The 72089-nt window shown below is 39.8% G+C and overlaps 3 protein-coding genes across 5 annotated transcripts; 1 reads left to right on the top strand and 2 right to left on the bottom strand.

Moving 5' to 3' along the window:
- Window positions 1-29699: 29699 nt before the first annotated feature.
- Window positions 29700-31659, bottom strand: mcl1b (MCL1 apoptosis regulator, BCL2 family member b). The gene is made up of 3 exons (XM_085423687.1): window positions 31074-31659; window positions 30597-30847; window positions 29700-30472 (listed from the first exon to the last, which is right to left on the bottom strand). Exons 1-3 carry the CDS (start codon window positions 31522-31524, stop codon window positions 30356-30358), a joined length of 819 nt encoding a protein of 272 aa, XP_085279813.1. The 5' UTR covers window positions 31525-31659; the 3' UTR covers window positions 29700-30355.
- A 2834-nt stretch (window positions 31660-34493) lies between these two features.
- On the bottom strand, window positions 34494-40549 carry ensab (endosulfine alpha b). The gene is made up of 3 exons (XM_085423688.1): window positions 40319-40549; window positions 37600-37722; window positions 34494-36287 (listed from the first exon to the last, which is right to left on the bottom strand). Exons 1-3 carry the CDS (start codon window positions 40532-40534, stop codon window positions 36117-36119), a joined length of 510 nt encoding a protein of 169 aa, XP_085279814.1. The 5' UTR covers window positions 40535-40549; the 3' UTR covers window positions 34494-36116.
- Window positions 40550-40928: 379 nt separating this feature from the next.
- On the top strand, window positions 40929-56593 carry hormad1 (HORMA domain containing 1). Of its 3 annotated transcripts, XM_085421902.1 has the most exons (16): window positions 40929-41162; window positions 41265-41299; window positions 42964-43108; window positions 43218-43281; window positions 43980-44016; window positions 44164-44184; window positions 44382-44408; window positions 44722-44789; window positions 45258-45409; window positions 46167-46324; window positions 46490-46540; window positions 46990-47050; window positions 47287-47339; window positions 48080-48163; window positions 49009-49066; window positions 55471-56593. In XM_085421902.1, the coding sequence occupies exons 2-16, from the start codon at window positions 41267-41269 to the stop codon at window positions 55476-55478; spliced, it is 1020 nt and encodes a 339-aa protein (XP_085278028.1). In that variant the 5' UTR covers window positions 40929-41162; window positions 41265-41266; the 3' UTR covers window positions 55479-56593. The 3 variants fall into 3 exon arrangements, with proteins under 3 accessions (XP_085278028.1, XP_085278029.1, XP_085278027.1); XM_085421903.1 differs by lacking the exon at window positions 55471-56593 and having other exon boundaries at window positions 46167-46261; window positions 49009-49678; XM_085421901.1 differs by lacking the exon at window positions 55471-56593 and having other exon boundaries at window positions 49009-49678.
- The last annotated feature ends 15496 nt before the right edge of the window (window positions 56594-72089 follow it).

Here is a 72089-nt window from a genome sequence, read left to right as displayed (position 1 = left end):
AACACCTCACCCAGGAGGCGCCCAGGGGGCATCCTTGTCAGATGCCCGAACCACCTCAGCTGGCTCCTTTCGATGTGGAGCAGCAGCGGCTCTACTCTGAGCCCCTCCCGGATGGCCGAACTTCTCACCCTATCTCTAAGGGAGAGGCCAGCCACCCTTCGGAGGAAGCTCATTTCTGCCGCTTGTATCCGCGATCTCGTTCTTTTGGTCACTACCCACAGCTCGTGGCCATAGGTGAGGGTAGGGACGTAGATCGACCGGTAAATTGAGAGCTTCACTTTTACACTCAGCTCCCTCTTCACCACGACGGACCGGTGCACTGTATCTTCTGATACAGTCATTTATAATATGCTTTCCTCCTATGTTTCAAACCTTGCTGATATGAGCTGACAGATCACAACTGGCACAAGAGAGCTATGCACAAAGTGGTCTATGGTGTTAGTGTCACGGCGCACTAGCAGCGAGAACAGTCTGCTAGTCAACTACAAAGTCCTCAGTTGAAGGATGGAGTGGTGGTGCTGGAGTAAGTCATGAGTTTGTCAGCCAGAAGACAGCAGTTCCTTTCCCTTTAAGGAGCTTTATGTGCAATTGCAAAAGAACCGTTTTGCTAGCTTTCAAATCTAAAATCTAACTTTGATATATTTCCATATTTTTAAAGCTGTTTTGGTAAGAAGCGAGTTGTGTAACTCCATGTCTTTATAGTTTATTTTTGAAAAACTAAAAAAGAAAATGAGTCATCAACCTTGAGACCAGACTGATAAGATGGGTTTCCTTTTAAAATACTGGAATTTATTTGATATAGCCATGCCAATCAGTTATCAAGCTGCTCAGGCTGTAAACATCCGGGTATGAAGTGTTTACTGTGACAACATTTCGCATGGGACTGCACTTCTGTTTTATCAGCTTCTCTGTATGGCATGGGTGTGCTGCAAATGCATGACTGTGAATCAACATACTGTTGAGTACTTCACTGTTTAATCACTTCTTGTCTGCACAGCCAAGTCGATTGTATGGCAGCCAAATTATACACAGCGTGATCATGTTTTAAATCATCTTCCCGTAATGGGACTATGGTACAAGTGCAGCATTATGGTAAGTATTGATCCAAACAACATGCCTAATAAAACTGATGTACAAAGAATTAAGTCATGGATAAACAGCTGGATTGGACATTTCTAAGCACAAATGCAAACAGATGATTCGACAGTAAATTAAAAACAGCACACATAAAACTACATGAAGGACAGTAGTAGGTAGTTGCCTGTCTTTAAAAAAAAAAGTGTACAGTGGCTGTATGATGTATGTACAGTGCATCACGTTTTGCATTCCCTGATCTTTGTCATTAAAAACAAACTCATCCCACAAAGTGTCCAAGTGACACTGTGTTTTGGCAAGAAACAGATTGAGTGACTGGGTGATGGCTGACGTAAGTCAACCTGTTAATCACCAATACGGGCTTCGTATGTTACGAGCGCTAGTAGGCTGTATGGGTCACCGCTGCTCTGTAAACATGCATGAGGTAAGGTTGGCTGTCAAAGTACAAGAGGTCACACTGATTTCAGAAATACGAAAATATAATATCTACAGATGATTTCATAGTTTTAAAATGCTGTAACTACATCATGCAAGTTTCACTCAAAACCGCGACATGATACAAGAAACCTGACAGCTTAATAAGAGAAACATGACAGATTTTGAGCAACCATAAACCAACATAACCATTGATTATGGCGTTCTAGTGGTCTACAATGGACCTAGTATCTAACACACTTCAAGACATCTCTCATTCTTGGGGAACCAGTGATTTATTTCACTGATGATACCATAAAGTTCACATTTACGGTTTTGTATGTGCACTGGGCAACATTTTTGTTTCTTTCAGACAAACGAAACAGGCAATTGCGGAGTGGCTTACAGCAGACAAACTATGCAACATAAGCACTAATGACATGGTTGAAGGGTGTTTTTTCCATTTGTGTTACTTTTCAATTTTTATACTTTGGCCATTATAAATGATGATGCAGACTGGCTAATACCTATTATCTGCTGATAAAAATATTCAATGGGACTCTAAATGTTACTGTAATTGTGAGCACACTGATGTGGACGTGATACTTAAAATAATCCCCAGTACAGTTAAACGGAGACGCTAGGGTAGCCTGTGCTACATAAATGCACTTCAGATATGACGAACGTGATTTATACTAAGCTATTACCCTAATTTAGTTCATCTGACATTCCCCGTTTCTAATGTGCGCCAGCTTCTACTCAAGTTCCCCAGAGCAACATACACGTGACGTGTCTCTAAAACCAGACTGTATTTGCTGTGTGCACAAAGTGTAAGCCAAAAAAAGATATACTCAGCAAAACCCTTAAATATAGTTTAAAGGGCTATGAGGCCACAGGCAATAATTCACTAAAGTGGTCTTTAACTTGTTGTGCAATCCTAATTACAAATGATGTGAGCCTTTTATTTAAAGTGCATGATGTCATCCAGCTTTTTGGAGCCTTGATCCTCTCTCAGCTGTTGGGCTCTTCTGTGGAAACAGCTGCACTGACACACAGTTTAAAGAGAGCCTGCAACAAAGCTAAATATTAATCATGAGTTAGGACTGGAGGACTCATGATTATTCATGTTGACAAGGCTTATGTGTACGTGTCCTTAAAAGAAGATGTAATCGTTTTACGTGAAAATACAAGTTACCAAAAAAAGAAACTCAGATTACATTTCATTTACAGATGTCGTAATGTTTTGTGATGATGTGCCACGTTAAATTACAGTATTAAGACAAAATGCTAAAAACTAAAACAGGACATCCTCACCATTTGATTGACTGAATATTAGTAATATTTGTTTGAAGCTCAAAGCTTCCTTTATCAAAATTTTACATCCTTTTACTTTATTCAAGTAAATTTTGTTAATAAACTAGTTCTAAATTTACATTTTCATAGATTAAGAAAGTGTAGGAAAACGTAAGCGGGTTTGGGACTCTAGTGAATAAGTATGATTGGGGGGCTTGTTAATAAAGGGGGTAAATTTAGTGATACACAGGAAGAAATCAGTTGTGTGAGACAAATTTTTTTCCAGACTTCACTGCCAGTAAGTAAGTTCGAGGAAGTATTGCATGACTTGTTCTAAGATCTTTTGAGAAGTCTGCTTTGGCGTCTCCACAGCAATGAGTACAGGGCAGTAGTGATGGAGACGAAACACATGAAAACAATGATGCTTTTTAAAGCCTTTCATAACTATAATCTGAACTTTTCTAAGCACCCTTTTCCTCTCTTTATTCAATTTATATTGAGTTACAGGAAGAGACACACCTCTTATAATAACAAGCCCTGACACAGCTAAGGCTTTGAGGCCACAGCTGCAGCATTCTCAGTTGCATTCAGTCAAATTTAACAGTGAAACAAGAGCAGAATATGTCAACCATTTTGCACTAGTTGCAGTTTTCTCTTCACAGGTTTCTCTAACTGACGCAAGCATTTAGGTACTTTCCTCTTCACCAAAAAAAAAAAAAAAAACACAAAAAAAAAAAAACACAACAAACAGCTGATCCGGGCCGCTAACCAGCGATGTGCTCCACCCAAGCGTTTTGTGCAGAAACATCTTTAATAGTTCACTAGCCTCAAATAAAGACAATCGTTTCATACTGTAACCATTAGCTTGTCAAGAGTGAGCATGAAGATTTGTTTGTTTTCTTCAAAAGTGCACCATTTTTTGTAATTTGCCAATTTTTCTTTTAAAGGTTGTAATGCTGAACAACCTTCTTGTGACAAGTTGTCTGCTCATGTTCACTGCAACACAAAATTAGCGGTAATGGAAGGTTTAGAACAGGGGTAGCCAACTCCAGGCCTCGAGTGCTGGTGTCCTGCAGATTTTAGATGTATCCTTGATCCAACACAGCTGATTTAAATGGCTAAATTACTTCCTCAACATGTCTTGAAGTTCTCCAGAGGGCTGGTAATGAACTAATCATTTGATTCAGGTGTGTTGACCCAGGGTGACATCTAAAACCTGCAGGATACCGGCCCTTGAGGCTTGGAGTTCCCCACCCCTGGTTTAGAAAGATATTAACTGGGTCCTGTTGGGTCTTTTTTGTATGAGTTAATGATGGATGAAGGTGTCATGCATGAGTGTTCACATGAGCTCCCTCCATAACCCCATGCGTCCACATTCAAATCAGGCAGTTACGCAAATTCTCAGTTGGTGTGGGCCTCAGGCAGGGTTACCCTTGTCACCGGGTTTGATTTTACTTTTTTTATTTGACAAGAATCTCTGCTCAGCCGGAGCCATTATCGTGAACTAAGAGTTGCATCGGTTCTTTTTGCTGATGTTACTCTGTTAACTTCAGTGAACTGTGGCCTTCAGCAAAACTGCAACTGAGCACTTAAAGCACTTTTTACTACAAGCCACACACACTCACAATCTGATTGATACACTGGGGGAAATTTGGGGTTCAGTATCTTGCTCAACCTCCAAGCACACTTTGAGTCAGGGATTAACAAACTGATTAACCTTCAGATTTATAGACAGCTTTTAACATTTTTCAAGAGTCTAATCACTTTATCTACCCTAGAAAAGTAAAAGTACTTAATAGTGTAACAAACTACTTTCTTCGTGGATAAAATAAGTAATTGATGCCTTACATCCTTTCACCCATTTTGCTGTATGACCAAACCTGCCTTAAATGTTGATCAACAGGGAACATTATGAAATGAAAGGTTTCTCTCCTGGGCACAGTTAGACAACAAATAGCAAATAAGTAATTATGTGGCATGTCAGAGTGTTAAGTTACACCCACTGGTATAGGCTGAAGTCAAGACTGAAGATGCAGTTTCCCAAAAGCAGTTATTAAGAGTAGCACACAGCCACGTCAGCAGTGATGTAAATGTTGTCCCCAGCTAAGTTAGAGTGTAGGCGAACAACCCTCCTAGTCTGACACCTTTCATGTCAGTGTTCAGCTGTCAAATTAGGTTGAGATTGGTACACATCACCGACAGTTAGATTTTAACCTCAACAGGGTGGAGGCTGCCATTTAACGCAAAAGCTCGAAATTTCACACACGCTATTCATCTAAAAAAAAAAGCAGATCACTACAGAGGAACATTTATAGAGAACAAACATATTTCCTTTGAGGTTGCTAAAAAGCAAAATACACCTAAATACAGTAAATACTGGCCAGCTAACGAGAAATGACAAATCTCCCACACTAACCACGGCCTGTATATTCAATACATGATAGACATGTCCTCTGGAACTGAAAAGTGTAACAAATGTGTAAGGTAAGAGCTTTAAACCTGAACCAACAGGGGGGTGACTCCTCACAAAAATCATTTCTATACAAGATTAAAATTCTCATAATCTTCTTTTCAACTGCCATATGACCTCTGTGTGTCTTTTTCTAATAATGTTACGATTTCAGTTACTCGTTTAAAGTCTTGCTGAATACAGCATGCTGTTCATTTTGTAAATTATGATCACATTAAAGGTCTTTACACAACAAGTGCATTGCTAAAAAAAGAAAAGTGCTTCATATGCACTTCAGGATGTTAGAGGGACAGTTTGAACTCTTTTTGGCAGAGTTGGGACCACATCTGAGATCCGACTGACCTGGAGCAACATCTACCTGTGTGTCTGAGGTAAATTAGTATTATTTTATCTATGTTATGGTTTATAATTAGAGTTGCACGATTTGAGCTACAAGCGTGCTTGTTGTGAAATGTGCAGGTCTGATTGGTCAGAATTGTTATTCACATACAAAAAAAATCTGAACAGTGGTTAGCACTGTTGCCTCACACCAAGAAGGTCCTGGCCAGGATCTTTCTGTGTAGGTTCTCTTCAGGTACTCTGGCTTCCTTCCACAGTTAGTGGGGTTAGGTTATTTGGTAATTCTAAATTGCTCATAGGTGTGAATGTGAGTGCGAATAGTTGCTTATGTGTTAGCCCTGTAACAGCCTGGTGACCTGTCCGGGATGTACCCTGCCTCTCGCGCTATGGTAGCCTAGATAGGCTCCAGCTCCCTCGTGACCCTGACAAGGATAAGTGGAAGAGAATGGATGGATGGATGGTGTGTAAAGGCCTTAGTAAAACTGATAAGATTGTAGCAACCAGCTAACTAATGAGAATGCAGTGCCTAGGGTTGCTAAATCCACTCATCCTTTGTGATGTTTGCATAGAAATTACCAGCTTAACAGCTGTACTCAAGGCATAGTCTACAAAGTAATGGATGACATAACACTGATCAAGTCTATTGTTTTATGCCTAACTTTTTTTATATTAACACAAAAGAAATGTGTCATGGGTCACAATATGAGTCGGTTGCACCCAGATTGCCCCAAAATAGAGTGAAATAGATCAAAGCTCATTTCAACATGGCACTATCCCCGTCCCTGTTTCTATAATAAATCATTTTATTATAGAAGCCCACTGCATTTTTCCTCATAAACAAGGAACAGCCCTTCTTAACTGTCAAAATAGAAGCTAGACATAGACATACTGCCTGAAACACTGTGGTGTTTTATTTGCACTGGGTGTTTGCCATCTCCAAGCTGCTGTTTGCCTTCAGTCAGCTGAGATTGTTTATACCAAAAGTGATGACTTGCTTCTTGCCTATAAGTTTCCTGAACCAGGGAACTGCGTGGGAATACTATTAACTATAGCCCTGAAGTAAACCATCTGTTACCGACACACACACCCACACTGTCCTGTGTACCCAAAACAAAAGGAAAACTGGAAAAACTGAATCAGGACAGCAGGTTGGTTCTTGACTTGAGAGACAGCAACTGCAATTGGACTAGCAGCTGTGTTATGAGCCGCTTTCATTTTTCTTTTTTCAGGGCAGTGCTTTAAAGTCTACCTTGCTATTCAAAGCAGAGACAAAGGCCAGCCCTCAAAAGCTTTAGTGAGTCGTGGCAAAAATAAAAGCTCTTGATATTCCTGTTTAACCATCCACAGTTCAAATAACCTTCAAACTAGCACCTGGAAATTCAGTCATCACTAGTTCCATGTTACACACCCTCATGCACACAGGTTGTATTAGTACACCATGTTCCCAGAAATTTGTATCCCTCTTACTCTGGAGTAACGCCACGATATGGGCTGATCGTCATTCCTTTCATTCCTCACACTTATCCCACAAACAGCAACAAACTTCGCAGCAGATTTAGTGTTCAGGAAATGTTAAAATACAACAACGAAGGGACACGGAGCAATAAAACTGTACAGTAAAAAGATGAAAGAGAAAGAATGAAAGGGTGACTTGAAAGGCATTTACAGATATAGGTCTTTGCCAAAGACAAGCCTGTTCTTGTGAGTTGGCTTTCCAGTGAGTAAATTTGCTTTAGGAGGAAGCAAACAAAAGAAAAAACCCTCAGAGCTAGACTAAATAGCCACTTTGGAAGACAGCCTCGTTAAAGACTTGCATACTGTACATGACATGCTGGTTTTAACCGTTTATAGATGACATAAAAGAGAACGTGGAATAATGATGTCAGCACTTAAACTGGGTTCAAAGTTTACAGTACCAAGCACTTAGAAAGTCAGCTGATCAGTCAGCTGAACAGGAAGCAAGTAATTCCACAGTAATATTAACAATTAACAATAACAGGAAGTTCCATTCATTTGTTTCAGAGTCCAATGAGGACAAAGTGAAGTGGAACAAGGAAGACCATCTGTGAGATAAGTTAAATTCCAGTTTGTGTAGTCCGTGGTTAGGAAAACAGAAACTAAAGACGCAAAGCCTCAGAAAAAGCAGAAATGTGGCGTTTGCGACCATTATAACTGAGAAATGAGCTCATCTGTTTCCTGTGTAGACTGGATCTGAATGGCTGATGTGGATGAGTTCACATTGCACAGAAAGGAAAGAAATTCTGGGCAAAGTTCACGGACACTGGCATTAAACTAACCCAGGTAAATTAACCAGAAGAAGGTTGGGCGCAGTTCAAATGAACCACCTGACTCATTCAAAATCAGTTAAGACAAAGACAAAACATACTATTCATAATCCTCTTAAAGATGGCTGTGGTTTCAGTTAGAACAGGGACTATGCTCAGATCCAAATTCAGTTAAAATGATTTTCAATTCATTTTCATGTTCTTACAGTCTAAAACTCAAAAGAAGGGCAAGTTCTAACTCTTCATTATTCAGCTAAGAAAACTGGCAAGACAAATGATGTCAAGTTCACATAATCAACTGTGAACCATTTTGTAATTCTTATAGAAATCACTTCTTGCTCTTCAGCCCTTCAGTTCAATTAAATTTTATAGCGCCAAATCACAACAGCAGACGCTTCAAGGTAGAGACCGTACGATAATACAGAGAAAACACAGCAAACAAGCAACCAACTTTGAGCAAGTATTTGGCAACAGTAGGAAGAAAACTCCAGCAAAACCAGTTTGAGGCAGCTTACTCACTGGCTGCCTTCTGACTGACTTTTGTCAGGAATTAGTTTCTACGAGTGACCTGAGTTTCACATATCTGACATATTCTAATTGCCAAAAATATCTTAACTGCTATAAGGTGGTTTGGTGTAGAGGTTTGTAGGACACGTGCCAGCCACCATCCACCAGTATACTGAATGGTAATGGTAAATGGCCTGTATTTATATAGCGCTTTTACTAGTCCCTAAGGACCCCAAAGCGCTTTACATATCCAGTCATCCACCCATTCACACACACATTCGCACACTGGTGATGGCAAGCTACATTGTAGCCACAGCCACCCTGGGGCGCACTGACAGAGGCGAGGCTGCCGGACACTGGCGCCACCGGGCCCTCTGACCACCACCAGTAGGCAACGGGTGAAGTGTCTTGCCCAAGGACACAACGACCGAGACTGTCCAAGCCGGGGCTCAAACCGGCAACCTTCCGATTGCAAGGCGAACTCCCAACTCTTGAGCCACGATCGCCCCGGCGAATGTTTACGTTACTTTCACGTGGCCTCGATTGTGCATTACACATATCCCACAAGGTCACTACTAGTTTTTTTTTTACTGCTGTACAGAGAATCTATGCTATTTTTATATGTAATATGCATAATGTTTGCACAAACTTTCTTGGATCTACTGACATGTGACTAGAATTCCTAAACCAAGTTTCACAAATCTTGTGACTGCTGCGGGAAGCTATGATCACACAAACTTCTGTGACGAAACTAAAACTAAAGTTTCCTTATTTTCCACCGTCTCCAGTATTAAAAGCAATTGATTTGTTGTGGATTTGTGTAGAATCTCTTGTTAACAGCTGCCCTTATCACCAAAGGCAAAAGACTGAAACTTGTGTAGGAGACTCACTTTATACAGCTGCACTGTGAAACTGAATCAGTCTTTGAGCGTGGGCGTGCAGCTCAAAAATGTGGAGAGTGTGCCAAAGCTACCTCACATTTGGTAAACAGACATGTACTTCCCCAGTCCACAGACTCCTGTGTCAGGACCTTTAATTATGTCAGATATGTGAGTGGGATGTAAAAGTCTGCCAGTATTTCACTCAAAACACCGAAGGTGTCAGATAATTTTTTATTTTTTAGGTGGCAGAAGAATTTTTCTGCGTGGGCTGATAAAGCACAGAAAAACATGTCTTTTGGGATATGACATGAAACCATAACCAAGTCTTATGAAAACATAGCACATGGAGACCAAATCTGTTCAGGCAGGCAAGTATAGAAAGGTCTTAAATTGGGTGCATTGCACACCATCAGCCTGAGGTGCATGCCATATGCTTGAGGCTAAGGATGGATTTTTGAAGTGTGCTTCCCATAAAGCCACAAAAAAAAAATAAAAAGAACAGCCAAGGCTGGAGGAAAGAAATGTTCCTCCAGACAACAAAGATGAGATTTCTGCACCTATGTTGGTTAACGGTGAAAAAACAAATGCTTTCTATAATTTTAGTAACAGATTTCCTGGTGTTTTAGCAGATTAAAGCCATTTAGTCTACATTTAGGTATGTTCTGTGATTTTATTAAGAGACTAGCTGTGTTTCTGTTCCTTTTACTGCACAACAGACTATCAAATAGCTGTGAACCAGATTCTTCCAGACAAGGCGGGGTGCAAACCTTACACAGGAAAACATAACTGTTCCTCTCTTTCTGTAAACTGAGGAGCCTGTTCGAGGTTCACTGAAGGGCTCTTTGAATTCCTTTGGACTAAGCTCTTGTTTTTCTGGACTAAAAAGGGAATGTCTGGGTGCTCATACTGAAACTGGAAAATGCCTTGGATCACTAAACTAAAGCAACGCAACTCATGTGCACTTCATGCAGTCTGCATATGACTACATTAGCTTCTCGGGGTCTAATTCCAGGGCACACAGACCTGTGATTATTCATCATAGTATGCCAAATAAACTTAATGCAGAGACTTACAAGCTACATCACAATCAAAGGTGAAAAAAGTAGATGGAACAAACTAGCATGGTGCTACAGCATTATGTCAGGATAGCAAACTCCTTTTGACATAACTACCGTACTAATGGTTGATACTCTTTGATAATCTTCATTTAACCATTTAGCACTAACACTGATACTAGCAAAAAAAAAAAAAGCAAAAAAAAGCTATTAGTTGTATAGGTAATCGATTATAGTCAAAAGTACTGGAGGAAAAATGAAATTTTGACCTGGCCCAAATCTGCATTTGAGGTTAACATGCGTCTGGAGACATGTTAACTAGACCACAAACAAAATGCACATGTAGGCACTACAAGATGAAGGATCACAAAGTTGATAAGAGACATAATCTGTTCACGTTAGCATATCAAATATTACGTGTATGCATGATGTATGTTTAATAAAGTTTGTGTATTTTTCTCATGTAACTGGACGTGAGGACAAACATCAAGCGTGTTTCTCCTTGACCTTGCGTACATGTCCTCTCCACGTGCCGTCATTGAGCTTGGGAACACCATTTGTGTTAATCATTGCTCATTGCACCATGTCTTCCCATGAGACTGTGCACTTCTTCCTTGTCTCACGCCTATCAGGTTTCATTGCCAGAATCTGATGCAGTGTCAGCTAACACCTATTTTCCCCAAGTCCTACAGTAAGCCTAACCTGAATGTTTTTCTTGGATGCTCTGGGACTTTCTCACCTGTTTAATCCCATGAAAGAGAAAAAGAAAATATTCTCCTTTTCCTTCCAGTCAATAATCAACAACAAAAAGCTTACTGAAAACACATTCAGTTGTCCTGGTGTAAACAGTTCCCACACTCAGCTGGTGTTGCTACTACTACAGAAAGAGCTAACGTCACTAAAGGGAACGGCCCTTTTCAACGATAATAGTTGTAGGATTGTTTGGGAAATGTTACGAAATGAAAACACATTACATCACGTTGAGATTTTATCGTTATGTTGATACTATGTGGGTACAGTGTTCTCACGAGAATTATTTTATCTAAAAAAAAAAAAAAAAAGGCATTTTCTCACACGATCCATGTCAGCTATAATGGTCACAAATCCTGACAGAGCAAGTGTGGAATACATTCATAGAAACACAAAAGTCTGCACACAGCACATTTGAGATCAAATGCACTCAGAAGCATACTGTTCTTACAGAAGTCACGCAGCAGAGGTCACACACAGAGGTTATACAGTTTACCCCAGATTTATCAGAGCGATCTGCTTCCAGTCAGCAGGTATGGGATAACTGCACAGTTTTGTGACATGTCTAATGAAAATGTTTGTTCAGGTTGTAACCTGTCCATTTCTGATTAAGAAACAAATGGGGTAAAAAAGGTGAATGAAGGAGGTTCATCACTGTATATTGAAGGTGGTGACGGAGGAGTGATGAATAGGGTCTGTCATCTCTGCTCACATACAGAGATGAGTAGGAGGATGTTGTTTACAACCTATTTCCGACAAGTGCTTTCAAGTAAATCTATTTGGTTTCCTCTGTCACTGTTGTGAACAAGTTTATATTCTGCATAAGACGCTCCAGGCTTTTGAACTCCCTTTTATTAATCAATTTAAATTTTATTTATATAGCACCACATCACAACAACAGTTACCTCAAGGCACTTTATATTGTAAGGTAAATAACCTTCAACAAAATAGAGAAAACTGCAACTATCAGACAACACCCCCCTATGAGCAAGCACTTGGTGATTTGAGTGGAAAGGAAAAACTCCCTTTTAACAGGAAGAAACTTCAGGCAGCACCAAGTTCAGAGAGTGGCAACCATCTGCCGGATAACTGGAGGGAAACAGAACAAAAGATAACTATGTAAAAGAGGCAGAGATTATAATAACCAATTAAATGCAGAGTGGGATATAAACACACACGGGAGAGAGAAAATAAGTAGGACGTGAAGAAGGAACGCTTGGTGCATCATGGGAAGCACGCAAAACCCTAGGCCTAATGCAGTATAACAAATGATCAGATGATTCAGGATCACCTGATCCAGCCCCGACTATGTGTTTCATCAAAAAGGAAAGTTTTAAGCTTCAGCTTAAAAGTGCAGAGAGAGTGCATGTCCAGCCAGCTTCCAGTTTGTCCAAATTCAAACTGGAAGCTGAAAGCTGAAGCATTTGCCTTCCATTCTACTTTTAAATATCTTAGGAACCACAAGTAAGCCCACAGTCTGAGAGCATCGTGCTCTATTGGGGAACAATGCGGTCTTTAAGATAAGATGGGGCCTGATCATTTTTAAAAACATGTGCTTGTACAATGAATACTGAACTTGAGCTGACTGTTACTGTGATTTGGTGCTATATGAATAAAACTGAATTGCATTGAGCTGGCATTAGAACCTGGTTAGCTTTGTCTTCTTTAGCTGATGTGAGAGGAGAATAGCAAGAATTTTCACAGTTCACCAAAATTAGACCACAGAAGATATTTTCTTGGCACAAAACTACATAATTTACACACCATCGGCTACCTCTGACCATGTCTATGACTTTATGACCACAGTCAAAGCAGCCATCTTCTGATGGCTAATTTCAGCATTGTGATGTACCAGGTCACAAAGCTCAAATTATACAAGACTTGCTCCTTAAATGAGGTTATTGTACTCAAATGGCCTCCACACTGATCAGATTTCAGACAGAGTATCTGTGGAATGTGGTGGAATGGAAGATTTGTAACACAGATGTGCAGCCGACAGATCTGCAGCAATGACGTGAAGTTATCGTGTAAATATGGGAAAAGATCTGAGGAATGTTTCAAGCACTTTGTTAAATCTATGCCACGAAGAACGCAGTACTAAAGACAACAAGAACTCCAACCTGGATAAACAAACATGGTGTAACCAAGTGAAGTGTCTCTTACATTTTATTGTGGCAGCAGCCTCTCTTGGACAAGGTGAATGTTGTGTATGTCAACCATCTACCAAACATGGATTAGAACTTTCCTTTCAAACCTATAGTTAATATTATTTTTGCTATGAACATTCTGCCTTATTAGTCTAACCAAAGTTCTTCTGTATATTCCAGGGTGCCGTTTTCAAGATTGTAGATTGTGGTGGGTTAAATATCACACGTGAAAATGTTGCCCTTCTCATTAAAGAGGCACATTTCCTAAATGTGAACCTTTTCATTCAAGGCTGAGCTCATTGTTGAAGCAAACAAATATAGAACTGCAAACAGCGTCTGCACAAACACCACGATCAGATGACATATAATATAGCCCATGGCAAACAAGTGGCATGTGTATATGCACATTTCGCGCTGGTGTATACCTGATATCGCCTGAGTTTTCAATGCTTTTCTTTCTCCATTACTGTTCATTAGATACGCAATGAAATCAGTCATGGTCAGGCCAGGTCCTGTGTCCTTGGTTTTATGAAGTGCTTTTTAAAGACAGAAAAGCTTAAATGTTAACCTGGTAAACATAATCAACTTGCTTTATATTCAGACTTTAGACCTTCATTGCAATCTTAAGGTTTGCTTGTGGTAACACATGAATTACCACAACTTCCCGATAAAGAAATTATTCACAGTACCTTTTGAAAAATGTGTTTTTCTAAAAAAAAAAAAAAAATCTCTTTTTTGGTGAAAGTGTATAATAAAGTAAAGACCAATCTTTAGCAGCAAGTCAGTGGTGGTATTGACATATTGTTCCACTGTTATTGGCTTACATTTGCTTAGTATTATAATCACACCACCCACGCAGTAATTTCCGTTTGATGCCACGCTTACCCAATCTATCAGATTTCTATCTTGATAAGTTTCTACCTTATTTAGCAAAGCATTTTTAAGAAAGATTTAAGCAAACACCTTCCCAGCTACATTTGGCCATTCAAATGAAGTGTAGCAAATATAACACTGTATTCTCGTTGCTTGGACAGAGGCGAGTGATAAAGTAATTTTGAACTGCAAAACCAGTACAAGCAACCTGATGCCTGGCACTGGCCACTGTATTGCAAGCGTGACATGCAGCAAATTAAAGTTGAGCTGGCCTTAACATTTTCAGCTCTGCAATGATGCAGTAAAGCATCAACCATATGTTCATATGTTTGTGCACACAATGTAGCTGGCCACACTCTGCTGTTGTGTGCAGTACAGGAGCTTAGCCTAAACCAGTCTTGTACAGTCTAGCTAAAGTTGACATTCATGACCAACGGTGGTAAGGAGCTGGATGGACACAGATCAAGTGTCCTCAAGTCTGCTACCAAGGTACGTAAGCAATGCCTCCATGAGTGGTCTCAACTGACCGCCAATGTTCACAGACAAACAAGACCACGGGTGATGTCAAAAAAGACTTAGCAACAGTGTAGCCACACTTGGCTTAATAAGCTTTCAGACTGCAGTAAACAATAGATTTGCTGGGGACTATCTTCAGCTGTGGATTATTACATGTTTCATGAGTCAAAGTAAACTACACTAAGTGTTTGTGCGTCACCTATTATAACATTGTGGACGTCTGATGAATTAAAAGTTTGGAACATTGATGAGAATCTGTTGCAAAGAATGAGATGATATGCATCAGTTTGGTCAGGTTACTGCTGGTTGTACTCTTCTTATGGAATTTTGTAATAATTGGGAAAATATCCCCAACTCAGTTCTGATTAGAAGAAACTTCATACAGTTCACGTTGTTGTTTATGAACACATTTGATCTTCAGCTAAACCGCTTTTCTGGTTTGGACTTTGATTGAATTCGTAGGATTTGTATAGTAAAACTGGATTAAGGCATTGGAGGAATGCGCATGTATATATAAAAATTCTTAAATCAATTTGATAAGCATTCATGGCAGAATTAAGTGGATTATGTTTTTAAATTGTGTTTTCCACAACACAATGACCAATCTTTTCTTTGTCTTTATGAAATGACAGCCTACCAACACAGGGATCAACACTTTACCAAGCAGCTTTTTTCTGGTAATGTGAAGGCGACAGGCTCGAGCTAGCAGACCTCTCTTTTTGTCTTTGGTTATCAGCTGAGCTTGTATTTTGTCTGTGAAGTAATCCCTCGTATCGTCATGTATGGGGGAGGATGAAAGACTTTAGACCTGACCCAAATTCACAGAAAGTCCTTGAGACATAACAATGGCAAAGCCTACAGCAAAAGCCCCTAATTATCGTTTTTGTAAGTGCGTAGGTATTCTCTGAGGCATGTAACTGGGGAACTATGCACTGAAAACAGTAATTTAATTCTCTTAGTAAAACATTTAACAGAACTTGGACTCTAACTATTTTATATGCTACAACTACTAAGTTATTTAAACCCCATGTTGTTCTGTATACTATAAACTTTATTTAAAAAAAACAAAAACAAATAAAACCTCCACAACTTTAAGGTTAAAAGTAGAGAGGGTGTCCAACTCCTGAATACAAATTGGGGGTTGGTTCAAGAGCAGAAGCACCTGATAGCTGAAGGCTCTGCCTCCGATTCTACTTTTGTAAACTCCAGAAACCGCAAGTAAGCCTGCAATCTGGGAGCAAAGTGTTCTGATGGGATAATATGATACTATGTAGTAGAGCTGGGCGATATGAGATTTTTTCATATCACGATATGTTTTTTTCATTTCAGGCGATAACGATATCTTTAACGATATAAGCCAAATAACTATATTTGTAAGATTTAAATGTGCCGTTGCTCACAAGTAAAATGTGAAATAATCAGCAGCTTGTTTTTATTTAAATATTTATTTCCCATAATAAGTTCAACAGGGTAGATGTACTTAAGGAACGTGAGACTTTTTCAGATAAATAAAGGCAAATATTGCAAACTACACAAAAGGCAGCCGCTAAAGCGTTTAAGTTTCAAAATAGAACAAACGAAACAGACTACTAAATTGTCAATTCCACTTAGAAACAAAATATTAATTCTAAAAATAAATCTTAGTTTGTTTTAAAGAAGAACAGACAAAACTGACTAACTTTTGTCAATATCAAATAAACTGAGAACTAAAAGGAAATTCTCAATCTCTCCTTGTTGTATAGCTTAGCTTTTCAAACAGTTTTAACAGTTACTTTAGTCTGACAAAAGCCGAATGACGAATTAGCGCTTCCAGTCAGAGACTGAGGCTACGTCCTTCGGTCACGCTCGGTTGATTTTTCTAGTCGGCACACTCATTTCCTCCATTACGCGCTGGCTCCATTACCTGCTGGCTGCTTCCCAAACAAACACACGTGCGGCTTGGCACTTGTGCTGTACGTAACAAGTCACGCGACGTGACGCTGCGGCTGCGATTAGTTCGGCTCTGCGCTACTTAATTTGGATTGGCTGACCTTTTTTTTTTTTTTTTTTTTTTTTTTTTTAAGAGGACAAGAGCGGCGAGGTCTATCGCGATAGCTTAATTTCTCTATCGAGTAAAAGTTATATCGCGATACATATCGTTATCGTTCTATCGCCCAGCTCTACTATGCGTGATCATTCAAAAAGTGGATTTAACAGGGAGCTAATGAAGTGAAACTAATAGTACCAACACAAAGTCATTTTAATGATTTCTGCTTATCTTGACTTTGATTGCCCCATATTTTAGCTGCAAAGTTCAGCTTATTCCAGTACACAAGTTGCATGCATCTTTTCACTGAAACTTCAAACATACCCTCTTGTCTTTAAGTTAAATTACAGGTGAACTGAGAAAATGAAAGACTCTTTGGTAAAGAAACTTCTATTACTTACACTTTATCTTTGCTTAAAAACAGTCACTCTAAGCAATCTAACACACCCTAACCTCAGAATTATCTTAGTTGTTAGTCTTCAAGGATAAGTTATATAGTGGGTAATATAAGTGGACAATATAAGGTTTCAGAAAAATGTGTGGAATCATATTACAGTACTCTTACTAGTAAACATATCTAATGTTGCAAAGGAATGAAGGCATAACACTTCTGTTTTTAAACCTGTCCTGTTGCAATAGGGCTAGTTTAAGATGCTGTGGTGTTAAGAGAGGCATTGGGCTACCAACATATAGTGACTTAGCTAGAACTGTAGTCACAACCAGTGGTAATTTAGCACATACAATAGACTACTTGATACTCTAGCATCATATATTTCAACCTTTCCCCATGGGTGCGTCCAAATAAAAAAACGTTACTGTTAGGTAATGCACAACTCAGATCTCTGGAGGACATTGCAGTGAATTAATTCCTGCTACAGATATGCAAAAGAAACCGCGTAATGAGAAAATTTACTGTCTCTAGTACAGAATATTGGACAACATCTACAATTTCTTTTTGTTTCTATGAGAAGTTACACAGCAGATTTAAAAAAAAAACAAAAAAAAACAAAAAACATAGGCAACACTGAATTTGGGAGTCTCCAAATCTTCTAGGAAAAGGTTAAGAAAATATATAAAAGTAATGTTATTCGTTATAGCCTAGCTAAATACACTTCATTTTGAACACCATGATTTCATTATCAGTTAGAACCCATTAACCAACTTCCACATATCAAAGTCAAATTAGTGGTTGGGCTGGAGCCTATCACAGTTACCATTGGGCAAAAGGCAGATCACAGTCCTGACAGGCCGACAGTCTTCAGCAGGGTTAACACAGAGAGGCAGAAAACTCTTCACATTCTAGAATTATCGACTGAAAAGGCTAGCTCCCACACCACCACACCAAAAACAAATAGATGACAAAGAATCTATGGATTTCCTTCTTAACAATTGGCCAAAAAAAAAAAAAAAAAAAAAAAAAAAGTATCTATGAGTATGCCTACTAGTGAAAAACGGAACAATCCAGACTGCCACAGTCATAGGCCAGCTGATACTATTGAGACAAGGGACTTTATAAAACATTATAGAAGTGAGAAATACCTTCCATACTTAAAATTCTAAGTAAACTACACAAATATGGTACTAGAAATCTACCAGGAAGCTTACATGTAGCTCTTGTGCTAAGCCTTCTGCCCAGACTGCCCTATTGTGCCATATGACTGGGACCACTAATGAATGAATGATGCGTCAGTCAAGCTTAGCTCATGACATTAAAGTATGACTCATTTTTGTCTCCTATGCAGCAGTAATATTTGCTAGTCCAACTGAAAATCTGTGGGTTTGCTTGAGAAGTAAATTTAAATCTCAGACACCGGAGATTCATTTGCAAAGGGTCTGTGTTGAATCTTTTTGCTGACCAAGTGCTGAAACAAGAAAAGTGGATGTATAAATCCTGCTGACAAAAGAGACACGTGTTTCAAAGCACTCATCCTTTCAGCAAGAAGAATCATGGAAAAAAAATTCATGTGATACAAAGACGCATGATCCCATATTTTCAGTGGTGAAATGGTAGTAAGTCATATGAATTATGTTCAGCACAGAGGTTCTCGAAAATGACCACATAAATGGATAACTATCAGGAGCATACTGTGTTTTTTTTTAATAAACACAATAACCTCCATTCATCTGGGATCAGTGGCTTTTAAACATTGAGCTCCAGAGATTGTTGTGAGGAATGTTAAAAGCTGCAGATCTCAATAAACAACCAGCGGCAAACATGCAGTTTCCCAAAAAAAGGTGAAGGCAGGGTGGGGGCGCCAACAACCTGTAACCAACACTGACCACCTGACCTCCACCCACCAGTGATATCATCATCACACCTTGGAACATTCAGGTTAAACAAGTTCAGACATGTCACAGTTTGACCCCAAAATACCAGAAGTCAATGGAAAGAGACGCCTTGCAGCCAAGTCACGATGCTTCTGAAAACAGAATGCAGGGCAAAATCTACTTCTGCCACAGGTCATAAGAGTTCAGTGACTAAGAAGGAAACATGATGCAATTCTCAGGTGGCTGTCACCCCCTGTTATTTTTCCCCTTACAACTGTATCATCAACACAAACACAGAAAACATCATGAAAGTAACCGATAACATAAAAACTGCATGTATGAAGGTTCTCAGTCATCCAGGTCATCGTAATTTAAGGAGCTTGGAAAGAAAAGCGCTGGTCTGCTTTAAGTTTCCTTGAAGACGTTTCACCTCTCATCCGAGAAGTTTATTCAGTTCTAAGAGCAATTGGTGGAGAATCCCAGATTTTAAGCCCTATGGGAGTGTCCCCAAGAGGGTCATAGACCCCTTATTGATATTGATCCTCTAATTTACTGAGTAAATCACATGATAGGGTGAGACTAGGCTTCACAATGGGTTCAAGTGAAACCTTGGCTGATTGTGACCCAAACCCGTTTTCACACCTTGGCTCGTGTGATTAGGTAGAGGCTCAACAGGGGATCCATGACCCTCTTGGGGACACTTCCATAGGGCTTAAAATCTGGGACAATCCACCAATTGCTCTTAGAACTGAAGAAGCTTCTTGGATGAGAGGAGAAACATCTTTAAGTCCACACACTTTTCTTTCCAGGCTCCTTATAAAAACTAAATCCAAAACCAGATTTTATCAGGTGACACCAATCTGCACTTAAGAGTCTTTAGATTTATTATATCCCCTCACTGTCCAAACTCTTACGATAAATCTTCTGTTTATTATGATTATAACGTAATTTAGTTTTGCTTTCATTTTCATTCTGACTTTGAACTTGAATATTTTGCATGAATGCAGAGCTGGACGGGATTGCATTTTCTCGTTCTCTTTGCAAAATGTCATTGTAAGAATATAGATCATTGTACATTCTTCCTAGACCAGGTTCCCAACCAGACAATATCACCAACTTACATGGAGCCCCCAAAAGCTTCCACGAATTACTTTTTTTCTAGACTAACTGCATGTTTTTTCTGTCAATTTACAACTTTAAATATTCTTTATTGACTAAGATAGTTCCTGCATCATGTGTTAGGTTTGTGTGTGTGTGTGTATCTTATAGGCAGGCTGGCTCTGTGTCAATATCCAGCTGAATAGCTATGCTCAAATGGTACATGTTAAAAAATAAAGTTGTTTTTTGTGAAATTACCATATATGGAGATAAATGTTGACATAATTCCAGTATTGTACTTACAGTTCTAAACTCAGATGACTGCACAGAGTTGGGAGTCAGTAAGGACATAGTTGGAAATTTTGACCTTGGGCCACACTGATGGGTTAATCTAACCACTTCCATTTCTCAGGTCACTTTATTGTGTCAAACTTACGAAATCATGTTACTATAGAACTCCAACGATAACCCATGTCTCAACAGCATATTTGTACATTGGGCTACCAGACTATATCACAGCAGAAGACAAACTGTAACTTCAAAAAAGCAGTCAGAAAGTTATTTTTCTGCCTTTGTGCTCCTTTAAGCCCATGCAAAGTAAATTCAGAGTAAAGTTTTTGTTGTTAAAAAAATATAAGAAGTATAAGAAAAGACACTGCCATCTCAAGGCTTAATAAATAGTTACTGATTGACAAGCACAGGCTTCTGTGGCTTGCTATTTATTCCTCAATGCGCTGCAATTTCCTTCCTGTTGGTAACATGCTGGGAACATTGCTGGGAACATCCCACCCTTCCAGACAGAATGTGACTCTTGTTACCAAACTGTTCTATCCTTGGAATAGAACAAAACACAACAAGCTTCCAATGACTTCACTCAGGGTCAAAGACTGGCTGTAGAGTACAAAATGTGCTGAGAAAAAGCCTAGAGTTAAGCTTCAGCTTGAGGAAATAAATGAAAATGTGCCACAACCAGCCAATAGCACGTTGTTGTTGGTTTTTTCTTTTTCTTAAAGGACTATTTATCTTTAAAGACGCATTATCTGTGCTCACAGGATTTCCTTCAGGCAGAATAAAGAATAAAGTCTTAAGAGGTTATTCCATTGACAGTTATCACACGTGTGTTTGCATCAAGGTCCCTGATGAAGGCCAATAGCTGGTGATTTGAACTAATTCAGACACCTTGGAAGTAGTTGAAGTTAAGCTAGAAACTTCTACACAGTTCCAAAAACAAAGAACAGGCTTCATACACCTTTTTCAGGGTCAAATTCAAGCACTTTCAAGGTCCCTTTGCAAGCTTTTCCAGCACATTGATGCTTCTTTCCTGTGTGACAAGAAATAGGAGATGTTTGTTTTTTAAGTTAATTCCCAATTAAACCGTTTTATTGCTAACTACATTGCTGTCTGTATTATTGCTGAAGTCCTAAATGATCACCTTTAAAGTGTTTGTGCTAATAACATCATGTACAGTCAGACAGGCATGGAGAACAGCACTGACTGGGAGAGGCTTTGAATAGATCACATCGTTCAATTCAACATATAAGACTTTAAGAAAATTTACAAGTATCTACTTAAAATCTATTGAATTTATCATCCGTCATATTATCACGTACAATTCCAATGTATTTTGTTCATCTCCCTTAAATAAACAGGTAGCTTTAAAGTATGAAATATTCATATACAAATACACATAAATGTGGGGCTGATTGTGCCCCACAGGCTTCAGTGTGAGCTTGAACACATTCATAATGTTTAAGTAGTTTAATGTGTAGGTGCTGGCCAGAAACACATTTTGAATGAAAGCCGGGGAACTTTGGTAGCACAGAAACAAGTGGCTATTCTTTGTGACCATATGGATCGGTCCCTCATATTACCATTATTTCACCCAAAGGCACCAAGTTAATACTCAAAAAAGCTGCAGCAATACACACAAATATAAACAGTACTTGGTGACAACTTTGCTTTTAGCCTTTAACCCTCTGGGGTCCAGGGTATAATTGGCCGTTTTTGACTATATTTCATCTTTGGCAAGATAGAGTTTTTAATCTGTTATTTTCTCATTTCGACATACTGTATCAGCACAATTTATCTAAATTCAGACAATTTAAAATACGAGTAGAAAGTGATATTTTTGACTGTAAAAACCACAAGCATGTTTAACACATCATTTTCATAAATTCAAATGCAAATAGAAATTGTACATTTTTAAATAAATTGTCAGTTTTGCAAACAACAAAGTTATATGGTACTATTTACCTAAAAATGCAGCCAAGGCTCAGTTTTTTACAACTACTTAAAACTACTTTACAAAAGAAGCAGCTGTTCTGCATCAGATAAGAAGGCACAAAAATTATTTATGCAACTCCAAAAAAATAGTTTGTGTTCACTATAATACAGATGAGAACAGCACAGGGATAAACCTGCAGGTCTGACAGCAGGTGTGTCACTCAGCGTTTACACTGCAATCTGCTTTTGGTGGCTTTTTTGCAGCAACTGTGACGTTCACTAGTAGAACTGACACAAAAAACAAAACACGACTACACTACACACTAACTACACAAGACAACACACTAACTTGAGACTCCAAACACGGCAAACCTCACAAAATCACATATCAAAACTCTCAATCTCTTTCGCTCACTCACCCTCTCTCGCTGGTCACTCCTAAAACTTCCCCCTCTTCCCAAACAACCAGATGCCACATGTTGCCATATCATTTTTTGATTGGTCGACATCAATCAGGATGGAGTGTTTTTTCTTTTTTCACTCACAGGCAAAACGTGTTTGCTAGCGCTCTCCTTAGAAAATATGTTTTTACCGTTTCTTCCCGGAGTAAACGCCACTGTTTTATTCAGAAAAAACCAAACACCGGTTTTACGTGGCCTATCAACACAATTTAACAACTGGTATACAGTTTGAAGTTCGCACTTTCAACCCAAGTTGAAATGGAGACTCTGGGTCCGTCGACCCCAGAGGGTTAATTAGAAAGCCTAAGTTGGCCAGTTATGTATCGGGCTAATGTTTAAAGCTTTCACTTGAGTAAATTAACTCATATCACTGCTAAGTAATGTTAGCTAAGTTCACAGCGTATTCCATAACAGCGCTGCCATACTGCATCACACTAAGTGTATTTCAATCATTTCTACAGCGAGTTTGATAGCAAAATAATAATCATAATTTAAAAAAAAATATAGCGTGTGTAACGTACGCGTACTGGAAAATTATTTACTAGCACTCACCTATCATGCGACTGGAGAGCGCAAACTCCGCCATTATCGTTTTCTGACATCACAACAGCAACCTACAGGTATGTTAGCGCACTCATCCCCGACTGGCCGAGGGAGGGGCGGGGTCACACGTTGAAACAGACACAAGGCAGCCAGGCGGGGAAAATTTCCTTTTACATTTTGCGACTCATTTTATATCTATCTGATAGGAAAACTATTAAATCAGATAGTTGTTTGTGGTGAATGAAATACAGCTACACTTTCAAGCACTTTTAAGCACCACATCTGAAATTCAAGCACTTTTCATACCTTGAAAAGACAACATTAACAACAACATTTTCAAGGATTTCAAGCACCCGTACGAACCCTGAAAGAAACCTGTATGAGCCGATAAAGTTAGATGTTCAGTGCTGTTCCCAAAGCAAGTTGTAAGATGTTTAATTTAAATGCTACTTAATATTACTAACAAAGAAAACTGACACTAAGAGCTGTTACAATTTGAAAAGTCGATGCAAATCTTATTGCTAGCAAATAGTGAAGTTGGGTAATACCAAATGCTTTTGTTACATTCTGGAAAATCAGACAACTAATCAGGTTAATTGACAATAGGTTTGCAATGTGATTGGGTATTGGATAGTCAATCGTCAGTAGCACTTCAGTGTAAAATTACACAGAAATGGCAGCCAAACTATTGCTGAAGAAATTATAAGAAAGCTTGATTACAGTATTAGAGTTGAGGCTGTGCTGAAGAATGAAGATGGTCAGATGTTGACTTTCAAGTTTGTTAGAGTTGTACAAATTCTGTTTTAGGCTTATATACTGCATTTCCATGTAAATTTCAGTCAATCACACCCCATTTCCCTAGCAAAATATAAAGAGGGCTGGCACAAAACATGTGCACAGTATTGTGTATAAACAAGATCTAGGATCACTGGTGCCTTCTCTGGGCCTGAACTCATTTAAGATGGCGTTAATGAAGTGGAAAACTATCTCAGTTTTTTGATCTTGATCAGAACTGAAGAAGCTTCTCGGATGAGAGGTGAAACGTCTTCAAGCAACTTAAAGAAGTCCAGACACTTTTCTTTGCAAGCTCCTTTGACTATCTCAGTTTTGTTAACAGCATCTTAACGAGCAGAGAGACAAGGGACAATGTGTTCTGTTTAGAAGCTAACATCAAATAATAGCATCCATAATGATGGGGCACTAGTACACATTGCACAAGCAACTTAAACATCTTAATGCTGAGTAGCACATACAGGATTTAAGAGGAATGCATACTGCCATCTTCCTTACATCTTGTTCAAGGAAGGCCTTACTTATTTCAGCAAGATGTTCTACATCTACATGTTACAACAGCTTTGCTCCATAAGGTAATACCGTGTGGTTGCTAAACCGGCCTGCCTGTAGTCCAAACTTCTCACGCACTGGAAACATATGACCAAAGTAGGTGACACAAAATATTACTGTTGTGCAAGTGACATCCAATATAAAGCAAGAATGGGAAAAGAAATACAAGAAATGGTCAGTTCACAAATGACTTTTGTCAAAAGAAGAAGTGATGCAACACGATGGGAAATGCTCATCTCCATGATTGGACTTTTGTTTTTAAAATGTGCATATATTAAACAAACCACAGTAATTCAGATTAAAAATTTTATATGATTACCGACCCTGTCTCCGACTTTTGCTACACTACATGTCACATGTCTAATTTTTCTGAGTAGTGTATGAAGAAATGAAGGATGGATAAGACTTTTGCACATTACTGTAGAAGTGACTCCAAATGTTAAGCAGTCTTCCAGCTTCTCCACAGCAGCCATCGTGGACATTTTTCACAATGTTATGATGCTTATTGCTTACAAATGAAACCATGAAAAACTAATAAAAATAATAATAATTATTATTATAAGACTTTGTGTGAACAGCCTACAATAAGCTATCTTAAAGCAAACACTCACTAAAAGAGAAGAGTGCATTTATTTCTATGGAGAATCCTAAACTTGCTTGGCAACTTAATTTGGAAACAAATGCATCATTTTCCTGTAGTTTGCATATCTTTGCGTACTAGACAGTGGTAGGCCTTAGCTATTTATAACATCACAAACTAGACGCCTATATCAAAATTACAGAGAACCTAGGCAGAGAACTAAAACTGATCCTGAAGTGATCTAGTCTGCCAAACAATATAAAATTTACTAATTTAAATAAATGTCATTAATAAGACTACTATAATAAGTGTTTTTTGTTTGTTTTTTTAAAGAAAAAGGTATGAACACAGTTTAAACGTACAGGGTGTCAAAAGAAAACTGAGGACTGCAGTAGAAACTGACAAGAGTCCAGCCTGTATGTCATAACTGCCAACACGGATAAGCCGATAATACTGCACTATGGTCATCAGTCAAGTCAAAGAATAAAGTTTCAGGAGGAGAGATGACTCCACTCAGGAAGGAACATGACACGTCACCCAGTGGATCCAATTTGATCTGAGATAAGTATCACCTCACCAAGAAGAGATTGATGTTTAAAGGTTCAGGCTGAGCCATTGACGAATGCAAACCACACAACCTCTGGTCTGCAATTATTATTTAAAAACAAACACACTTCTATTTAAAGACATTGTTTCCTTTATCTACATCCCGAAATAGCCGCTTCCAACAACAATGCTAAAAAGGCTTTGGAAATGCATGGGAGCAAGACACTCATATCTATGAACAGTTCCTACCACAGAACACACAAGTATGATTAGACAGGAGAAAAATAGAATTTTAAAGCTGAAAACCCAAAGACAAACAATATGGCAATCTGACACAGCAGTAGATGGCTCATTTATATTTGAATGCTTAATTAACAAAAAGCAACAATGGACGGAGAAATGCCAAATGGGAAGTCAGAATGAGTGGGACTTACTTCTGAACTGGAGTGGCTTTATTCTGTTTCCAGACCAGGTACACCGAATCAGCTAATTACTTAAGCTGAGCTTTACAATGGTGCATTCAGGAATACCTAGGAAGACTGAGATATTAGCCACAGGCAGGGGCTTTCACAGATTCTGATACATCCTTCAAGTTCTTTTTGTTGTTGTTGCAACTGTTGTATAGTATCTCCTCTAACAATACCACATTAAAAAAAGGACTGCAGCCACGTTTCTACTTTCTGACACTCGAGGTGGCAGGTATCCACTGGGTGTAAGGTGAACTGAAGTCAACCATCTTATCATAAAAAGAAGAAGAAGAAGAAAAAAAAAAAAAGATAGTGTGATGTAGTGAAGTCCAGTATCATGGAACCATTGTGGTGCAAAACAATCGCTAATGGTAAAAATGGTAAATGGCCTGTATTTATATAGCGCTTTACTAGTCCCTAAGGACCCCAAAGCGCTTTACATATCCAGTCATCCACCCATTCACACACTGGTGATGGCAAGCTACATTGTAACCACAGCCACAGCCACCCTGTGGTGGCTGTAACCACAGCCACCCTGGGGCGCACTGACAGAGGCGAGGCTGCCGGACACTGGCGCCACCGGGCCCTCTGACCACCACCAGTAGGCAACAGGTGAAGTGTCTTGCCCAAGGACACAACGACCGAGACTGTCCGAGCCGGGGCTCGAACCGGCAACCTTCCGATTACAAGGCGAACTCCTAACTCTTGAGCCACGAGAGTCATATGAATATGAACAGTCATATGAATAAAGTTGTTCATAAATTTGTTAAATTTGTCTGTAAATCTATAGAACTGTAATTTGTCCTTAAAGTTTTGCAATGTCATCTAAGTAGCACTGAGTTGCAATGTGGACTATATGACACAAAGTGGTTTCAATATTTTCATGGCAGGTTTCTTGCACAACGAGCACATAACAGATCATATGTACTCTTTGCTTCTGTAAAAAATAAATGAAACAAACAGACTGTTGACATCCATTTATAAGTAACTGAGCATGAATGAAAGGCTTGTGTGAGTTATAACAAGGACAGGTTTGTAGCTGCTTTTATCAGAGAGAATGTGCATGCACATGTCTGCTTTTTGCATAAATGGCATTCAACAGGCGTTTCTCTTCTGGGCAAACCAGTTATAGGTACAGATTCCAAAGAAGCGTGGGACACTAGTGTCAGCAGAGATAAAGGCTGTGAACGGGCCCCAGCCACCAAAAGTAACAGAGTGAATGTTTAGCTTTAATGTCTGCAAAATGTAGTGTAGAAACTAGGATTTGATCTAGCACTCAATACAGGCCATTTACATTTTATTTAAACTTGTTTAGCTCAAAGGAACTCCTGCCATTAAAGGAGAGCCATCAGCTGATACTTTGCACAGTTATTTAAACAGGTTCTCTTCAAGTCAAGCACAGACTTAGTCAAAGGTTTAATTAAAGTTTCCTCTCAAACCTTAAAGTAAACAGTGCAAGCCTCTAATTCTGCACCAGTGAAGCAGCTCTGAACTCTTGTTTTGTCTCTTTGTGGCTAGTAGGGCATGCAAGCACTTAACTTTTTAATCTAACAAATTTTGCTCCCCTTTTACGCAGTGTTAAAGCAAACTGCGAAAACTGGGCCTATCTTTGTATCTCAGGGTCAGAGTTCTCAGAATTCTACAGTGTGCAGCGTCGTTAAAGATTAACTTCTGCGTCAGCTGACTTCTCAGAAACACTGCTTATTTTAAAATCAAGGGGCGGGCTGTTGCTATGAGGAAGTAGAGCAACTTAACCAATACCATCTTTGCCAGGTCCTCAGGCTCATGTTTCAAAATTGCAAAAGAAACACTTGAGCAACTGAAATGGGTTTGACTTGAAACCAAAACTGTTTTCTGAAGTTTACTTTTGAATATCTCTGATGGGAGTTAAGGCAGACTGCCTTATCAGAGGCACTATAAAACAAAAACCTAATGAGCTGCAGACCAAAATCACTAGTTTTAAATGTCAAAGGGGGGTATATTGACTGATATCCAGAAGAGTTCTGCAGTCTGAGTAAAGACAGATTAGGCCCAACCATTTTATCTCTCTGCGTGGGTAGTTTCTGTGATGGTATGTGCAGACAAAGGTTTCTAAACCACTCCTCAAACTATCCCACAAAAGGAATTCAAGCTGATGTGTTGGAGTGAGCTTTTTCAGTTTACAGCTTCACTATTGTATCTGAACGTAACTAATGCAGCTGGAAAATTAAAAAGTTTAAGAAAAAAAAAACCAAAAAGGTATATTGTGAGACTGTCACAGAATTCATCTTACAGCTTCCCTTTGCTGCTACTGACCACCTATCCCAGTGTATAAACCACAATGACTTTGAAATTTGCAAGCGCAACACCCATTTCAGCAACTGTTTCATTTTCAGTTCAATACAAAATCGTTTTTACATTTGTCTAAATTACTGGCATTTTCAGAATTGGTTTGCCAATATGTAGTGACAGTGTGCTTCCCTCTTTTTGTGCACACCACTTTTGCTCTTTTATATCAGATCTTCCACTTCTTACCGCTGGAAAACAGCTTTAGTCCTTCAGAAGGAGAAACACACACACACACACACACACACACACTCTCCCTCTTCCTAGTTACCAGTCTCAAGGTTGTTTAAAGATTGTGTGCTTCACACTGCAGAGCTTTCTTTTCTGCATACCCAGTCCATTCGGGTATTGCGCAAACTTCTCTATGAAATTACCTCAGCCTTAATTCCCTATTGTCTACCAGTCTGTTCTTCACAGTTAACTACAGGGGTAACCTGGGTGGTAGATAACATTAGCCACAGGAGAAGACTAGGGTAGGCCTGCTGTGGATCATCACCATGGCGAGACACACTCCATTTCTTCCTGAGACCTGAGTGAGTGTTTGTTCTGTAACCCGAGACAACAGGAGGATCTGAACAAACATGGGTGAAGCCACGCATCAGGATTGCTTTCAACAAAACAGCAGCAGAACACCGTAGAAGTCAAGTGTACTTTAGAAACCTCCTGGATGGCAAAGACTTTAAAGATGTGTGCAGTTAAAAGACAAACTAGAATAAACTGCATCAACGCATGAAAATATACCCAGACATTAAAAATGCAAAGACCCAATCAAATGTGCCATATGTGATAAGTCACTAGTCTCTAGGTAGCTAAAAACACAGGAAGTAGACAATGTTATGTAATTTCAGGATGTTATGAACTCCTTTAGCCTAGTTTCACAATCTGCTTGTTGAATTCAGTTATTGTGCACCAGCTCTTTGCAGATAATTTGCTACAGATGCACCTAGAAGTGTGGATGCAGCTGAGCACTTAGTGTGAGGAAGGTGCTGCTGCAGCCTAAAATTTCTAGGAAATGGCAGCCATTGTGCTGCATTTGGGTTGTGGTGTGACTGTATAAAGGCTAACAAATGTGTAGGTGTCAACTTTACTGCACAGGCCTAAATAAGCAGCATTAGAACTAACGAGCATAGATTTAACCAACTTCCTGCTTTTGCGAATTTCCTTTTTAAGCAAAGAGTGTGAAAAGGCCAAACTATGTAAATTAAATATCTTTAATTGATCTGTACAGGGTTGTAGCTTACAGCTGGATCATAGACTGCTTTCTGTTCAAGCACATAGCCTCAGCCTCCCCCCCCAACTGTTCTTAGTCCTTGTTCAGCTTTTCAACAGATTCAAAATTTCCAGAATCCTTTTACAGTCAAAAGTCCATGTTGTTGGTCTTGTCTCCTAGTGCAGTTCCAGCATTTTCATAATCAGGAAGTATTGCCACACTCATGCAAATCCACCTCCTCCAGCACTCTCTTGACTTCAGATATCCTCAAAAGATTGTAGAAGATCTGAATGGATTTTGGAAACTGGAATCATGCAGGTTTCGCTTCCTAGTTTTGATCTGGGTCATTCTTACAAACCACTGCCACCAAAGCATTATACAACAAAATATAGTGAGTAAACAATCATTTAAAAAAGACTAGCAAAAAAGGAAAAAAAATGTCTTTTTCCTTTTTATTATGACATCTTTTAGCAAAAATAGACTTCTGAATTAAATAATGTATTTCTGAAACATTTTTTCCTTTTGTCCATTCCACCTCCCGAAAGCGGTTTGAAAAGGTGTCCAATGGGGAAGGAAAAAAAAAAGAAAAAAAGAAAAGGAAAAAAAAACAAAAAGGTTGCTGCTCAGTGTCCACCAAATTCACCTGATCAACAGGGCCAGTGTTGCCCCAATACCAGCAAATCCAGCAAAGGCCATGAGTGTGTGCCTGACTATCGACTCAGGGTCTGCTACTCGAAAGAACTCCACAAAGCCATCCTGGAAAGGAAAAAGAAAGATGGGGTAAGAAAGAGGCAGATTATGTTCACTGGGCACAAAATACTTTCTGGGACAATAAAAGGAAGTTATGCAGTTATTTTCCCCCAATCATGTCACTACTCACCCATGCATTGTTTTTTACAATCCAGTCTCGCTGTTCAGACAGCAGGTATGCAGAAATCTCTTGGCTCACTAGCGCCACGTAGTTGTCCCTGCCCTTTTCCTTCAGGTGCTGAGAGACCACTGCCCCGAAGGCCATAAAGCTGACAATACGACCCCAGTTGGTCGTGTGGTCTCCAAAGAGGCTCTTCGCTACAGCACCGACAAATGACATATCCTCGTCTCTTTCATCCAATGACAATTTATTAATCATTCCTGCGAAAAGAAAATTAGACTAGATCAGAAAATCGAAGTCACTTATTTTAAGTCGAAGTTTAGTGAAATGTGTAAATTCTATTTTAGTATATTAGCAGTTTGGTCTCGGTTTAAAAATTGCAAGCTTGTGGTGACTTGAAGCAGTTAAAAGGCAGCCTGTGAGTGAAGCAGACAAACGCTCTGAAAGGTCTTTGTGCAAAATCCGCACAGACTGGTTTCAACTTACCGTTGTAAGCGTATCTGTGCTTTTCTAATACGTCCGCAACAACTCTTTTCATCGTCTTTAGTGCTTTGGTTTCTTTTCGTTGAGGCTGAGAAAGTCCAATAAAGTCACCCAAAAAACTGTGAATAAGGAGTTTCGTTTCTCTCTCCAGCTGCTCATCGGATTCACTGTCCGAATGAAACTCCGGGGTGCTCGGCAACGAACCGTCTTCCTCCCGGTCCCGGATAGCTTTTGTTTTATACCCGTTTGTTGAGGTTACCTCGAGGTTGTCCGGCCGTTTGGGGGTACCATTGGACACAATCCCATTGCTAGAGTCTTTAGAGGAGCCTGTGGCGTTCTGCGGAGAGGAATTTCCCGATCCGTAGTGCATTGGTCCCTCCAAGACTCCATTTTGAGGAATAAGATATTCCATTAAGGTGCACTGGTTCCTTTTCAACATCATATAGTTGGCCATCTTGTTAACTTCAAACGAACACCAAACTGTTACACGAAAAATACTTCGACAAGAAAATCGGCGTTAGGCTATATTTGACAAAAAGCTAGCTTCTTGCCTAACGCTTCATCTCTGGCATTTTCTCTCGAGCGGAAGTAACGCACTGAAAACGGTTGAGTCCGCCTTTTATAGTCCTCACTGACGCACGACGTAGGCGTGGAAAAATTTCCAGTTTAAACCGTGTTAGGCATTGTCATAAACACTCCCAAAATTAATTCTAAAAATTTATAATAACAATACAACTGAAAACACGCACAGAGGTTATAATTAAAACTCTGTTGTTATGTCCTCATTATTAATTATTTTCCTACGCTTGGCAACATAACAACAAAAATAATAATAATGATAAAGCAAAGTAAAATATTTTAAACTCAAAGCAAAACACAATTTAATTTAACTAATAATAATAAAGTAGTTTAAGACTTTATGGTTAAAATATAATGTTAAAATTATAGTGTATTGGATTATCTTCTGACAGATGTGTTGCACTGTAGAGGGACATTCACCTAGGTAGGAAGTGACACCATTACACTCCTTTGATATCACTCCAACACTAATCTACCAATAAAGGAGTATAGGAAACCATCATCTTAAATCTCCGAGCTCCATAACGTGCCATTGATTTACAACAACCCTATCCTCACATAAGCAGAAGTGCATTTGATCTATGACAGAATGCCAATGTTGACACATTTCCTTAAGTTAAAGAACTGTCTTTGCTTTGCCAACGTCAAAATATATCCTAATTAGTAGCTTTCATCACCTTTCATGTTATATGCTGGTATAACAGAAACACCTAGAATTTTCCATCCTGGCTCGTCTCTCACACCTGCATGATTATGCCTCCCCCTAGTGTTAAATGAAAGCTTGCGCCTCCTATGCGTTTGTGTGTCTGAGAATGCTTCTTCCTTCTTCTGTTTTTTTTAAACCCAGAACATTCCGGGTTTTGCGCCTCATCCCAAGATTTCTTCTGTTGACCATGCAAGAAATCTTAGGATTTAATCAGCAGCTAATTCATCTGTTTAACATGTAACAAGGATGAACAACTGAACTCATAAAACAAAACCCCACAAAAGCACCTTATTAATGTAAAAGTTTATTTCAAATACTGACAAAAATCCTCTCACCTACTTCCACACAACTTAAACATTCCAAGTACCCTTGTACTTCTGAAGTCTTAAAATCATTCCTGTATTCTCCAGTCATCCTGTTTATCATGTAAACCCTTTTTTTCTTGGAAGCAAGGGTGCATCTGATTTCCCTGCAGTCTTGGGCCAGGATGAAATATACTAATTATGCATTAAGAGAACACAAGAAAAAAAAATATTACTTGCAAAACAAGAAAACAGATAAGGTAAAAGCAGCACAAAAGTACTTCAGAGCACACAGCCTGTTAATTATTTTATACATTCTGGCACATATTTATCATAGCTGAACAAGAGACACCCTGTGTGTTGGGTATGAAACATACCCAGCTATTTCCTCTTGTTGCACTGCTCCTTGCAAAGCCAAACATCAAGTAGCATTCAAGAACATCTCTCCACTGTTGTTTCATAACATCACAGCATATTAACCTTTTCTTTATTTAACCTGGGCTTACTTCTTGAAGCAGAAATAATGTAGGCTTTTTAAACACAACACAATAGTCTGTTCTTATCAAAGTGACAAAGCAGCTCAGAATTTTAAGATCTGGCTAGACCACACATTTGTTCCAAACCAACGATGCATTTATACATACATTTTTTGGAATCTGCACTTAAGTTGAAGTTTAACATAGTTAACATGTAACCAGTTTTTGCCACAGGAGCTTTATGACTCTTGAAGTGAGATGCTTAAAGAGTCAGACTGGCAGAATCAAGAGGACAGATGTTCTTTACAGGGTATGCTCTCTTAGATTTGTCATTGACTGAATCAGCAGCATTTACACATATTTCCATTTGATACAGATTCACATAGCCTCTGCGATACAATAAGATACAGCAGAAGTAGTGTTAAACAGAAAGGAGAGAGGAACCATTGAATCAGAAATAGCTTGGGCTATGAAAGAGTGGAACGCAAGTGGGAAACAACAAAAATAATTTCCTGTTTAAGTCTATTTACAACAGCTGGAACAGAGAAAAGCAGTGCATTCATACACCACCACAACAACAAGCATATATGCACAAGTCAGTCCTCTTTCACCCACTGCAACTTTGACACATTTTAAAGTCTCATTGAAAAATAAGTGAGGTCGAGAACGTGATGGTGCATGCACCCTGTTACCTAGCCTACGTGGTGGAGTGTGCGTTTGTGAAGGTTCCCTGAAGCAGTAATTTACACTGATTCTCAGTGAGTGCCGGCATCCAGTTCAGATTCTTGACTGTGCGAAGGGCGCACATTCAAAGTATAGAGATTTAGCGATCGTTCCATTGACCTGTTTCAGAAGCTGAATCACGATAACAGGTGGGATTACCCCCTCACCATGTGTTATAAAATCTCTCTCTGCTTCGCAAGTGTTGGCGCTCCTGCAGATATGCCCTGTTCCACTTTAAGCCCGTGATGATGCGTTATAGAGCTGCACTTATCAGGTTGCCTGTCGTTTACCCTCTAACACCCCTGAGATCAAACATCCATATGAGTAGTGTGAGTTTTGGAGAGAATAAACTTCTACGACGTGCTGGTAGTAATGTAGGGCAATACTCCAGCTGAGATTTTAGTGAAGTAGTTGAACTTTTTTTAAACTAAGGTTAGTGTTTCATTATGTGAACTGCAGTGAAAGGAGGTCAGCTGTTAAGGGAACCACTATGACATACTGTTCATTCTTAAGTATTAAAACATTCTCTTACATGAAATTAGAAATCACTGTCAGAATTAGGTTTTTTTTCATAGTCAACCCTTAAATACTAAAAAAAATTTACTTTACATATGGCCTTGAAAGACACAAGTATGACTGCAACGACTCTGGGTACTTTTTGTCATCTCAATGAGACTTTTGTGGCTGGATACAAAACCTTTAGAAGTGCTTGCATCAGTGCTTCAAAAATAGCCAGAAAGATATGTGGAAGCCACATCACTCCTTACATCTCTAGCCAGATCAGTGTGGGCTCAAAGCTGCCTCATCACATTGCAATGTAAGCAGGATGATTGGATAGTAACAGTCACATTGAAAAGACAAGTGTATCCACAGCCTCTGGGCTTGCAATGTGGAATTCGGCTCAGTTGTTAAAGCAAAGAATATCCAAGCCAGAAATCCTAGGGTGTAATCCCAACTGAGTTGATTTAGCACTACCATTTCTCTCAGGCATGCTAGCCGGTTCAGTCCTTAAAGCGCTAAGCTTATCACGAGTTACGTGCTTGTTTGAGTATTATTTACAGAAGCATATACACTATGCAGGGTGCTTCCCCCCCAACAAATCTTTTAGGCTCATAGTTAGCACATATCTTGATGCATCTCAACAGCAACCACACAAAGGCTGAGCTCATAGGCTGGCAGGGTTCCCAGCCTTTAAAAATAATACCAGGATATACTCAACTGGCTCCCACCCTGGGCAGCAAACAGGAGCGTGTGTACATGGATTGTCAGAATAGCATAAAGCAAAGCAAGTAAAGAAGTGTGACTGTGGACATTTCAGGACTTTAGGTGGTTGTTTTGATCACTTACTAAGCAGCTGCTCCACTCCTGTTACAAAAGCATGTTAATTTTTTTTTTTTTTTTTTGTTACATATTACAAACATGCAGCCATGTTTTTTTTAAATGAGAGAAACAGGAGCAAAAGGTGTAGGAAATAAAAGCAACAGAAGCACACAGACAGAGAAAAAAGTGTTTCAAATCCCTGCCTGGATGAGCTGCAGCAGTTGTCGTCAGATTATATTTGACTGAAGTGACTGAAGGGGTGAGATGCAAGGAAACTTCCACTCATTTCCCAATAGGGTGTTAGTGAATGCCAAGTATCCCTTAAGCTGCCCCTCACAGATTTGGTAAGCAAGCAATTATTCACATATATCTTCCAAACCCTCCCGCTGAAGCTAGCTACCAGCATAGAAAGGGAAGATGAAGCTCAAAGAACACATTGTGATCATGGTTCCTAACTCCCGTACACACATTATTTTGGTGTCATTCAGGATGCAAAAATGAAAAAAAAAAAAAACTATACAGAATACAAAGTGCATTAACTCATCCCATCCTACCCCTGCCCGATGACACACACACCTACTGTAATGCATCTTGGAACACTGAAAACCAAGATATAAGGGAGGCGGTAGCGCAGAGTGCACAGAGGGGGCAGAGCTGTGCGTTGTGGGAAGGCAGAGAAGGCTGTGACCTTGTGGGCCGCCGTGACCTTGTGGGCCGCCTAAACCTCCGTCCCTCCCATCCCGCCCCACCCACATATAAGCAAATGGAGTTTTAACTTATACAACTCTGCCCGATATGTTAAAGCCAGTGGTGCATGGGGATGTAAAAGGAAGAGAGGGGAGTGGATGGACATATTGGGGACACAGGTGAAGTGGAGGAGGGATGCTTGCTGGGAATCCCGGGGGGGAAGGGGGGGAGGGTGCTTCTTGAATGACAAAGGCTAGCCAGCTAGCTTGCTGGTCACCAAGGAGGACTTCCTCTGGGGTAGATCTTGTGGCGTGGGAATGTGGTCACCAGTTACCAGATTCTTGTCAGGCCCTGCCACAGGAAGCTGTTTGTTCTTCATCTTGGCCTTGGCCATGTTGTAGTCACCCGAATCAAAGTACTTTTGCTGCGTGAAAAGAGAGAGCAGAGGTGCTACAAAGTTTAGCGACATGCTAAATACTGAGAACAGTGCTTACATATTTGTACAAAGGGTTATTGCTGATTGCACTAGTGCTATAGAAAACTTTCCAAATGTATTCCTGTGTAACAGATGGAGGAAAATTCATACTCATCTTTAGCAGCCTGAGTTTAACTACCATATTTTTTTAATGCTGAACACCACAATCATACCCATAAACCAGAACAGCTTTAAAAACCGGTTTTGTGTGTGCCTAATAAAATTTGAAACAATGCTAACTGAATGTAGCTTTAAGACCCAGCCGCATCATCTTCTACCTCCTTCCAAATTGCCTTTTATAAAATGAGGATACAGTCACCATATAAGCTGTAATCATTATAAAGCATGCTTTGCATTTCCTTCTTTAATATTGTTCCTTACTATAAATTTAACAGTGTTCAGTTTAACAGCTAAAGAGAACTAGAACCAGCACAATAACAAATATGTCGATAGTGCTCACACATCAGAGAAGATACCACAGTGGTAATGCTATTCTCTTTAATCAAATCATATGCTTATGTTTCAACATTTAAAAAATTTAAGTATGAGATTACCTACCTCCTCAGTCTCTGATAGTGTTTATTATCTTATGATAAAACGCTTTTCCCTCTGAATGTCTTGGCTACTCCTACTCCTACCCATGTTTCCCAGAATGACTTTCAACAACCTCTAGAGGTGGAAGCATATAGAGCATGTGCAGGTGGAGAGAGACATACAATTTTAAATCCGGGAAAAGTGAGATTGGAGTTAAAGTTTCCTTTGGGTGCTCTGTTCTGCAGTTCAAAATACAAATTAAAGTTACTCTGTCACACAAGCTGTACTGCACGTGCCATCAATCTAGCAGCTTTGTATTCCAGTCTATTGAGGATGGAGAAATTATTTTTCTCTTCGTTTCAATTAATCTACCCTTGTAGCACTGATGAATCAACAACTCAATGGTGGTTCTAGGTAGAGCCTTGATTCTTTGGTTTCTAAGGTGAGCATAAACTTTATCAGTTAGGTTTTTAGATCGCTGATATCTTTATTAAAAATTAAAGATATGTTCACTGCAATTACATTCAAATTGTTCGTTGTTCAATAATAGTAACAGCAGCTTGACCATACCAAAACAACAGCTATCCTTTTTCAATTTTACGTGGGGTGCAGGTGTTTAATGACTTGTTTTCTGAGAAGCTCTCATTAACGCACAGTCCTGTTTTTCCACTGCTGTTGCGGCTGCTGCTGTCTCTGATCGCATCATAGGCAAACTATAGTAACTCACTCCTTTTTGTAGTCTCTTCATCAGGAAGTCTGACCCACCGGGTCTCTGGCCCAGACCAGGATATTTGGCCTTCAGCTTCGCCTCTTCTGCTTTAACTGGGTTTGCATTTTTCTCTTGAGAGTCCTGTAGAGACAAAAAAAAAGGTTTAACCCTCTTGTTTTTCAGAAAAACAGGGATCCTTTAAAATGTCGGTGGATGCAGCTTCAGAAAAGTTCACAACTAGAACAGCTGGTCATGTGATAGCCACTCACTTCTGGCCACCCTGCAATTCTACAACTTTTTCCACAAAGACTACAAGTTTACTGTGGAGCACAGGACCAGTACATTAAAAACACCTAAAAGTAATGCTGTGAAAGGGATTCAAAAGCATGACAGTGACTAGCGGAAACTTCATATACTCCATGATAGCATGAGTCACAGCATGACTGTCCTCCTCTTACAGTCTCTCATAACACCATAATGCCTGAGAGGAAACTTGGTACGACCAGGGACCTTAAGAATGAATGCTGAATGATTTTAGAAGCTTATGATAGTAACAAACAACTAAAGCTCTATTGGAAAGTTGTGTTGCTAAAGATCTTGTGACCAAAATATTGTTTATGCATATATTAAAAATAAAACTAGAATGTATAAAGCTGAAATCTCAAAATTACTATAAAACTAAACGCTGTAACAGAGTCCATTATTTATAGTAACTGAATTCTGCAACTTTCCATTTTTTAAACAAGACACAAAATCTATGCTATTAATTGCTAAATCCTATTGTGATCTTGTGCTCAACTGTGTTTCTGGTAATAGTAACTACTATGTTATGTAGTCATACATTTAGAGAAAATCTGAAAATTTGGGTCAAGAAATAACAACATGACCGGGCTGTCCAAACAATGCTAGGCTTAGATTGCTGAAGCCTACAGTGGGAATTCTGAAACAATGGAAGGGCTTGTGCTGATGCCTCTGCCGAATACTAGTAAAACTAGTCAGACATTGCCATTCAAGTACCCGACAGGTAGATACTGAAGCTACTAATCTGGGGCACCACCCTGTGCACACAGCAGGAGTCAAGCGCTTGACTCCATGTTAAAACTATTTCAGAAAACAGGCTAGTGCAAGACTATAATGGACAAACTCCAAAGGGCATTTAGACATTCCTTATAAACACACCTCAAGTGAGCTGCACAGCATAGACCTACTTCCACTATAGAGACAAGATAGGGCACTCAGCCTATAAAGCTTGCTGGGGCAGGGATAAAATGTGACCCAGGACACAGAAGCCGATGAACAGATTCCCTTGGGGGGGTGGGGGTGGAGGAGGTGTTGCACAGAGTGTGCTGATTCACTTGGGTCCATGAAGAGAAATTGATGAGGTACTATATTTGGTTTTGATGCAGGGAAACTGCAGATTCCAACACAGTCTTTGTGTACACAGTGGAACTGGGGAATATTTAGTTACAGTATAACTAAATATTCCCCTCAGGAAGGACTGTCTTTTTTTGTTCACTTAAAGCAACAGACAGGGTTAAAAGTCCTGTTTATAAGGTTTGCTTAAACTACTGGAAAAGCTTAAATGCACAGGCTGTGTCGCCATACGAAGAGATGAAATATTAAAATAATATTTCCTTTTGTGGCATCAGCTTAATTCACACAGAATCTCAGTAACAAAAACTCATGATTCAAATTGAGTTATGACAATATCAACAGTCATAAAGCAACATCTGTCACTGCAATACAAACAATTTCTATTCCCTTCAACTTTATGATTAGTAGGGCATGAACAGTAATGCACGGTTATAAACAGAAATCAACAAGTTTGCCAAGCAAAGTCTGAATTTTTAACTTCCTACCTTGTAAAGGCTGGGCAACGTTTAGTTTCCACTTTTCATTAGTTTTCTCGTATTGAGTAACGCAATTTAGATATGTGAATAATAAAAACAAAGTTAAAAGTACTTAAAATGAGAAAACTAGACTTTACATTATAACCTTTGCTTTATAGTGTTAGGACTGAACATCTTTCTTGTAAAGATAATAGATACTGACATTAATGTTAGCATCCACCACGGGTGTTTATCTTGTTATTTCTGCCCCACTGTTGGTACAGTGTAAATAAACTTAACGAGTGTCAACACTAATCTAACAGATACTGACATAAGAATGTTTGGCAAACCCTCGATCCTAATAATGGACTACATGGCATCGCTGCTGTGCTTATGGCATAGTATGGAAATGCGGAAGCACTGCAGCTGGTTGTCACAGTCAGTGCAAGACCACCAGGAATCCAGAAACTGCTAGCCATTCAGGAAAGACAGTTTTCTATTCGACTTTAGCGCAGTTATCTTTACTTACTCAGTGTGCACTGAGTGAAATTACCCAGTCATGCCTTTATCTGGAGACCGCAGGCCACACATTTAGTGTGTAAACCCCCCCTCGGGTACAGACCAATGAGGCCTGAGCTGCTGTGGACTCGCCAGCCAATGACACCAAGCAAGGGACAAAACAAAGTGACACACAAGCAAGGTGCTTCTATGCTATGGCAGCTACAACTAAACCACTTCCATTATACAGAGCAGCTCATATCGGCTGTACGCATCTTCCAGGTCTTCCCCGGTGCATTGGTGCAGCGCTAAGCTTACTGCAAACACTTATGCTAACTGATGCTAGCCACTGCTTAGTTAGCATGCTCTGAGGTTAGCTAACAACATCAAGATAGCAGGCAGAAACCCACCTGTTTTTCGTCCTCGTAGTCCACCTGAGTATCCGAGTCCAGGTTTTCTGACGACATTTTGTGAGTGTGGAGGACACGCAGGTGTCTCGTCGGTTGCTGGACCAACTCAAAGAGATGATTATTCAAGGTACCGTTTTGTGTACCTGTACTGGATCTAATCCTGCTTTTCTGAACACGACTGCTCTCCAACAAAAATGGCGTAACGACATATGACATCACCGTTAGGGCCGGCGTTTCCCTTGTAACTAACAAATACAGTAACCAATAGAAGTGGAGTAATATCCCACACGAAGCCAATAAGATTACGTTGAATGTGTCCCGGCTGTGATTGACAACCGGTTGGCCAATGAAATTACAAAGTGAAGACGGAGGCGATGCGGGGGCCGCGCTGCATCAACACAAATCACCACAAAAAACATATTTGGGGTAAAACGTTAGTTTTCAGTTAACGTTTGACATATCAAATCAAAATTATAACAATAAAAAAACAAAACAAAAAGCGGTAGACAAAAGGCTCTGAAGCCCTCTTTGTTTTTAGTTTTTATCTCCCTACTCTGTGATTGGCTCCCTGGTGGTGAACCTGTTGCTGCCATTGATTTCTACAGGTTGCTGCCCGTTAAACATTTAGCGGGAACCTTTATAATAGCTAACACCAAAAGGTTAGCTTTTATTTCCTAGTTCCCCAGAACGACTGTACCGTGTGTTTCTGGTTATTGTTCCCATGTAATTACAAGAGCATAATCTATAGAATAACTTCACGGTAGGTCAAAGTAGTGTGCTAGAGACAAGTAGAGGGCTACATCAGCTAGAAACTAGAAGGTCAGCTAGCTAGTTGCGATTTACAGTAAGTACAGTTTTCTGAGTAGACTCCTATCTGTCCTCAAATTTTCTCTCTTTGCTTTGCTTTTTATTGTATTTTAAATTTTGTTGTTATTTTTCACCAAAGGTATGGCGTGTGCACAGCAAGTGAGAACATCACAGGTAAAATACATTACTCATATGATTTTATTGTGATGTAATCCTGCAAACACTAAGTTGCTTAGCTAGCAGGCAGTTTCCTTTTTTTCCAACGGCAGTTTTTAGTTTTGTAAAAAGTAGTTTTTGTATTAACAATGGATCACTATTAGTGCAAGAGCCAAGGCGTCAACATTATTGAAATAATGTGGAATCACCTTTAGTGGGAATGGAACAAAAGGAAGCCAACATCCAAAGCAGAGCTTTGAATGTCCTTCAAGAAGTGATTCATTCATGTATGGTTTTACTGCAGTAGCAGTGTGTTTGGGATTATTGTTATGCTGAAAGATAAGATAAGATAACTCGTTATTGTCATTGCACAGTCATACATAGTACAGTAGTACAATGAAATTGGAAAACTGTCCTACGTCGGCACTACATATAACACAACACAACACGATATGACACATCACAACGCAACAGAAACACAACACAGTATATTAACTTAGTAATAAAAAAGAAGAAGAAGAAGAAGTGTATGTGTACTGCACACTGTTATTATTGCAACTTGTTATAAATATAAATATTATTATTGTTATTGTTATTGTTTTTACCGTTGTTGCCTCCCCCCCAAAAAAGTCCAGGGAGGTAGCCAATCAGGTCAGCTATTTGCATTGATTAGGGCTATTGCCCTCTTGTAAAAGCTGTCCTTGAGTCTGTGTGCTGTGGTGTAGCTGGAGAACCATACAACGATGCAATATGTCAGCACACTTTCAATGGAGCAGCGGTAGAAGACGGTCAGCAGCTCCTTCTTCAGGTCCATTTTTCTGAGGATTCTCAGAAAAATGAAGCTGTTGTCAATCAGATGCTTTCCAGCTGCTACTGCATGGTGGATCAAATCTAATGTTACTTTTTTGCATTCATAATTACACTTTTGACAAGCTATCCAGTATCACTGACCCCAATCCATAACAGAGCCTCCACTGTGTTTTACAGATGGCTGTAGACACTCAGTGCTGTACCTCTCTCCTGACCTCTGTACATATTAATGTTGATTTGCAACAACATTTTCATATTTGGATTAATTATTTCATTTGAACTGTTGTCAATAATCTTCAGTCCAATTCTTTTGTAATGTGGCATACCTCAGCCTTTTCTTGCTATTTCAGTCCGTAAGAATGGCTTCTTAAAAGCCACTATTCTAGTGAGACTATTTATAATGAGACTTAAGACTTTTGAAGGACATGGTACAGATACTGAAAGCCAATAAAACTGCTGTAGATAGTTTTTAAGGCTTGCCACCTTTGTCCATCACTTTTCCAGTTTTCTAAGATTTCATTGTAAGAACACACGGCACACTATGCTGAGATATGAGATATACTAACAGTAGAGTCACTTGGTTTGTGATAAAAGTATTGTTTGTCATGCATGTTTCATAAGTAATTATTTAAGTTGCATCATGGGTGAAATAACATCAGTGCTTTTTTTTTCAAATATCAACAGACTTACACAGAAACAAATTGTGGCACTAATATTGAGGTCCACAAAGATTAGAAAAATTCTGTTTGTGTATGTATTAAATAAGGTGCTATAGCTGAAACGCAGCTGTTGGAGGGCAGGATTTCTAATAATTGTGTTACCTGTCATGACTAAGCAGTGCTGAGTCTGATTAATTTGTTTCACTCATACAGAGCACTCAGCTGTTTCCTAATCAGATTGCCTCGGAGCAGCAGTCATTGGTTGTTATGAAGAAGCTTCTGGCCATTGCAGTATCTGGCATCACATACCTCAGGGGCATTTTCCCGGGGAAAGCCTATGGGAAAAAATATGTGGAAGGTTAGATTACATATGAACCTAATTTGACTGTACATCCTATTAGCTTTCAAGTTCACTTACCTGGAAAAAGTTCCATAGAACATTCACGCGTTCTATTTTTTCTTTTTAGATCAGCAAGTGATGATCCTCAGAGAGGAGCACAGCTGTCCTGGTGCCACTCAGATTCTTCAGTGGTAAATTACAGCAGCTTGACATTTGCTAGCAAGAGCTGTTTATTAGGGTCACTAAAGCCAAATAGACACCATCTTGTGGAGTCATATCAACTGCTCCATTGTGATGTACCAGTTTTGATTTTGTCTTCCAGTGTTATCCCTTTGACAAAATCTGTTCATAGACAAACCCCTACAGAGGTACTTTATGATAGTTCTCGTTTTAGTAGGTGTCACCAGAACTATGTTTTACCATAGGTAGACAAACAGACCTACAAGGTAAAAATAAGACCATCATATCTTTTGTGGTTGGTCAAAAATTGAACTTGATTGAACTTGGTGAAGTTGAAATGATATTCTTGATCTGTTTTCATCAAGAAGATATTTACATGCAGTGAACAAATATAATCTAATTAGTGCAACAGACAATTATGCTTCATAAATAAAACGTTCTAGCTCTTAGGGTCATGGAAAATGAGATGAGAAGTATATTGTTATGTTACACGCAACAGTTTCAAGTGTGTAACAGTGTAAATAAGGGACAGGCTGTTGAAGAAATTAGTTTTTTTAAAATTTCTTTTAAATTTACATTACAATTAAATTAATGCCAGTTTGTTCATCAAGAAATAATTTCAGTGGCTCCTTGTTCTTGTTTCATTTTTTGTGCTTAATTTTAATTATTATTTTTTCTATGGATCATAATTGTTTTTAATTTCCACCAGGATGCAAGGATGTTTTGATGCCATCGAAAAGAAATACGTAAGTCACATTTGACCTTTATCAGTCAGAAGATTTGTAATGTACACATACGTTAGGGGAGATTTAAAAAAATAAATTGTAATTTCCACTTTTTTTTGTATCAGAGCAACTAATGCAGTCAAAATGTTGTTTTTTCTTCCTCACCAGCTTCGGACAGTCATTATATCTGTGAGTATTTTGCTAATACTTGAATGTGTGTTCTTGAATAATGACTCTTTGTATTAAAACCAGTTAGGGTCAGCCTGGAAAAGCGAGTGTATCTAACACATGAGCAACTAAATGTCGGAAGAGCTGTAATGTTTTAGATAATTTAGTCTTATATTCTATGCGGTACTGATGTTTGTCCATTTGGCCTTATTTTTTAGATTTATACCGACCCAGAGAACCCACAGGTAAATATCAGGTTATCTTTTTGCAATATTCACTGTTTAACAATTTGAAGGCTGCTCCAGTCTACAGTCTGCATGCCTAAGTATCTATGGGCAAGATACTGAACCCAAGGTTGCTGTCCCATGTGTTCATTGGGGTATGAATGTGTGTGACCGTTAGATGGAAAGAAACTGGTTGTAGAAAAAAGTTCTTGTATTATTGGGTGAATGAGGCACTTTGAGTAGAGTAGAAAAGTGATATATAAGAAGTGGTCCATTTTCCGTTTACTGTCTCCATAGTGATTACCTATAACATCTGGCATGTCGTCTTTTTCAGAAAGTGACCGAGTTTTACCACTTTAGGATCCAGTACTCTGCAGCAGGGGCACACATGGATTTTGAAAGGTGGGGTGTGTTTATGCTTACAGATTACACTCACGTATGAGAAAGTAACTTGAGTTTCTGTTTTAATTGTTACCTAGTCAATCTTTGAATTTGCCTGTCTTTCTTCGGGCCAGAAGTTGCTTGAAAGTTGGAGAAAAGAAGTGAGGAGCTTAAAGAGTTTTATGTATGAGTAAAACTTAAACCCAAGGTGATATGTCTGTTATTGTGTCAATAAATCGAAGCCTTGAAAGAATGATTACTATATCATTGTATCAGCACTGGGCTACAACTGAATTAAAGGGTGGAGCTCTTAACATCTCTCCAACTGCATCATCTTTGAAATGTGACTTCAGAGTGACTGGCTTATGTTAGACCACCCCAAGAAACTATATACCCTTTACCTGCCAGTGTAATGATTGTCTGGCAGAGCAGCTGAAGTAGCGGGCCCTTTTATGCTCATTTTTCTTCTTGCTTGACTTTCTTGATCAGCAATAACAACATCAAAGTCTCATCAATGTCATGTGGAAACACCAGGAAAGCCATCATCCTGCTGGTGAGGAAGCTCTACACTGTGATGCAGTACCTGGGCCCTCTGCCAGAAAATGTCTACCTCAACATGAAGCTGGCTTACTATGACGATGGTAACACTCACATCAAAATTAATGATTAGCATTAATTATATAGAACCCACATTTTTTTAAGGCTTTGAACATTTTTATTATTATTTTTTTATTAATTCATTATACCAATCACAATAAAGACTCTTAAATCCAGTGTTTTAAGTGGTGCTGCTTGATGTCTCATACGTGCCCCAGCTTTGATCTTTTTTGGCAGTTATTCAACAATGGTGATGTGCTTTTCTGTTTTTTGAAAAGTAGACAAAAAGAGATGAAGGTCTGGGTTTAGATGATTCATACGCAGGAAAAACAGAAAATTTTTCAGTGTGTTGTTACGATTTGCATATTTTCCTCAAATGGTGTCCAAGTGAATATTAACATATTAACAACAGTTCATTAACTTTTTTGTTTTTTTTACTGCCACTAAGTTTCTACACATACTCACACATTATATATCTATTCAGCTAATGCAAGTATCTAATCACACAATAACATAGTGAGAAACCCAGCCCATGCGCCAGACAGCAGTTGAGAGTACCCAGCCCTCTTGGAGTCACTGGATGGGGTGCTGGAGAGTGCTCCATCCAGAAACTTCATTGTTTCGCAGAGAGACTGTAACACTCATATGGGCAATAACAATGTGACTTGGAAGAACTGCCTGCCCTGACTTTGAATGTGGCATGGTCATTGGTTCAAAACAGGCTGGTCTGCGTATTTGAAAAAGCTGCTGATTTTCCCTTTCACTGTTGCTTCACTCTGTGTTTGCTTTTTTATTTTCCAGTTACTCCTCAGGCATACCAACCACCCGGCTTTAGGGAGGCTGACTGTGACACTATGGAGTTTGAACAGGAACCTGTCAAACTGACCATGGGGGAGGTGGTCAGCCCCTACCATACCTTAAAGTTTGACATGGCAACAGAAAGACACAGGCTAGAGCAGGTTAATTGAGAGAACTGTAAGATAAAGGGATAGAAAGTGATAAAAGACATTAAAATGCATATAAAGGTTTTTGTCTTTCTTTTTCATGAGGTTTATGTTAAATGTGCAGCTTTTTCATATTAGCCCTTCTGAGAGCTCAATAAGGCATATTCTTTAATTATTCAGGTGGAGGAAAAGTGGGTCTTGAAGATAGATGAAGAAGATGCCATCACCCAGGTCAGTGGACAAATACTTGGTTTTTTTAGCCCATTAAGTGATTTATGTTGTTTACAGTATTATTTATCCTGCGTAATAGCACATTATCATTTTAGACACAATAGTCTTTACAATGGCCAAAAAAGCATTGCTAAATGTGTTTTATTTACATAACCCTGGTAAATCAACATGATGTGTATAACTCGTTGTCATTTTTATAGCAGATTTTACAAATTTTCCTGCTTTTTTTCCTCGAAAATGTGCTCTACATATTCATTTTATGTTAGAATGAAGTATGTTCTTGAGATCATTGTCCAATGCACTGAAGTAGTAGCTTCACTACTAACATACAAAGTGGGAAGTACCTAAATGATGCAAAAACCGGTGAGTCAGTGTCAGCATTTTGTCATTGTGGTAAGTTTTGACATTTTCCAGTCATGATGTTCAGTAAAGCTGTTGTAACCCCATAGAGTGAAGACCCTAAATGTGTGGAGGAGGCTCAAAAGGAGAACACAATCCTGGAGAACACTGGTAAAAATCTGTAAACATAAAACAGTCTAAAACAAAGCAATAACTGAAAGTCTCCCATCTTATTTTGTTAAACTTATTTTCAGGATGTCTCAGTTAATAAACTGAAAAATCTTAAACTGAAAGATGTAGAATAAATATTATTGCTAGACTCTGTTAGTAGTCTTGACTAAATATGATAATAATAACTCAAGCTGAACTAAAACAATCTTAAGGTATTTGTGTTTTATGAATTCTAGAGGTGCAGGTGAGCTGTCATGAGGAGATCAATACTTGTGAGGAAGTCACAGAGGTATGTGTGACTCACTGATGATGCTCAACACATTGTGAACAGGTGACATTTAAAAATATATGACGACTTGGCCGTTAAAATGCACTATATCTGTTACATATGCCTGTGGTTTGTAGCTTTGTTGTTGTTTGTTGCATCGACTCAAAATATAAAAGCCAAACCAAAGAAAAACTTCTTTTGAGAAGTTATAGGAGAAATTATAATATTTTGTATCTGAGCATTCTGAATATTGATATTCTAGCGTTTTTTGGGAGCTGAAACTAAAAAAGTGTTTCAAGAACTGTTTTGTAAAATTGACTGGTTAACTGATGTGGAAGTTTATGGCGAGGTGAGGCTTATCCCCTAATGTTTCCATGACAGATAGAAAAAATAAAAATAAAGATCTGGATTTGATTCCAAATGTTGATCTTGTAGCTGTTCATCGAAACTCTTACTATGAGGTCCAAAGAGATACAAGTTAAGGAAACCATTTATGAGACTCAATAAAAGGAATGAAACAGTTAATGCATTATTTTTGTGAATCCTTGAGTTAAAGCTGAAAGTCTGCACTATTTACAAAAAAACAGTGTTATTATCCAGAAATGTGGGGGGTTAACTTTGCCTTCAAGAGCGCTATAAATGCTAATACTAAAAAGTTAAGGACCTCTAATCTGTTCAAAACGCAAAAATGCTGACGGCAGCCGAGTGCCTCAAGTGTACTTAATAATCACTGGCTTTAAGGATCATCTCTCCTCTGTCAGATGGACACTCTGGTGAAGAAGACTTCTTATATGGAGGTGGGGACGAAAAGGACCAGGAGTGGAAGGATCATCAAGCCAACTATGGTCAGTCTAACATTTAAAACCTATTAGCTACAGGTCCTCGCCTCACTCTATTACAGCTTGACAACCCCCTCCACACTAAAACACTTTGTAACTGTGCAGAAATTGAAATTGTACTTATGAAACTCTCTAGAGTTTGTAACATTTTGAACAGTGGAAGACTAGTTGCCTTTTTTAAGGCAGCAATTACTATATTATCATGTAAACCTGATGTCTTAATCAGGCACATCTTTGAAATATATAATAGATATGGGCCCAATAAGGTCATCTCTGCTCATTTAGGATGTAATGGTCTTCAAGCACAAAAAGTAAGCACAAAATCAGGCATGAAAATGGTCATGTAGCTGCTTAAGTAGCATTGCTAACATCTTCTGTAATTCTGTAATAATGAAAACTCTTTTTATTATACAGACTTTTGTAGATTTTGCAAGGTTGGAAAAGTAAAGTGTGTTTCTCTACGTTTGTCAGCAGGAGACAAACCTAAGCATGCATGGGCAACAAACAGACTGTAGTTAAATAAATGAAAATAATTTGGTAGTTTATCCAAAACTACTACCTGTTGTCAAAAGAAATGTAAATGTGGGTGGAAACATGTCCTCACATGACCTATCACTCGGTTCGTAAAAACACGATTTGATTTGTTTGATAATACTGCAGTATTCGTGCATAACCAAGATGTGTTCTGCAGATTTAGGATTAATAAGTGGAAAATGCGTAGGAACCGTTTGTTCCACAGATGAGTCAACACTGGTCGCTTTGGTTTCTCAGAGTGGGATGGTGCCTGTCAGTAGACACATAAAGCTGTGCTTTACTAAATGTCAAATGCATGTTTCTTCTGCTGTTTTCAGGCTTCTCAGTTTCCCACCAGTCAGGAAACGCCGTCCACCGACTTGCCTACGAAGAAACGTAAGTTTAGCGAGCCTAAAGAACGCTACTGACATCACAGCCTACTGTTAATCCAGCAGTGATGTTTTTTCTTTTTTGAATTTCGATTTTGATCACAAGTTCCACAGTTTGATTTTTAGAACGTGTTACTGACTTTTTTTGGCGATGTTTCAGAAACATTTTGAGGTTGTGCCATTACTGTCCGATGGTTAGGTTTGTTGTTTGAATGACATAGTGATCTGAAATACATTGTTAAATGATGTTCATCAGTAATGTTGGAATACCTATGCCCAAAACAGTGTTTGTTACTTTTTAATGGTTGTTTGTTTTATTGTAACCATTATATATGCCCTATGTATAAATCAGTTTGCAAACTTTAATTAAATAGAAAGAGGGCATCAAAGTATAACCTGTGTTTTCAACTTGTTAGTGGAAAGGGGGACAAGGTACTACAAATTTGGCTGTAAATTATAAAAATGAGTTTTTACACATAGATATTTTTGCTGTATTTCTAAGTTTGTGCATTTATTTGCTCCATAGTGTAAGGGTTTATACATTTTCCACTGGAGTGACAGAGCTCCAGTTTAATGAAATATGCAGCACTACCTGCTGTGTCAATATCTTATGAATAAAATAGGGCATTTAAATTTTTTCAGATGATACATTTTTCATTATTAGGTGTCATAAAAACACTGTGGTCATTTCTTGATTTGGGAAAAGATGATGTACTCAACCACTAAAGCTTAAGCACTGAACACTTTCAACCCATCTCTGAAAGAATGTTTAAAAAAACCCTGCCTGCCTCTTGGAAAAACAAAACCTCAGTCTTTGAATAGACCCTGAAATGCCACCATTTGCATGCGAGGTGCCTTAAATGAAGCTGTTAAGTGAAAGTGGATTATATCTGTACACAGTGACCTTTGGGCCCAGATAAGGGCCCATCAGCAGCCTCCCGCCCTGCAAGCTGTGTGTTTTTAATCTATTGTTTTTCCCAGAGAGAGGGACATTTGCTGATAGACTGCCTTAACCCACTGCAGATCAATACTGCAGGAAGCCTTTGTGATGCATATCCAAGCAGCCTGCCCCCTCTCCCCACGTCTGCAGCAGGCCAGAGTGGAGAAAGAGAGACTCCATCAAATCAGCCCTCACTTCCTAACTCAGGCATTGTCTTGGTCGTCACATTTATTTCATAGTCTTTGTGTTTTATGGGCATTTCTGAAAACAGAGAAGCATAAAGCAGAATGGACTGGGAAATCCATGGTGGACAATACCCACTCACCGATGCGTTGGTGCTCTTTATGAGCTGTGAAATGAATCAGGGTTACCTAACCTCTCAGCCTGACTTTAGTGCCCTTTTCAGCATTTTTATTATTTTAACAGCAGGAGATTCTCTTGCTGTTGATAAGTGATGAAATGCCTTGACAACAAAGGCTTCTTTACAGGTGTTTTCATGTATTGTTGATAAACAGTATCTCAGTTATAGTAGAGATATTGTTACAAAGAAAAAATGCCTCAAGGCCTGGAAAATATAATGGCCTGACAAATAAAAATATTGAGAAATTATCTTCACTCAAAGGGGTTAACCTCTGGTGATTCAAGACTTTAATGCTTAGAGACGCAGACACTGTTCACATTTTTGTTAAAATTGTAAGAATGATATAAGGCCATGCTTTAAGGGTTGGTCAGTGTTCCTGTTAGGCACGTTCCAAATATCTAATGATAAAGGGTGGAAAAGAAATCTAAATTGCATTTTTACTTAGATATCAGATGAAACCATCAATCCTTCATTTGATCCTGGGACTCTACATCATTTCTGTACACACACGTCCCACAGAAATGAATTCTGAAATTAAATTCAGAGACACACGTCCAGTGGCCAGTGTTAACAGATCAATCACCTGGTCAAACAGCAGGAGGGGCCCACCGGATGGCTCTGCAAACCAATCACAAACATGGGTTCGGATTGTCTAAGTCGATAGCTCTGGTCCATGGCTGCTTATGTACGGTCAAGGCAAGACACACTGACAGGCTGATGGACAGACAGCCGCAGTCCATCCCAGGGCTCCATATAGATTAAAGCCAGCTTCTGTGGGCCTATAGTGGCGTTGCAGTGATTGTGCCTGCAGGGCCTATAGGCCCCAAGGGGAGGCTGGGCTTTACAGCAATGGGGGAGGAGCACAGGATGGAGTGGACATCCAGCCCAGGGACCGTGACCCTTTTGACCTTGCCAGAAGGGCAGCAAATGTTTCCGAGCTGATTAGCGCTTCCCCAGCAGAGTGCCCTGCTCACAGTTAACCCCTTGGAATCAGATAGTTGGCAGAGATATTGGATGAAATCCAGAAAACATGTCATTCACGTATCTTCTGGAAAACCACATAAAACAGTGAACCATATCTCAATGTATTCTTGATCACTATAATTAATGTTACTATTAATACTATTACTATTGCTTCGCAGTATTTTTTCTTTGCCTTATTTTACTGCCTTTCACCGATTCTCCTTGAAAATTTTGAACTTTGAATTTCCGAATTTGAAAGAGAGTTGCAAACAGGACTTTCCAGACAGTTTTATTGGTTAATATGATTAAAAATGTATCTTAATATATATTATTGAAATAATTCCTTCTGCATAATAAGTAGAAACTCACGTGCATTCTGCTAAAGCAAAGCAATTTTATAAAATGTAAGATAAAATGACATTAAAACAAATTAAAGAAACTGAAACAATTAAAAATGCAGATCACTTTGATTTTAAAGTGTTACAAATAGATATAAATAAGCAAATACTCAAAACAACTTTACAAGATGTAAAAAAAAAAACCCAACAGCCTTAATTTAAAAATGTATTAGTGTTGCACATGTTTACATGAATCTCATGTTCATTCTCCCACAGTCTGAAGTAATTCAGTAAAAGGACGAGATGTCCTTTTCCTGTTTTCCTTATGTGTGGCAGAAGGGCAGCGTTGCTGGGTAAACACTGCCCTTCTGCCATAAATAAGATAAACATTACAGGTACAGTGCGGTGGAAAGGATCATCCAATAATAATTTAATCTGATAAATGATAGTATGTAACAACATTGAAAAAGTTTACATACATATAACCAGGTAACCATATAGACCAACAGTCTCACCATAAAAAGAGTGGACAAATTTAAAAGCAGGAATGATGTATGCTGAATGTCCACAAGGGGGTGATAAGTAGCCATGGACTCTGCTGTACGTATGAGGCCTACATAGATAACTCTGTGCCCTGTGTCTTGGCAGAAAAGCATCTTCTCTCTCATGCACGCCTTAATCAGCTCATGCAGTTTTGCTGCCACACTGTAGACAATTTAAAAAGCATGCGATCCTACTGAACAGCCAGCACAAGGCTATTCAACTTGTCTTTTGAGAGATACTGCAGTGGAGTCAACAGTATTGATCCAAATAAGGAATAATAAAAGGAGGGGAGGATGAGAGCAGGTGGTAGTGGGCCAGCAGATTCAGGGATTTAGTTGCACACCGTGTTTGTATGGTCAACGCTGCTGAGCAGCGAGGGGACCAGTACCTACTCGAAACAGATGCTCAAAGCAATGGGATGTGCCCCCATTGTGATCAGAGTGGACAGCTGAATTGTTTATCACCAAAGGGTCCTTTTCTTCAGTGGAAGACCCGTGCACAATGGAGCCCCCACCGTACTGACATACTGAGGATTTCTGCAGGGTGAAGCATAGAGGTGGGGGGTGAGTAGTTTGTGTGCATTGAGTAATAGGGGGTTTGTAGGGTGAGCCTCTGCCCGTACCCCCTTTTTTCTTTCACTGTGCTCAGATGGACCTCTCTGTGGCCCCCCATCTACTCCATAAAGCCCCCCTAAAGCTACCGCAGGGCAGGGGTTTAAATGTCACGCTTGGCCATCAGAGCGCCCAGCCCCCGGCTCGTGTCTCCTGGGGGAAGCACGCCAAGAGACAGGGTGAGGGAGAGAGGAAAGCTTAGGAGAGGGAGACACTTGCCCTTGCCCCATTGTCCATTATGATAGGCGTGAGCTGGTAACTGACTCCAAATCAAGTGTATCCTCTCACCACGTGTCCTAGCCGTGTCCTGCTTCTGCTCAAACACAAAGGCCCTCTGTGTTTTTATTTTTTCAGCCATCCATAGGTGAATAGCTGCTTTGGTCATGGTATGTCTGAACGAGCAGCTTAAAGGAGGCTGCAGAGTCTAAATTCAGCTGGCCAACGGACTGAATGATAAACACAGTTTGTCACCCCGAGATGCTCGAGATCCATCCACATTGCACTCTGGTGAGCTCTAACATAGCAAGAATCAATGCTAACTTTTTGCGTTCAGTCACACAAGAGGGACTTCAAAACGTTAAAGTGAGTGGAGGGGGTGTGGGGTGACAAAGTGTCAAGCTGAAATACAAGTACAGGACGAAATATACGAGCTGCTGGCCAACTTTATCCCGGCCCAAGGTCCTGGCCCATACCTTATACACACACAAGATTGAGTGTTTTATGTATCTATTTGTTCTAAATAGTGGCACACTTGACCTTGAGGCAAGATGTGTGTGGTTGCAGCTTGGCCCGGGAATCATCCCTCCTGTCAGAGACGGGAGGGAGTGACCTTGAACTGCCGAGGCACAGGCGTAGCTGAGTGCACAAACTCATTTAACTCCTGGGTTTGTTATCGACATGCTGTAATCGTTAACATTATGGATGATGAATAACTACTGACTGCCTTATACCTACGCAATATGTTGCCGTGCCATGCAGACTTGGACCAGCTAGGGGCCCACAGTGGCATTCGTGATGGTCAGGTGACTAAAGGCCCACATCACTTAGAGGTGTTTTTCTACCCACTTACAGCGACAGCTCATCAGGAGAGCCAGCAAAGCACACCAAGGTGCTTAAGGACATAGATCACTTCTGCGCTTTACGCTTTTCTCTCATATATATGTATATATATATATATAATTATTTATTTATTTTTTAGCACACATACCCCGATGTGTACTCAGGAACACTTAACCTCTAGCATCGGCTGTTCAGGCATCTGCAGTGGATTTTTTTTTCTCTGAGTCTGTATTGATCGTTCTAAATGGTTGAATTTACTGTAGTTTCTGAAAAAACTCAGAAAACAGACAAAGAAATTATTATGGTCAACATTGCCACAGCTGGGGGCATGAATTTTACATTTTTAAGCAAGTTAATTAATGTAGAAGTCATTTGTGAAATGAGCACAGAATAAAAACACTATAGAACATTGAGTTCATTTTTTTTTAGAGCTGGAGTGATAGCAGTGTGGTCTCTGATCACCAGATGTTCACAGGAACTAAAGTAAAAAACTAAAAGTTCCTTTGGGCATTCTTATTTGCATCTCCCCCGCATCTGATGAATTTATCTTAATTTTGAATTAGATTAAAAGATCAGCCAGACACAATTCTGAAGTAAGTCTGTCAGCATTTTAACCTGTTAACAAGCTATAAGGACAAAAAAAGCAGATGTCAATTTTAGGCGAGGATGCTCTACATTAAAACAGAATCTAAAATATTCTTTCAATAAAAATTCTAGAAGCAATCAATCAACAATAGTCTCTCGTAGTCTATCAATATGTCAATATGTTTGTTTAAAAAACAAAGAAGAAAACAAAAAAATGATGGACAGAAAACCTTTTTCATTACTAGTTAAACAGATAAGGAAACTTCATGTACTTTATGGTAACACTGACTTGTAAATGCTTTGTTAATGTCGCATAAATTTTGTTTGTTAGCACACTGTGTCACATTTGCAACATAAAGATAGTATTGTATATGGTTATATTTTGTATCCTTACCTGAGCTCACCTTTTTCAGAAAAATAGACCCGTTCACTTAAAATCAGCAAGTGGAGCAAAACAAAAAATACATAAATAAAACAAAAAACCCAACAAAACAGCTGCTATTTCAATGAGAATAGAATCTTTTGTGTGTCACACATTATTCAGAACAACATATGTTTTTAAGAGGTAAACGTTGCTCTTGCTTGCATCACATACATATTGTGTAGTGCTCAAATGTCATGTGTTTGAGTAAGAATAATCTCATTTCAAGCCCTAATTATAATTGCAGGTTTGTTCTGGTACATTTCACAATAACCTTTATCAAAATTAAATAAAAAATGTACTACATGATGCAATACCTTGTGCAAAAAACATAAAATAAAATTGTGCTAAAAATTTCTGAAATTGTACTTGTCAAACTCACTGTACAGTGAAATACCAAATGCAAAACCAGGTCACTGCTGTCAGGCAGCTTTTCACAAGTTGCTCAGAAGTTTTCTGTGGCACTGAATGCACATTTCATATACAATAACTCAGTTTTAACACTAAGCCCTCAGTTTGACCACACACAATCTGCCAGAGGATACAAGAAAAAGTTTGGGATTTTTTCTTCTCTCTCTCTGTGGCCTTAGGAGTTTGACTTTTGCCCTGCCAGTGTTTTCCTGCTCTCCAGGCTTTGAGAGCTTTTCATCTCACCAAGGTGCAAGGGCAGCCACTTCTCTCCACTCCCAGCCCCTTCCCTCCCGTCCAACATGGACGTACACATGCGGATTTCCAATTCAGCTATAGTGTGAGATTAGCAGCTCCACCACCCCAAGGCTGGCTTAAGACAGGAGGGCAGACATCCAGCAGTGTTGGTGGGATGCATGCGGGGGAGCAGATCCCACAAGACTTGTTTGAGGCCACTGTGGATTCGATGGATGAATCCTCAAAACACTCATGTGGTTGTTTAGGCTGAGCTGTGTTCTGAAGTGTCAATTTGTTGTCAACTTGATGACCTCACATATAGCTAACTCTCCACTACGTGGGGAAAAGACATTTAAAGATATGTTATGTTGAAGAAAGCTATTTGATCTGTGGGCTTTTTTTGTTTTCTTTACTACAAAAACCAATAAAGCTGCGTGATTTTTGTTTTTAATTATTGAGGTAATGAATTGATCCATATAACATGATCATGCACGCCGCCTTATTGTTGTATAGGCACAATGGTGCTGTAGGCGCTCTTTTTTTTTTAAACAAAATTTAACATATTTTCTGATATGTTTCTAATTGTGCCAGATGAACTGTAGCAAACCAGATCAGGAAACAAAACATGCGTAAAAGAATGGTAAAAGTTTTCAATAAATGCACACAAAGGTAGTAATTTTAATATACTTTTTTTTTGTTTATTGAACTTACCCTGCACCCTTAAGAACAAAATAGACCTTATTTATTTGACAGTATTACCATGACCTGCAATTGCACATTATTCTGAAATGCTTTTGGCAAAATTCAGCAGACTTACATGGAGATCTATATTAGTCAAAAAGTGATTGGACACCCAGGCCATTTGGCCACAAACCTCCTGCAAAACCCATCAGATGGAGCAGGCATCCGGTAGCAATAGCACCCATTACAACTGACCCGTAACATGTGGCCCAACTACAACTAAATTGTGGCTGAATTATTGATACAGTGGCGTCGGTCGCTTTGCAAGTGGGGGCATGAAAGGAAGCCAACATGGGAATGGTCTGCTAATTTTATATGGGAGCCTCAGGGCACATTCCTACCACTGAAGACCAAACATATTGACATATGTGTGTAGGGGGAGAGACTGTATATAAGTGCAACTTGGTTCGAAAGGAGAAAAATGGACAATATGACCCTCCATATAGGCTCAACCTCATCCACATGTATTAAGTCTTCAATTTTTTTTGTAAATATGGCTATAAAATGTGAAACTTTGAGAGGTGAAGTGGTGCATGAAAGGAGAACTTGACTGGTGGAGTAAAATATATGCAATGTCCTTTACACTTTTGCTCTCCTGCTTTTCAGATTTCTTCCTAAACTCATTACATCTAAACTGCCTGTTTCACATTCATTTGTCAGTGTAATATCAATACTGTACTGAGAAATGGTGAGTTGAATGATGAGTGATGTATGGGATCATGTCATTTAGAAGGGTGGGCCAAGGGGGGGTGTAGGCTGTTTGTAGCTAAGCCAAGGTGGTTGACCATCAGTGAGCTGACCGGCTAATTTCTCCAGAAGTGCCAAAAGCCTTTGTGTTCTCAGTGCACTTTTATTTCCACCTTTCTTGGAATTGTGATGACCGTGCCTCGGGGCGATAGAGACACCTTGAGGAGTGCCCACCTTTAAATTTACTGCTCCATGACTTCAACCATGACCCCTCGCTTGAGGGATCCCTCAGGCGAGATTTAAACGAGCTCCCCCAGGTCTGCAGAGGCTCCTCTATTCATCGTCACGTTTTTAAAGACATGAATTGGACCTCTCTGATGGTTGATAGTAAAACTTAATTTAAATAAAAAAAGATTTCAGTAAATTGAAATAAAAAACATGCGGGTAAATGCAGCATGACACGTATGTGAAAATAGTCTGCCAGAGAGAAGTAAAAGGTAGAATTTGAAGTGACTGTGACAGAAGGACAGGAGGAATGTTGAGGTTTTCTACAACTTTCTGTCTTTCTTGTTTGCTTGCTTATTTGTTTTGGTAGGAATTTTCAGTTTCCTTAATACAAATACAGCTCCACAGTATTTACATTTCATCAGACTCCAGGCATTTTTCTCTTGATTTGATTTTTTTTTCAACTCATCTTTCCTATTAAATATGATCGCTTACATTTTTACAATTCTGCCTCTCTCTCTCTCTCTATGCTGTTTTTTTTGGGGGGTTTTTGCTATTATGGAGGGCGAATGGTGAGAAAACCATACAATATACAGGCTATTGATCCACGCCCATCACTGCAGAAAAAAAGTCGGTACAGGGGGTGGGGGAACGTAGGGGGACTGGACACAGCGATCGATAACCTACTCTATCAGCCGTTTCCATGGCAACCGGTCGAGCAAGGACAGAGGGTTGCCATGCATTTTGCACCTGTCTATTTCCTATACCTATCGTGATAATGAAAATGTCAGAAAAACGAATGCAAAGGTGACGAGGGGCTCCTGTCTGGTGTCAACTTTCACAATTAAAAAAATTACATAAAGGTTAAAAGCTTGCTGGAAATCAGTGGTGAAAAATGGCAGTGAGGATAGTGGTTCTGTGGAGATTTAGGTGACCGTCCTTATGGGGGTTGAAGGACGCTCGAAGGCAAAGTAGGTTGCGGCATGTTGGGTACAAATCCAGGTTCCTTGTTCTGTGTTATTTTCAGAAGAAGACGTACAAATGACAGTTTGAAAATGGCAATTGTTTCCTGACACTGGAGACTTGGCCTCTTTTGTTGTTGACCCCAATTTGGAGGTCGAGCAGGCATGATCAATGTGGTGGTCATTAGCTCGCCATGAGCAACTGTTGACGCAACAGCAGAGAATTATGGCGTGGTAGATACTGAAAAGGACTGAGAAGTGAAGACAGGCAGGAGGGTGGGAGTGGTGCTGTGGCCAAGGTTAGCCCGAGCTTTCTTCAGATCAAAACCCAGCAGGCTGAGCCAGACAGACTGTCAGGAGAACTTGACACCCAGGCGATCACTGAGTCTCTGTCTTTCTGACCATCGCAGGCACTGAACTTCTAACCCCGATTGAACCACAGGCTCCAGAGCCATGGCGCTGAGATGGGTTAGCCCTTAGAGAAGGGAATAGATATCATGATCTAGGGCCCGTGTCGATCATATACTGTATTGATCGCCAATTGCAACTACTGCTGAAAATGCAGGATTGAGAAGGAGAGAGCAAGAGACAGAGTGGGAGGGAAGGCAATCAGCTGTGGCTTCTTGCTACGCTCAGTGCTCCTGTTTCTGGCTGTTGCGGTTGCTGACATTGCTGCATAGGAGGAGATGGTGGTTCCTGAGAGTGTTGTATGAAATGCATACGGCTCGTGCATTTCTTTGAAGACTGCCCTGTTTTACAAGTGTATTCTGGTATTTTCATTGAGGGAGAAGTCATGAATGACAAATCACAAACTGCTGCGGATTTGCTTGAATGACAGCATAGAGAAACTCGAGCGTGAGCACAGCATGCTGGTGTGTAGAAGGCAGCACTGCTGTGGACAACACAGCGGTTGTCCTCTAGCACCAGAGGCATTCTGTGTTTTGTGAGCTGTGACAGCGAACTATTGACAGGCACGTGGCTCAACACTGTTGTTCAGGGACCACTGGCTACTGAGCTGACCTTTGACACCCCATCCATGCGCTAGCCTTCATTGTTAGGGGTAGAGGAAGTGGGAGTAAAGGGGAAATAGATGACCCTTGGGCTCCAAATGTTTGGATCCTCCTTCCCCCACAGCTTCACCCCTCCCATCCCAACACTATCCATCCCTCCCCCTTGCCTTACCCCTCTTCCCCCACACACTCCACCTTATGCCGATCAATGACAGTTTCATGTGGCTTCTCTGGGCTTGCAGTGACGTGTGTCCTATTGATTTATCGACATTACTTCAGGCAAGCAAACCCAGAAGCCCCCTCTCTCAGTAGGCAGCCAGACTCCAACCCAGCAGAGGCGTACCTCCCTCTGCGCCGGGTGAGCCCGTGCCAAGTCATCCAACTGTACCAGTATCTGGAAGCAGCAGCGCATTAGTTGCAAACAACTGAACAGTATTCTAGTCTGACTGCATGTGTGCGTATGTCACTGAGAATGCTTTTAAGCATCACCCCTCCCTTTCCCAGTCTAGTTTCAGCCTGTCCCCCCTCTTCTCCTCTGCCCTCCATGAGACATGTAACAGGGACAATGAGTGAGACACCCTGGCACTCACAAATGCATTTACTGTCGCCTCCAATTTCCAGAGGCGACTATTCCACTTTTATGGTTAAAAGGTTCTTTTCTTTCGTCCGTGTCAATGTCATGCCTATGTGGTCATCATCCTTGTGGCTATTGCTCTCATCTCCCCTTTTTGCTGTCTTTTACTGAGGGGGGAGGCTCAGACCAGCCCACCCTTTTACACTCTTCCCCACCCCCCTGACTCTCCTGTGTCCAGTGTATTCAGGGAGGGGAGGGTAAGAGGGCATCTGGACACTCCCTGTGGCCTGGCTAGCTGGTGATGTGGGGGGTTTTCAGAGGGGAGGTGATCCAACACCATTAGGCTAGGACTGTGGCGATGGCAGCTGGCCCCAAAAAAAAGGAAGAGGAGGGGGGTCAGGGGCAGCTAAGAGATCAGTGACCTGGCCACAGTGTCCAGCTGGGGGGGGTCATTTCACAGTCCACCTCCAGCCACGTGCTGGATGACCATCTGGGGATCTGGCAAACCCCACAACAGAGGTAGAATCATCTTCTTAGTTGCAGAGATGGACAACAACAAAAGTCAAGAAATCTGTCAGCCTAATCCGGAGTGAGGTGGGAGGGAGCACTGCAGCTGCCTGTTGTTGTTTAGTATTAAGTGTGCAGAACTACTTTTTAATGCAATAGGGTTGAATGTTTGCACTTCCAAGAACTTTAGTCTTTGCGAATAAATGCAAACAGATTATTTACTGCTTGAAGTGTTACTTGTTTTTCAATATATTTTTCTGATTTTCTTAACAAAGGAATTTCAGATATGAGTTATATCAGTATCACACATTTCCAGACACCACAAATAACTTGCATTGTCTAGCAAATAGTTTCCAAAAATTTTGTTTTTCATCCCAATAGAAACGAACAAAAAGCAGCAAAACTTCGCATCAAAATAGCTCCAACCATTCTACGTTTTGAAATTAATTATTCTTTCATTTGATGCGACATTCATGAGTTTACATTGTCAAAATTAGTAAAGATAACTATAGTTCAGATATCTTTGAGAAACGGGAGGTGTCACACAGGACCCCAGATGGACCACCGGATTCTCTTTTAGCTAAGCTGCTCAGTTTGATGACTCTGATCAGAGAGCAGCAGATGAGCACCGGTTTCTTGTCATTTCTAACCTGACCCCTCCTTCTTTGTCTCCACCCCTTCTGTCTTCTGCTTCCAAGCTCTGTCCTCCCCCATCTTTTCATCGTCTTCTCCTTCTCCCAGAGCCCTCTGTCTTCGAACTGTTTAAGGTGATCGAATTTTCCCCATCCTCCCAACGTGGTCAGAGGGGATCAAAGGTTGCTGACCCCAGTCTGATTGTAAAGATTTCAGTGAGGAAACTCCATCATAAATAGAAGTCCTGCTAAACAGATCTGACTTTCTAGATGTTTTTATGAGCTTAAAAAAATCACATTTTTTGATTTTAGTGGGGACCTTGTAATCCCTTTAACATTTATCATTGTTCTGCTAATGAAAGTGATCTTTGTGTTCATGTCTGATAGGCTTCTAATTAGATTCACATAGACCCATGTGGAAATGATCCTAAAGATGAGCCAAGGGAGTATTGGAGTGGTGGAGTTATTGCTCTCAGAAACACCAAAGTGCCACAATGTGCTGAAAGAAATTCATAAATGTGGTGGCGGAGTGGGGTGAGCTGCAACTGTGCACCAATGTAATCTTTGGTCAGCACTTCTTCACGGCCAATACCATGAAAGGAGAGAAATGCTCCTCTGAAATTTGATTAATTGCTGTCTCTCCGCCTCTCAATCCAAACATTGGTGGAAATGGAGGCCAGTTGACAGGACAGATACATCAGCCTCGGGACCTGCAAGCCCCTGGCAAGCAGAGGCATTTCTTATCCTGTAACAGGATATCCACGTACACTGAGGTGTGGAAAAGTGAGAACTGCATCGTCTTCATTTGGCCATAACAAGGGAGAGAGGGAGGAAGATTGTGAGGAGGGAAGGTATGGGGAGGAGGGGGGACAGCCAGCCAGCCAGGCAGGCAGGCAGCTCTCTAGGTTGGGCTGAGGCGTATCGATTGATTTCCCAATAGCCTCTGGTCCATGAGCAGCGAACTCTGGCCCCGGTTGCTAGGTGACCACACCATCCAAGATGGAGAGCAGGGTGATGAAGGGTGACAGCAGCTCTGAGGGTCAGTGGGGCCACTGGTCATTCTGCAGCCCCTCTGGGACACTCCGGACATGCAGATAATGCAATGAAATTGGACCTCAGCTTGCAGCGAAACTCGGGCAAAGCAGAAATATAGAAAAACAATATCAGAGCACAGTGTTGTTGTGTGGCATATTTGTTGTGCTCGGCTGTGATCGATGCTCGGTCAACATGTACTGTATCATTGCACGCACGTTGCCATATGCACGTTTATGACATACATTAAAACAGAGTACAATTGGAAAGCAGCTGTTAGATCAGTTTTTTATGAGGTTTCAGGTTTCACGTCACAGCATCTTCTGCAAAAATAGATTCCCTGAAAAATATTTATGGCACCCGTGTGATTTCAAAACGGCCGTTGACCATATATGAAAATATTGATTTGGAAAACAAAGGGCTATTCAGATAGTCATTGTCTAAAACATATTGCCTAAATTTGAAAATGGAGGTTATTGTCTTCTTGCAGTCACAGTAAAAGTACACCACAGTTCTCATTACAGAGCCAAAGCAATTTACTGAAATGTACAATTTACAAGCAGAAGAGGTCGAGAAATTGATTGTCATGGTTCTGCCAATATAAATATGCAGCACAGAGTTCCTTTTGTCCGGAGTGAAATTTTTTATCCATTGTCGTTGTAGGCTTAAATGCAGTTTATAATATAAAGTGCTTTTCCTTTCTGCAGACTGATTATAGGCGTGCAAGTAGAATGTTTTACAGCTTTTTATTCCAACTGTGGTTTATGATAAGACATCTTACATGAACATGTGTTTTTACTTATATAGTCTTCTGTTTTAAATAATCAGTCAGCGAAAGCTTCAATTTAAAAGCATTATAAATCTTCGTCAAATGCAGGCTACACACAAATGGCAAACAGTACAAAAGAAAAATACTGTAAACATGAACTGACCATAATCTATATCACATATTCCACAATGATACATGATACCGTAACGCTTTTCTACATATCGATTGTTCCACTGCGCGAGTGAAAAATGATATGGAGGTAAAAGAGAAGAAGAAGAAGAAGCAGAAGTAGGAGGAGGAGGAAAAGAAGAAGCACGGGGGGTGGAGGGGTGGGGGGATAAACTGGGAGACAAATGTAAAAGGATCTACCTCACACTGTAAGCTTTGCACTGAGACAGAAGTTACCAGAAGGCAAAAAAGCAGCACAGAAGGGGGTGGGAGGTTTGTGTGTGTACTTGTGTGTGTGTCGGGGTGAGGGTCATGGGGAGAAACCCATTCAGTCAGCCCTGAAAGGCCACCTTGCATTCTTGCAGTTGCCTGTGTTGTTCCTGTATGAAGGATTTCCCTTCATCCTGTGCCATGCCTCTAATGTCCTCCTCAGAAGGAGCCTGAGTTTTTTCATGTCTGTTGGAGTTCCATATCCTGAGGAGGGAGGACTTATGTGTCTTTGTGTGCGCGCTTGTGTATTTTCCTTCCTGCTATCTATTAATAATATTGGGGAGAGAGACAGGGAGATAGAAGTGGATGTTTGCTTTGGTATAAGGCGAGATGTTTCTCTGTTTGCAGCCCTAAGCTGTGTGAGTATTCAGCTCTTAAATATTCCCTTCCCTTGTGATTTCAAACTATCTTGTGCCCTAAAGGGATGCATGGACCTCCCTGGCCAAATATCCACATACCTTTAACAGCAACTGGCAACTGACTTTTTTTTAAATGGGAGAATTTAGGGCTTGGTGGCTGGAGACAGAGTTAAAGATGAGAACAAATGGAACAGAGCAAAAGTACAGTGCTGGATATAAAGGCAGCCATTTATTAGGAGAGATTGGTACCTTAAAGCTTCAAAACTCAAAAACTGTAATAAGTGAAAAGCATGAAAAGTTCAATACAAGCTAAATGTTTTAAATTATCTGCCTAAAACCTTTTTTTTCTATTCCAATCTCGTCTTTGAGAAGCATTCAGTCCTACAGTTCAGTCCACCTGCCTACAGCTGTGAATGTTTTCCAAAGCATTTTTTTCCCCTTTCATCAGGAGAAAGTTACACACTCTCGTGTTTTGTCATGTAGATCACTGTAACTTTAATGTAACGATTGAATTGCTTTCAGTTTAGTCAACTTGATCAGAATGCTTGTACTGATTTTAAAATGACGATGCTTGTTTGTATGGCGTGTATTTGGGAGTTCATGCCAGGTTTCATGGTGAAAAATCAGAACAGCTGCTCTTTCAGAATTGATTGACATAACAGGTCTTTTGACTTTACCTCCAAATTGCTGATACGTGATCAGGGCTTTTTCTTATTAAAAGAACAGCTTTGCTTGGTGCATGTATAACCAGCCTTTAAAAAAATTATGATATGCATGACCATTTTCTCATCCACCATCACTCTGTACGCTCCAAAAGCATATGTCTGAAGAGTTAATTTACAGGTGGAAGAATAGTGTTTGATAGCACCGAGTGTGGGGCTTGGGGTGCGGCTGAGTGCATGTTATGTGTGTTTATAGCAGTGCAGCTCAACTTTACTGTCTGAGTTAGTTTGTTTAAGGATCAGGCAAAAGGGCTATGACTCTAAAAGTCACTGCTTTGAGCTGACCCTCTAACCTGAATTTATCTGTCACAATCACTAATGTGACTCTGAGACTAGCAAAAGGCCTCACTCTTAACAACCAAATGATTCTACAAAAAAAAGTCCTGCATCAAAGGTATTTGAGCATTTCTTTAACTTCTTTGTCAGCTGCACTCGAATCACTATCAGTGTACGTCCCAACATCTGATTACTCACACATGAGAAGAGTTTTGACATAATTTTAGGTCAGGCTTTGCTGTTTATTAATGTGCCTTCTAAATAAAATGACTTGAATAAATTACCATTAAGGGCCTCTGCACCCAAGAGAGTCCTGCAGTTGTGTGTCCGTGTGTGCGTGTTGATCCGTATGTGTGCGTGTGTGTTTAGCAGCACAGAGCGAGGGGGAGGTGGATGGAGATCGTATCAATCGCCAAGCCAGGCCATTGAATGTATTGATTAGTTACCTTTCTTATTAACATGCTGATTAAAGAGAGAGAGAGAGGGAGAGGGAGTGAAAGAGAGGCAGATGAGGCTGCACACACACACGCACTCCTTCCCTCAGCTCGGATGGACGGAGAGGAAGCAGCAGCCGATGCCGGGGAAAAGAAAAGGATGCAGAGTGGATTTAACAGCCGAGCAGGGAAGGAAAATCAGGGAATAATTGGGAAGAGGAGGAGAGAGGGAAGCGAGGAGCGGATGCAAGAGAAGAGGAGGAGGGTGAGGAAGAGGAGGAGGTGGTGGCAGTGGTGAGGGGGTGGAAGTAAAAGGGAGGGGGGGGGGTGGTGGTGGGGGGGAACCTGACTGGAAAAACCAGGAAAAAGAGAGAAACCCTGCTGCCTTTGATCCCCCACCAAGTTACACTGGCTGGATAGGCTGACACACAGTTTTCAGCTGGTAGACACACACTTTTACACCCACACACACTCTCACAAGCTTATACACACACACCTGAAAGCTAGCGTAGACACACACTCACACACCCTTAGAGACTGACAGGCCTTGGCAAACGCATGCATTACCGCAGCCGAAAATAGCTGCGAGTTTTTATGTGATCAATATGTAGATGCTTTTTAAAAGGTATTTTTATCTGTTAGTGACCATGTTAAGCAGCATGCAACAAGGGATTTCTTAAGATGCACACCAAGGTTGCCTGAGAAAGGGCGTGTTTTATTCCGATAGGGACCAGAAGGTGTGAAGGGCAAGATGGAGGAAGAGAGGGAGGGATGAAAAACAGGATGCAAACTTGTTTATGTGTATGTTTGTGTGGAGGCATTTGAGTTGGTGTGTCTGCTTGTTTCTCAGTAATTTTGCATGTAAGAGAAGAACGTGGGTTTCAGTGTTTCACCAGGGAGCCGACTCTCATTAGAAATGGACATGTGCATGTTGTCTCATTTAGAAAAATAGCTCAGGCTGTTTGCCGCATACAGTAATATGGTGACATTTTCGGTAATGTGTATTTTGTGCAGTGTTGCTGTGAATGTATACCTGCAGCTTGCAGTGCTAACAATCCAGGCCCAGAAATGCATGTGTGTATTATACATTAGGCCATGTGTTGTTCTTGCGTCTTGTTTTTCTTTAGCATGCGTGATCTTTGTGTGGAATCTTTTTAAAATTCACTCAAAGTATGTGTCTCTCGGCCCTGGCATTAATCTGATCTCCAATCAGAAAACAAGTGGAAAATGACAACAAAACAAATCCACTGACTGAGACCAAACTCTTTTTTTTTAACATTATTTGGTTGCCTAATTACTAAAGTATATTATTTTATTTTTTATTGGAAGGGAAAAGGGTTGAAAATGACCTTCACAGTCCTTTCCCCCTACAAATGTTATTTTTTTCTTCTTTTTTCCTTTTTTTTGGGGGGGGGGGGGTAAGTGTGAGTGGGTTTGATTAATTTTGCAAATGATATTCATGTACATTCATGTGACATCTTATTGGCCTCCACTTAACACTCAAGCCCCAGAAAAATAAATTGGATTAATTATTACTAAACCCCTGCACTTTCAGCAACAACACCTATATGCAATTAAAGCTTAGACAAAAAAAAATTTGTAGATGTAAAACACAGTTACAATTTAACATATTTGTCTCAGTATAAGGTGATGAACATGAAAACATAATTTCTGACCGACCTGCACAGTTAAAGCACCAAATTTAAATCATTTTTCAAAACTTGGTGAAAACGTCTGAGTGCAGGGCTTCGTTTACTTCCACATGCTCCCCGACTAACATTGGAAAGCGCTAATTGTTTAACTTTTACGAACTTGTAATGAGCACTGACTCAGAAATAGACACATGCACAGAGAAGGGGGGGGGGGAGGGAATAAACTCAGACAAGTTGCAACTTATCGACCTTTGCACCCCCTTGAGCTCCATTTTGCATAAACACTTTTTCTTTTCTCCCCTCGCGGACGGGGGCCAGCAGATAATTTCATTTACATAAAGAATGCAGAGCCAATTACAGAGGGACATATTTGCATTTTATATGAAAAATAGTTGTAGGGCAAATAGGAGGCTGTTTAAAATGGACGGATCGATATTAACTGATGTGCGCTCACACACACACACAAACACACGCACACACCTACACTTTATCCCTTACAACTTCACAAAATAAAAGCTTTTATCTTCCCATAAATAAATAAAAATTATAAAAAGTCCGAGAGATGTTTTAAACACCTTGATATGCTGTTCGAAGGGAAAATATAACAAATGAAATCATTTAATTTCTCCTCATGTTTTCTTTGCTTTTTGCAAGTTTTGTAGATTTTTTTCTTTTCTGTAGTGCATTATTGGCTCGTGAGCACAGGAGGCGAACTCAGTGAATTAAACGAGTGAATTTGCATTAATCCAGATATGATCGATAATAACATTATTCACGCTGCGAAGTCAAGTTCCACATCACGGCGTACACGATCATTACTGCAACTAAACCTGCAAATAATAGACGAAAATAATGTGATTATCATTCATTCACTTGCTCAAACTTTCCAGCAGCAGCTCCAGTAGGCTATTTTACATTTTCGACCTGATGGAGGATGGGGCCAGGTGGACTCCACTCTGTGTCGAAAAAATAGATTTTTATTTATTTATTTAGGGTTTTTTTTTTTTTGTTAAACATATTTCTATAGCGTGAGGCATCTGTTTTGAGCTGTAGGCTAACTTAACCACCGCTGAATATGGTGTGAGAATAAATATCTATTATAAATAATATAGTATAATATTAGGCTTTATTCATTTTGCTGTAATATTTAGTGTGAAATCGAGTGTTCATATTCAGTTAACAGTGTGTGTGTTTGTGTGTGTGTGTGTTTTTTTTTATCAGGCCATACACTGATAAATTGTAGGCCTGCATCATGAAAACATATTTGCCTGCAGCTTATTCTTGTTTGTTTCAACCCCCCTTAAAACAGCGTATGTGAAAAGGCCATAAAAGGATCACCCAGCATCATATTGATCACATTTTCTCATATTGGTGAACAGATCAAATGCTGAAATCATTTTTAACTTCATAATGAGCCACATGTATGTTGCGCAGAATCAGTCTTGCAGGTTAATGAGTGCGTCATTCATTCAGCTTGTCTGATAACCAGCTAAATGTGTTGAGTCAATATGGTGGTTACATCTGTGCTCATTTCTACCATTATTATCATCAGGTATATTTTGTTCATTTTCTTCCCATTCAGGTCTCATCTAGCCATACTTATTTAGTTATTGATTATTCACATTGTGATCTGTGTAACGCCAGGTCTCGTGGTAATAATTGATTCTATCGATCAGCTAGGGATGGGAAAGGGGAGAAAAGGCAACAACAGGGGCAAAGGAAGAGAAAAACAGCGCACTGTCAAAGTGATAAAATATTATTATTCACTAGTGAAAGTTTTATTTGTAAATTATAACAGGGTAAATTTCACTGAGCTCGTGTGATGTCAAAATTAAATGTTTTTGTTTGTTTATTTTGCAGACGCAAATTGTTACATTTTATTTATTAATTTTTTCCCTTTGTCTTTTCTAGTTTTCAAGTTATAACTTAGTTATTATGTGCTTTAAAAAATACAAACATTGTCAGGCACCTTAGTAAAAACCGGTTAAATAATAAACATTTTTAGAAAATAATATAAGGAAAGTTGTTGCTTTAATTACATTTGTTAACTCTTTACAAAGTCAGTCTAAAGATGTGCATGACAAGAGCATTAAAACGAAGTCTCAGTCGGCACAAAAACGTCAAAGTTTGATTAATAAGTTTTAAATGTCTGCTTTAAAACTTCTATCTGACACAAAAAAATCAAATAACAGTGCTACCAAAATTTCTGAAGTCAATTTAATAGATAGTTTTTTGTCTACATATGGAAAAACCATTATTATTATTATTTTTCTTTTTAAATATTTCCGCTGGTAAATAATGCCAGGTATCTAATAATAAAAACCATCTTTGGCAGCATAAGGAATTTATTACTTTATTAACAACTGTAGTTGTGATTTTTTTAATCGTCTCGTGAAAGCCATATTTGCGTGTCTTGCAGAGGAACAGGTGATATTTGTTTTTTCACGGTCGCCCTTTTCTAATGATTTCCATCACATAGAAAATCCCCCACTCCCACATATTTGTCTCACATGGTTTTAGTTTGGATCATATATAAACTAGTTGTAAATAAATGTGCGACGTTTATAGCAAACCCTTCATGGCACATTGTCATTGTCAAGCAAAATAGAAGTGACAGGTAACGGGGGGCGGTGAAATGAGTGAGAAAGTTAGACTTGATGAATGTATATGTGTGAATGTGATGAACAAAACCAACATTACTGATGGAAACTTCAGGTATGAAAACTGAGCTTTTCACACCTGAAGCTTTTTTTTGTAATATCCCTGATGAACTTTGTTTCCAGTACGCGTGTTTATGAAGTTGTTTTTTGTCACAAAAAAGATGAAAACTTGTCCACTGTATATTTTTCTTTCAAAATAAGACATGGGGGAATATTAACTGTTCTGTAAGTTTTCTTACATATGACAATAAATAACTTGAAAATCAACTTGTGTTTTGTGTTCATTGTGTAGCGTATGCGTGCTGCGAGCTGAAGTGTTTACACACCCACGCAACACTCAAGATTGTAGATGCCACATATACCAGCCATTATCGCGCGCGCGCGTGTATGTGCGCTTGCGTGATTAAATGACGCATGGGTGTGTAGATGAGATGAAAACAAACTAATCTAATATGAGAATGAAACCTTGAATCTTCCACCTCATCATCAACAAGAGATTTTTAAGGATGCATGAATATATGAAATATATATTAATGTCTATGTTTGCAACTGAACAGGCAAAATCTCATGACTTAAGTCACCAGAATGAGAAGGATGCTGCTTTTTGTCGTTTAATTCTTCAGAATAAATTCCTTTTCCCTGAAACAGGCTGCATAAAATCGTCAATTTGGGTGCTTATTTTTTTTCTTTTTCACGGCTGCAAAGAGAGCGTCAATATCTCATTCAAAACTGCAACCCTGCGCGTGCGCTTCATCCATTATGATTTACCCATAAGTGATCACGTTTACTCGGTGATTAACCAGAAGATTTGAGAAGGGAGTGTAAGTTGCAGGATGAAAACAAAAACGTTGCTGTATTTTTCTCCTACAGATCAGTGTGGTGGATGTTTGCAGGCCGTCGTGTCCAGCATTCATAGCACGTCCATATCTGCAGACATTTTTTTTCCTAATAAAATATGAATTTATGAATCTTGACAAGCCAGATGCTGGAAATTCATCTGCTCGGGAGAAGCTGTCTCTCTCTCTCACACCGTCCTTAATCAGTGCAACAGAAAATCAGCCGCTTCTGTTCCTTTGACTGATTCTGTTTATTTTCTGCTGCATGCATGGTCATTTTAAGGTCAGGACAATGTCCTTTGACCCCCTGACCTTCCTGCTATTGCATGTTTGTTTTATTGGCGATGGAGGACTGCAGTCATATGTGTCTTTAATGAAACTTCAGCTAAACGGTTGCAATCTAAAAAGGCTCAGCATTGGATTTAGATTAAAAAGTCTTTCCCCACCCACCGTATCTATAAAGCAGGCCTTCCTTTGATAAGAGCTGCAGTTAATACTCAAACAGAGCATCCTTCGGTATATTTATTGCCTGTATTGTAATGGGGAAGTTGGGCATCCACCGTTTCTTTTCCCAAGTCCTTCTGAGGGCATCAGCTAAATGGCTGAAATGTAAATGTTTTGGCTGCAGTGTTGCTGATCCTGCTGCCGCTCTCATTGTGAGGAAAGTGACTCTCAGAGCATCAGCTAAATGCCTAAAATGGAAATACGCTTATTATCTGTGATCAAAAGATTTGAAGCTTGAATAAATCAGATAAATCAGGTGGATAGAAATGCATTTTTTCATCAGAACTCATTAGGCATAAGACAGAAATATGAGGCTTTTTCAGCATTGTTATGACTGTATGTGGCTAACTTCAAAACCCAGTGTTGACAAACCCACACCCTGAACATCCTGCTGTGTGTCAGTTTCCCCTCTAGGCCCGCTGCGTAAAAGTTGGGGCGTTTTGCAGCTCGGGTGTCGGCCTGCTTTCTCGGGTTTTCCAGCCACAGCAGGTGAACTTTCACCCCGACCTCCGAGAGGACCTTTTATTTTCGTTCTGTAGCCGTTGACCATTTTTACCTCCAGCTACTTGCCATCCATACACGCATCCCTTCGTGCTTGCTGTGCGCGGGGCGGATCGATAGGGCAGCATCTGCTCCAGGAAGCCCGCGGTCCCACACCGCGCACCGCTTCGCTGTTTCCAAACGCCAGAACTGCTCATCTCTGAAAATTAAACTGACAGACAGATATGATTAGTATGCGCTCTGCCTCCCTGCTTCTGTCTGTCTCCCTGTTTCTCTCTGAGGCCGATTCGCGCGCAAACATGCACGCTCAGGTCTCGCCACACAGACCAGATGTAATTTGCGCATATTGTATGCGCATGCAGGCACTCTCATGTAAACACACAAGTTGCACAAGCCACACCATAAGTGCACAGAGCCATGTATGCAGGCGCGCATTAGCGCGCTCCCACACACAAAACGAGAATAAACTAAAAAACAAACAAAACACAAAACAAACAGAAAACCAGGTATTGTAAGATGCTAAATTTACACACGCACGCGCTCTCCGTATTCCGGGCCTGCATTATATGTGTCTACGTGGTGCTGCGACAGCAGCAGGTCGTGGGGCTTCTGGAAAAAAGGGTCGCATTGATCTTCTTTAGGGACTTTCCAGATTGAAGTGTTGGCAGTGTGAGTGAATGGAGGCGCGTGCTGAGTGCTGATTAAGAGCTGAGCAAAACACGAGCGCCACTTGACACCATTGTTTTCCTGAGAGGTAGGATTTACATTAAACCAACACAAGATATTAAGACCAAAAGCACAAATCATTTTCTATTAATAGTTTATAAAGAAAATAATAAAAACAAATAAATTGTGGCATGGGTTGAATTTTATACACAACACACTGCTAAATGAGATATGTTTATATTATTTATTTATTTCTATTTTTTTATATTTATTTCTATTTTTCCCCTCAGTTAGTGAAGTGACTCATATAACTACATATTCACTAAAAGGGCCTCCTGTTCTGCACATATACTTGAAATTATATTAGGGGGGAAAGC

The sequence above is a fragment of the Rhamphochromis longiceps genome, linkage group LG11 (assembly GCF_057381845.1).
Source record: "Rhamphochromis longiceps isolate RC_006_pf linkage group LG11, R_longiceps_female_GT1.1, whole genome shotgun sequence".
Lineage (NCBI taxonomy): Eukaryota > Metazoa > Chordata > Actinopteri > Cichliformes > Cichlidae > Rhamphochromis > Rhamphochromis longiceps.
The sequence above is the reverse complement of the archived record's forward strand: the minus strand, read 5'-3'. Positions and strand labels throughout refer to the sequence as shown.

Bases quoted from the DNA above. Each gene is read 5' to 3' on its own strand.
- hormad1 (XM_085421901.1), top strand. From the start codon at position 41,267: ATGGCGTGTGCACAGCAAGTGAGAACATCACAG. The intron at 46,541-46,989 runs GTCAGTGGACAA...GTAACCCCATAG, and splicing joins AAGAAGATGCCATCACCCAG to AGTGAAGACCCTAAATGTGT. The intron at 48,164-49,008 runs GTCAGTCTAACA...TGCTGTTTTCAG, and splicing joins GGATCATCAAGCCAACTATG to GCTTCTCAGTTTCCCACCAG.
- ensab (XM_085423688.1), bottom strand. From the start codon at position 40,534: ATGTCATATGTCGTTACGCCATTTTTGTTGGAGAGCAGTCGTGTTCAG. The intron at 37,723-40,318 runs GTGGGTTTCTGC...TTGTCTCTACAG, and splicing joins ACTACGAGGACGAAAAACAG to GACTCTCAAGAGAAAAATGC. The intron at 36,288-37,599 runs GTGAGTTACTAT...CTTTTCACGCAG, and splicing joins TGAAGAGACTACAAAAAGGA to CAAAAGTACTTTGATTCGGG.
- mcl1b (XM_085423687.1), bottom strand. From the start codon at position 31,524: ATGGCCAACTATATGATGTTGAAAAGGAACCAGTGCACCTTAATGGAA. The intron at 30,848-31,073 runs GTAAGTTGAAAC...TTCTTTTCGCAG, and splicing joins GCACAGATACGCTTACAACG to GAATGATTAATAAATTGTCA. The intron at 30,473-30,596 runs GTGAGTAGTGAC...TTTCCTTTCCAG, and splicing joins TTGTAAAAAACAATGCATGG to GATGGCTTTGTGGAGTTCTT.